Source organism: Eleginops maclovinus, chromosome 8 (assembly GCF_036324505.1).
Source record: "Eleginops maclovinus isolate JMC-PN-2008 ecotype Puerto Natales chromosome 8, JC_Emac_rtc_rv5, whole genome shotgun sequence".
NCBI lineage: Eukaryota > Metazoa > Chordata > Actinopteri > Perciformes > Eleginopidae > Eleginops > Eleginops maclovinus.
In genome coordinates this window covers 9,219,046-9,274,932 of record NC_086356.1, presented here as the reverse complement: position 1 = coordinate 9,274,932, position 55,887 = coordinate 9,219,046, and the positions used below count along the sequence as shown (strand labels likewise).

At 39.9% G+C, this 55,887-nt stretch overlaps 1 protein-coding gene across 1 annotated transcript; it reads left to right on the top strand.

Annotated features, from left to right (window-relative positions):
- The first annotated feature begins 17,509 nt into the window (after positions 1-17,509).
- nsmfa (NMDA receptor synaptonuclear signaling and neuronal migration factor a) lies at positions 17,510-54,918 on the top strand. Its single transcript, XM_063889039.1, is given in 14 exon segments — positions 17,510-17,827; positions 28,181-28,242; positions 28,440-29,351; positions 30,027-30,099; positions 37,930-37,982; positions 39,652-39,741; positions 42,889-43,019; positions 44,122-44,205; positions 44,326-44,359; positions 45,116-45,186; positions 45,365-45,444; positions 46,732-46,834; positions 50,826-50,901; positions 51,900-54,918. Coding segments are annotated over 14 exon segments (1,938 nt in total). The 5' UTR covers positions 17,510-17,756; the 3' UTR covers positions 51,998-54,918.
- The last annotated feature ends 969 nt before the right edge of the window (positions 54,919-55,887 follow it).

The following is a 55,887-nucleotide window of genomic DNA, read 5'->3' as shown; positions in this document are numbered from 1 at the left end:
AACGGTCCATAACCACATACTGTATACCTCTCTCTTCCCTCCCTCCTTCTTTTCTCATCGCTTTTCATTCTTCTTCACCTGCCTACAGGCCTTTGGGAAAATGGGGACAAAAAGGACTTAAACAGGTAAGTGGGTCACACCTTTGTTGCCTCTGGGATGAGATACTCAAAAAATGTGTGTCAACAAACCAAAAGGTCCTCGTGGAAAATGTATTTTAGCACCGTTTACAGAATCAACATTTCGTTACATGATGGTGATGATATAATATATAACAATTTATGAACTAAACAGTTAGTTCCAAAAATCAATAGATTAATCAGAAATAAAAACAATAATGACTTAAAGCCATCTCTAGCATACACCATACGGTCATCAGCGATCTCCATGAACTCTTTTCAATACATGTGATTTTCTGCCAGATCTCACGTGCAGAGACAGATGCACCATCAGGAGGAACACACACACACACACACACACACACAGGTCACAATTACATGCACACATAAGACATGAAAAAATGATCAAGAAGAATACAGCAGTGTGTGTGTGTGTGTGTGTGTGTGTGTGTGTGTGTGTGTGTGTGTGTGTGTGTGTGTGTGTGTGTGTGTGTGTGTGTGTGTGTGTGTGTGTGTGTGTGTGTGTGTGTGTGTGTGTGTGTGTGTTTTTGTTGTTTTTTCTTTCAACTTCTTGACCAACATTGGAATTGACCTAAAAAAACAAGTGCTCAGGTAGAAACATTACTGGAATTAAGGGATGGAAATTAGAGTATTATTTTGAGATGCAGTCCTCACACAATCTCACTTGGACTGGAGTTCACTGTTCCCCACTACCCTCGAGTTCAGAGCCTGGTTGCCCTGCAGCTAAGACCTGTGTTAACCTTTCACTCTCAGTATGTCCCTGCCATTCATAATGAATAATGTGCTGCTGCTGCTACTGCTGATTCTGCTCCAGAGGAGAATCAGCAGTAGCCTATTCCAACATGCCTGCTTTCAAATGAAAAAAAAAAACTGTATAAATGTGATTTTCCAAACTGCTGCACCATGTGTCATAATAGGTTAAACAGTGGTATAGAATACGCAGCAGCACTTATGTGGATGTTAAAAACTATTTTGGAAATAATACCTGCTGGGGTTCAAAAGCTGCAGAAATGATTTTCCATTGGATTCTGTTATGGCTTTCATTTACCTTACTGTTCTTAATGTCTGGCTGTCAAAAGGATTCGAGTTAAATGGGGCCAAGAGAATACGCCACTGGAGACAGATTCAGATTCATGAAATGGCAAATGTAAAACCCGAAAAGGTCTACAGACATTCATACAAAAAGTATCAGGGTAATGAGCAACTACGATTGAAATGTGTACTAAAAATGATCAATGTATTTCTCAATGACAGCAGGTGGAAATGAGCTGTTAGCTCAATCTGGCATAAATCATATCTTCTCTTATCGGAGATGATTGTTTTTGTATGCATGCTCCTTGTTCAAAGAAGGACCTAAATAAAATAATACAACCAACAGAGAATTCATTTATAAGTTTGAGATTCATTACTCAGCTAAACCATTTAACATTTAGAAATCTCAACCACATTTTCACCATTTGGAAATGTGAAAATGTGCATGTTTTTCTATCATTTATATCATCATAAATGTAATGTCTTTACCTTTAATCTTTTATAAATATTGGTAGGACAACATTTCATTTAAAGAAATCAGACAACTTGGAATCTGGGAACTAGTGATGTGTATTTTTACAATTTGTTGTTAAATGTATATAGCAATTGTATCAATAATGATAAAGCAAATAATACTGATAACAATCAGCTGCAGACCTCGCTCCATTAAACATTCAAGCAAAAATCAAACTACATTTTCGACTTTATGCCAAAGCTGGTCCGAAAATAACTAAAGTGTGCAAAATAGGATTAAAGCTTGAGTGTTCATGTTTTGTTTTGCCATGCACTCAACACCAACTAGACGTGATTTCTCTGAAAGATGCAAGCTCCATAGAGGACAAAGTCATTTTTCACAGAAACCTATCCAACAGCTTGCTCCATCAGCTCCAGTAAATGAAGATTTTCCCTTTTTTTTTTTTTGTCTCGGCTTCAATCTGTCTCAGCATGAGTCAGTTGATCACTGCCTCGGGCCTGTACAGGATGGAGAGATAAGGACAAAATGAGATTGTGTGTTTTTCCAGTAGAGACACTATCAACATGTATCAGTTGCCTCCTGTTTTTATTTGACAGTGTGTGAGGACACAGAGGTGATGATTCATACGTTACTTAACATAAAACAGATTTTACCTCTCAGTGACATTCACCGTATATGCTCCCTGCTGTGTACAGTATGCGAAGCACTCTGAAATGCACATGAGAGAATTGTGCGCTTATAAAAGTATACCATCCAAACACCTTACAAACTACAACACTAAGTCAACTAGCACAGCTAACCTGGTTTCTAACAATAACATATTGAAATATGTGCAAATATGTGTGAGTGTGATTGTCTAAAAGAAAATGAGTTAACATGCAACCAGTGTAACGGGACACACGGGTGTCCGTTGTATTGTCTCTTTCTGTTGACGATTTTTATTGAGATGTTTTATTGGTTCAGACACCTTTCTGGTTCAACTATTCCCTTAAATACAAAAGCATTTTTTATACAAGTATTGTATCTAATTCTTTTAATGTAAAGGAAACGTATACTCTCTTTTTCCTCCCCTTTAGAAATGAATTGAATAGCAGTAGTGTTGTTAAGCCAAATGAATCACTATGACTGCCATGTTTGGGCAAAAAGTAAGTGATAAACAAAATGAGGCCCACATTTTAATAACAAACATTTAGCTATAATGTCTTTAATGTAAGAAATCTTAGTCTTTTGTCTTAAATGTCCTGTACCAACAGTATTTAAGAATAATAATGGCCTAAAAGAAAGGCCAAATATTGGATTGGATACAGCAAGACCAGAATACTGGGTGCGCTACAATTAAAACAAGGGAGTAAACCATTATTATTCATTTATATAATATAATAAGACTGATAATACACTTTTCAAAAATCCAATTTAATCCAAATTTCTTAGAATTTTATGTTTATTTGTAGATCAAACTTCATGTTAATTCCGGGATTAAAAGTCTCTCAGAGAGGAATTTGAGGACAATAATCGACTTTCCTGGGAGATGTACAACAGAGAGAAAAAGTTGCCCACTGAAAATAAAACCATGTCCTCCAGTGGCAGCTTGTGTGGGTCTGGATATGAGTCTGCAGAATCCCTGTAAGAGTATTTGTGTGGGAGTGCGGCTCCAGCGCTGTATTCTGTGTAATACGCTCACAGACACCGAACTGGAGGTCAGGAGGAAAACAAAGATGTAGTCACAGCTGCTGGTTGATCCATCATGAGGTCTGGGCAGAGCTGCTGCCTTTTTCAGCTCTCTGCCAGGCTAATAATATCCCGCTAACACTGAAGATTAGGAACACGAGGTGAGAGCACCTCGCTGTCCAAGTACGTCACAGGGTTTGCAGCTGCTATAAAAGGAGAATAACAGTTCTCTAGATAGAAACAGGGTCATGGGTTTTCAAATATTCACCACAAAAATACTTCCACTCCATGACAGAGCCTAAATAAAGACTGCACTGACGCAAATAATACATTTTTTGTTCTAGGTGTATTTTAGAGTTGGTTAGATAAATGAAAAACTTTAAAATAGGGTCGGTTACTTTAGTTTATTTCACTTCATTGACATTTAGTGACGTAGCTACAGGTTTTTTTTCACTCATGAAAAGTATAACATTGAAAGGGAGGAAAAAGTTCCTAAGGATATGAAAATAGAACTAGGTACTTTTAATGAAAATATGTCTTGAGATTAACTAGCAGGAATTCCGGTTGAATATTTCATGATTCTGGTTCTTATTATGTGCATTGTTTTTCTACAGACAATTTGAATTATGTTTCAGGGTCCAACTGTTTACACGTGTCCCGATCACGAAGACAGAGCAATACGCTCTTTTCGATTTTATATACCTTCCCCTTGAAACTAGCATTTGTGTTAGGTTAGAGAGTGGGAAGTATATCAGCACCAAGGTCTCCCATGGCTCTCCATCCAGCTTTCCCATCGCCTGCTCATTTATCACTTTCCCCTCTCACCCTTCACTTGCCCCCTCTGTTTGATTCTGTTCTGGATGGGCTGTCTGACGCAGGCATCTTTCCTATTTATGTATTCAATCTCCTCCCCTAGACTGGTGGGGAAAAAATGGTAGGACTTTCTAGCACAACAATAAGCTGGTTTGAACCCTACTCTAAGGAGAGCAAATACTTCATGTCTTTAGGTCATTGCAAAATATGAAATGCGGAGTTAACCAAGGCTTCATTCTGGGGCTGCTTCTGTTTGACATCTTGATGCCTGTATGTCAAAGAGTTGCCTTTAAAATAAAACTAAAAATACTTTGGGTTATAAAGCACTGAATGGTGTGTCAAAATTAATTCCTGATCTTCTGCTATATTCTGAAATATCAACACCTCTCAGGCCGTCTGGGAATGTTTTCCGTCAGATAGGTCGGAACTACACATAGAGAAGCAGTGTTTTTATGCTCCATATCTGGACCGCCCAGAAAATTGCAGGTCCGTGCAACTCATACTTCTTTTGAATCAAAGCTGTTTGATACAAGCTGCATGGGTCTAAGGACAAGCTGTACACATTGTAAAGCCACCTGAGGAAAAGGTGTTATTTGTGATATTGGGCTATATAAATTCAACTGGATTGGAGTTTGAATTCCTTTCGCTGCAATTTAACTTTTCATTTTCTACTTTTGCCTATTTGTTTTAATCTCTTATTCTCTTGGCTCTTTAATGAACTTGGTGTTGTATAATATAATTCTTCAGAATCAAAATCAGAATCAGAATCCAGCAGTGGCTCAGTCAGTAGGGGCTTGGATTCGTAGGGTCGCCGGTTCAAGTCCCCAAACAGACTTGAAATATGGAAGGTGGACTGCTACTTGGAGAGGTCCCAGTTCACCTCCTAGGCCCTGCTGTGGTGCCCTTGAGCAAGGCACCGGACACTTCCAATCCCCCCTCCCCATTGCTCCCCGGGCGCTGCACAATAGCTGCCCACTGTTCCTAGTACTATGATGGGTTAAATGCAGAGAACCAATTTCACTGTGTGTGCTCTGCTGTGTGCATGTACTGTATGTGACTAATAAAGAGGGTTTCATCTTCCGATTCTAATTTAATCCCTTTACTTGTCCCACAGATGTCATATTTTAAAAGGTGTAAAGTGTTAGTGTTGAAATGTGCAAAATAAACTAACTGGCCTTGCCTTTTCCTACAGCCAAAATAGTCTCTCTCATTTTTTACTAACCCACAGAGATCTGAATGATTTGGCTGGGCTGCAAGCAGAGGCATTAGTCCACAGTGAGTGAGAAAGTCAGAAAGAAATGACCTTTTCCCAGCAGCAAGACGGAACTGGGAAGCAAAGCGGTTTAAATCAGATCAATGTGCCCTTTGTCATCTCGCCGTCTGCCCTGTCAGTTTGTGTATCTATATGACCATTTGTTGTCTCTTTACTCCTGAGTATCTGCTTTCAATTTGTTAATCTGTTTAACCTGTGAAACAAAAGGTGTCTGAGCAATTCAACAAAATACTTGCAGATATTACACCAGGTGAACATAAGAAATTACGCCAGGTATCATAGTTGGACAAATTGTTTGTGCTTTGTCCAAAACAAGGACTTTAAGCAAGCCACACTTACCCACTAATAAGCTCTGTGAGGCAGGTCACAGGTGCAATGTTGCTTTGAGCTGAATGCTTACATCAGAATGCTAAAACACTGAACATGTTTATGCTAGCTAACATGAGGACGTGGAGCAGGTTTAATGTTCCCCATGTTTTTTTAGGCATTCAAATATTTGCTATATAGCACCAAACAAAAGAAAAACATATATATTTATATATATAATTTGCCCTGATGACCTGTCAGTCTAAGCAAAAAATAAATCTGCTAGCAGTTTTTGAGGAAAATTCAGTCGTTCACTAACTTCAGCTTAATCCTCTGAGGACTGTGAATGCCTAAAATCTATTTATGTTTCCTAAGTGTTTGTGTTGTGAGACCTTCTTCAAGCATTTAGCAGGTCTTTATTGAATAAATCCAAATATATGTACATTATTCTTTGTTTATTGAAAAATGTTTTCTTACAAAAGCTACCTTTGTATTGTGTAAACCAGAAAATGTATCCAGTTATGTAAGTCGTGAACCTATAACTAAAGCTTGGCTGCATTCAGTGATGCGTCACACATGTATGTTGCATGCCTTTGTTGCGTGTTGTATCTGATTTTCCAGCCATATGTCACTTCATATGTACATCACTGTCTGTTTCTGTTTGTCTGTCAGCTGTTATGAGTCAATACTCACTCCTGTTTATTGGCCTGTATCTCCAGCTGTCTCACCCTCTGTCTGTGCAGGGAGGAGAGCAGCAGCTCAGGACAGACAGACACTTTCTGCCTCTTTGGCTTCACATTCAGCTTCATCATAATGTCCCTGGAGCTACAGTAAATCACTCGACTCCCTGCAAAGGACACATTGTTCCTTCATGGTTTTTGTTATGTGCATAGTACTCAGAATAAATGAGAATTGCAAGAAAAAGAATGCAATCTATGTCAGCTGGTGACATCATTCAGCTTCATTTTTACACACTTAGCATTTCTTCTCCTTTTCTCTTCCACACTGAAGTGACTCTTTCACTTGAAGTGAATGAAGCAAGGTAACATTTCTCTTGGTAAACAGGCCTCCATAATTCAACATTTAGCTTCTGGGAGGACAGCCAGCCCTGGCCTCAGCCTCTCATTCATCTGCACTGTAACACTGCTGCAGTTGAGCTCCATTCACTTTGAGCAAAGCTTAAATACACCCAGTGGACACTTCCCAAAGAACCACTCTAATGTGTTTACATTTTTATACCTGCTAACGCTGCAGGAGCTACAGTAGATAGAGTCCCACTGGATATGCAGATAAGACATTCATGCTGATGTTGTCATAAATATAAACCAAGTAATAACACACTTTGTCTCTGATTGTTTTTGCAGTTTCCTTTAAGACAAACACACACACCTGGAACATTACATTGAAAGCTTTGCAGAGGTATAAGCTGTTGTGCGCTGTTATTTTCTTGCGGTTATGCAATTGAGCAAGGCATTTTTCTTTTCAAATGTTCCCTTTCCCAACACATCAAACATCTTAAATTTGGCTGCCAAGCAGTAACCTTTTCACTGAGAGAAAACAGCAAGAATGTTCTTCCTTGTTTTTACAGCCTGCTTATTTTCTCATACTGTTCTTGTAGTTTGACATCCAAAAAGTAATTAGCTCATTAAGGCAGTGCTTTTCAAATGTCACATATCACAGGGTCATTAAATATCTACAAAAATGTGACTCTGGGCCTAAAATATGCTAGGTGATATTGCTTGAGCAAATTTCAAGCCTTTTTTAAGCAAATATTATACCATACAGACATGTACTGAGACCTGTAGCTGCTTGGAAGGTGGGAAACTAAAGCTGGAATTATTATTTTTAATTTTTCTATAGACAGAAATGTAAAGCCAACAAATGTCTGCATTTGTCTGCGTCCGTTGATGCATCACTTTTGTAGAGACTGAAATATCTCCACAACTATAGCATGGATTGGCATGACATTCATGGTCCCTAGATGATGAATCCTAATAAATCTGATGATCCCCACACATTTCATAGGCCAATCATCACATCAAAATTGACCTCAAATAAGAAACAGTTATCTTGTGTGTGTGTGTGTGAAGGCAATTTGCATCCATCCCCAGAATGGCCTACTACACCTTGACCATGACTCTAATTATCTGCTCGTGCAGATACCGCATCAACCTGTGCCCTTTTCCTCCATTCCACATAGGGTATTTCTGTTTCTCCTTTTCCTCTTTCTTCCAACTTTCCCCCCTCTTCATCTCACCTTATATTACACCTACAGACTCTTCCATCAGCTTTCTAACCAGCCTCTCCTCTCCTTTACCTTCAACAGAATCAAACCACTGCTGCTCAGGCGACCAGAGAGCGCAGGAATCTATTACCCACCATAGTGGAAATATGTCACCTGGGAGCCGATGTTAGGAGCAATTTAGTATTGAGGGAAGGGTGAAGAAGAGGAGCAGTGAGGGGGGAGGTGTGCTGCAGTACCAAGGTGAGACAAGGTGGGGATAGACATTGGTGTCACGTACCGGAAGGCCTTCCCTCTTCTCTCTCTCCTACCCACACACACACACACACACACACACACACACACACACACACACACACACACACACACACACACACACACACACACACACACACACACACACACACACACACACACACACACACACACACACACATTACTCAGAGGTGATTCTGGCCCCGTAATGAGATTGGAGGACTGCCCTGTTAGAGTTATATCACCCTTAACAACACCATAAATTCCCCTGATCACACTGCAGTAGACATATATACATGACATGTCAATTTCTTTGATTTCTTTGATTTCTTTATCATGAACAGTCAGTGAATCAAAGCATCTGAATCCATCATTTGGTGCACACAAGAACAACAACATCAAATGTTTGAAAAGAGATAATAAAATAACCTTTTCATTGAAATACTTGTAATATAATTGAGAGTTTCTCTATATTACTGTAATGCATTATAGACAGGGGAACTGGGAGTCTTGGAGCATTAGTACAGCTATAGATATGATTCCCATGCTTCCTTTTTCATTCCAACATACATTTGAAGAAGAAATTGTGACATGATTGAATTAGAAATCTAATGGGTTGGAATGTGTTAGTTTTAATTTAAATGATGATAACGTTTCCAAAAGAGCAGTAGGCCTTTTAGGAATCAGAGCTTTGTTTCTCAAGATAACCTGACAGTAATGTAATGTAACACTATGTAAGATGCCATTTGCAGCAAATATTATAATAAATATTCAATTGTATATTGTTAATATACTGCATGTGTTTATCTTACTTGCATTTCTTTCATTTTATTTTCATCAGCTTCGTACTTTGAGCTTTTAAGTCCTACACTTACACAATATTTTCTGCCACAGTGTATGCATTTCGTTTTGGTTTTAAACGCGACAGATTTCAGTTTGCCACTATGTTATGTATAGCTAGATGTCGTACTGTGGTGCATTTTTCAGCTTTCATCCTCATTCCACGGCATCAGCTCCTCATGTTTTAATTAAGTACAGTACTGGGTTATGGCATCACATACCTTTTACGTTTTGTGCATCCCACATCTCAGCGATGCTGAATGTGTCAGCTTGAATCTCGTCTATAGAAGGCTTTAGGGACCCGCAGCGCTGCTACTAAACCCAGCAGGGAGCACCAATACGAGCAGAGATTATCCAGTCAAATTACATTTCTTATCCATTTATGGAATCAATTGTGTTTTATATCCTGTGATGAAAGCATCTCGTTCTGAAATGCGTAAAAAATTCTGATTCCAGAGCTGCACAGGAAATGTGAAGCAGACACAAAATAAGTTCATATTATAATGTTGGTAATTATATGATGTATATGAGCATATTACACATGTATTTTCAATAATTGTACTTCTATGATGTGCCTACTTAGTTCTACCATTTAGAAAGAAATACAGTATATTTTATACAAGCCATGCATAAGTGCTTTTATCTTCACAACAAACCACTCTTCTGCAGGTACTTCGTGTGAATCAACACCTCTTATGTCATGGAGCCCTGCAGATGAAGATGTGAATGTTTGACCTTATAGCTGAAGGAGCTTCACTGTGAGGGGGAGAGCCTGCTTTTGTCCAGGAGCGTACAGATGACAGCAATGAAAGTGATAGCTCTCTTTGTACAGCAAAGGGCCACCTCATCACTGTCAGCACCAGGCCCTGTATGAAGTATATCCCCGTACACACTAGGGGGGAAATCTCTTTGTGTGTAACTGTGTTGAGTCATTGACATGTTGAACCTCCTTAAAAGGCTAATGAAAAGGTATAAATATAAGTTCTTTATTGGTGAGGTAATAAGTGCAAATTCATTAATTATACTGTTCTTAAAACCCCTTTCACGCATGCTCTGCAACCCTGATACTATCTAGATATTGTAGAGAGGTAATGTTTGAATCATTGGATGGGACATAGAATGGACCCTACTAGTGCCATGGTACAGTCTATGTAGTGTCGGACTAAGCCCATGCGTGAATAGTTCCCTTGGACAAATTGATAATGTTTCTACCATGTCTGGTCTGAAACCAGCATATATTAAACATGTCAGGTTTGAGAAGAAGGTTGATTTCCATGAAAAACAACAATGAAAAATGTCTATCAGGAACTTCTGTTTGCAAGGGCTGACCCCCAAATCTTTAAGTTCAAGAAACGGCAAGGTAATCTGTTCAAGAAAAAAAAAGATGATCCATGAACGGACCACGTTTCACAAAAGATCTTTATTTTTTCCAACAAATTCAGTTAAAACATGTATGTGTTCGATGAGGAAGCCAGAGGAGTACAAGATGAGGACTAAACAAACGAGAGAAGAACACAATGATAGATGAGGGCGAGTGCGGGGTGATATTTAAGCGTTGGCATTTCCTGTGTAGTGGCATCCCCCCATCATTGTATCATTCTCTCATGATAAGACCTTTAAACCTCCGCATCATCTACGGGATTCCACGGCTCATTTATATCACTGCTGCCTGAATGTCACAGGGGAGTGGGTGGACAACGTGACTGTGGGGATTCCCGCTAACCATGGAGAATGACAATTACCATCAAGCCACCTCTGCCTGGCAGAGAACGGACATGGAGCGATGGCCGATGACTCACCAGGAGAGGAACCACGGTTTATCCTTCTAATGACGCTCACGTCCATTGGTGATAAATAATGAGGGCAGGAAGTAGAGGTAGGCACGCTGAGTGACGTAGGTTCACTTCTTAGACACAATGTATGTATCGGGGATAGTTATACTCTCTATGTCTTTTTGTCCAACATCTTATTACATTAGTAATGTTTTACTGTTTTGTTTCCCCCCGGCCCTCTCTACCCCTCTCTATTAAGTTCTTGTTCCCAATCTGCCCACTTACTGTCCTCTATTCTAAAGTGTCGGTGTCACCTTTATGTTAGTTCTCATTTGGCTCATTTGGGGGAAGCCATCTCTTTCCAAGACTCTGCCAAATGTTCTGTCTAGGTCATTTTCCACATTGTTATTCACAGCAGTCATTTGTGTCAGTGGTTATACTTTCAGTTCTGGAGAGTGTCTGGTTTCAGCACCATGGAGAGCTCTACAGACTACCCGGCTACATTGCTGAAATGAGGATACCAGCACCAAACTTGCACTCAATTTGACGATTCAGTATAATCTTTAAGCAGTCATTTTAACTGCAATTTACTTTTCTTCTTCTGACTTAATTCAGCTTTGTGTGGCATAGGGGTAAACAATAAATAAATAGAAAGAAAAATATAACTGCATATTTTGTTTGCTATAAGAAAGGACGGGCAATCACCAAAGTCATACATACTAATATCAGCCACCTTTGTACCAGTGTGTGCAATGATTACTTTTTGCTTTTTGTATTTATATTATTTGTCCTTCCCCGGCAGGCAGAAGTAAGTAACCGAACACAAAATCAAACAATTCCAATCCAAATGAACAGCACACCTCCTCTGCCTGATGGTGAATATAAAATAGTATTAAAATGACAATGTCATTTTAAATTGCACAATTTGTCAAAACCCACATTAACATAATTCCCAATTACGTATTAAGACAGACCAAACAACTCGTTTAGGCGGCTGCTGGCAGTTTGTCTGCTCTGTTTAGCGGCTGAGTACAAGGCACTGACATCAAGTACAAACTGGTGTGCATGCTACAGTCACAGCCCTCGATAGAGATCTGCTTGTATGGCAACTTATTCCATGCACAGCCGGCCTGCCTGTGGAAGTACTCATGGTTCGTTTATCAGCTACAGTGAGAGTGTGTGCCACAGTAATTGTATTCACACAGGCTGCTTAGGGCGAGATTGATGTGGCGGCTACACCATGTATGCAAAGGGAATGAATGTCTCTTGGCCGACCTTGTTTCTTAGTTTATTTGCCACTAGCTCTCTTAGCTAAAGTGAGGGAGGAGCAGCAGTGAATACAGAATTACTGCACCTGAAAAAGCGTTTGCCTTGTTTTTTTTCTTTCTACGCTTGTTGTGTGGAGCAGCAATATATCAGAGTTAGGTCAGGAGCAGCCATCAATGCTATTTAGTATTCTAGGTCTTAACAAGGACAAGTACTGAGAAAAACACAGTTTGGCTTTGGCAGGCTGCAGGGCGTAAAAACAACCACTGCAACAGATTTAGAGTAATTCTCTTACTTTGCAGGGAAAATCTGCATGTTTTTTGAAGCTGCGACAATGTGATATAGTAATATAGTTTGGGACATTTTCTAGTGGTAAATCTAAACAGAACTTGCCCTGGTTACCCACAGTTGAACACAGTTGAACACACACATACAGTCTTCTGGTCCACGGATTGCTCGATCCATCATCTGCCCATGAAATTCTCTTCTCCTCCTCCAGCACACTTTTGGACACCTCGCTTTATGTCACTTTACTGCTGCCATCCATCTCCCGTCACCCCTCCCTGCTCTGTCAAGTGAGCTGGGTCTTCACTTACACACAGATTTGAGGAACATTTTGATGCCTCCTCTTCAAACAGAGAGACTGATTCTTGTCAAAATAACCAAATACAGCAATACTGACCTTTTCTTCCGTCCCTTTTAATATTCCGTGTCACAAAGTAATGCTAGCAGTAACACATTGTTTCTATCTTCTCGACACATTTTTAACCCTCATTTGCCCTCCAAGCTGCCTTCCTTTTCTCTTTCTTTTCATCAGTGTCTTTCTTCTCCCTTATCTCCCGACAGCCTGCCTGCCTCAAGAGAATATGGTTTACTGCAAGAGTTCTTGATGTTATTATAGAGAAAGATCTTAAGTTTGAGTAATAAAAGTGCCGCACAGCACCGCCGGATAGATTGATGCAGAAATCAGTAGCCTATTTGCTTAAAGGGTTAGAAAAGCTTTTGGGTTTCCCCTTGATATATGAAAGCAGTGGCAGTGGTAATGGAGTTACGAGCAGTGTCATCATTTACATGCCTGTCCATTTACTCACTTCTAAAGCTGACGTGTTATTCTTTAAGCAGGGCCAAGAGTCTGCAGAGTCTGGAAACTATGTGAGGCTGTACTATGAGCTAATCGCTAACGCACCAGCATGCTAAAACAGGACTCTGTAATGTTCATCATGTTTACATTAGCATGATCCATTGAGAATGTCATTAGTTTTAAATGGTAAATGGACTGTACTTATAAAGTCTTTTTGACCCCTCAAAGCGCTTTACATACTATGAGTCATTCATCCTTTCCCACCTCATTCATGCAGAGCAGTGCAACTTGCTCTAGGGAAGCTGACACACACACACACACACACACACACACACACACACACACACACACACACACACACACACACACACACACACACACACACACACACACACACACACACACACACACACACACACACACACACACACACACACACACACACACACACACACACACACACACACCATTGGCCATGCCATCAGGAGAAACTCAGGGTAAAGTATCTTGCCCAAGGATACATCGACATGTTGACTGCTCAGGCTGGGATCGAACCCACAATTTTCTGGTTGAAAGACAACCGCACTCCCTCGCAGCCACAAGCACTCCTCTAGGTATTAGTACAAAGCAAATGATTGGACAAATCCAAATCTTGGATAGGTCATGAATCATTAGGATAAATGATAAGGGAATCAGTAAGTTTTTTGCAATCCATTTAGTAAATGTTGATCTATTGATTAGATGATTACTAATGTTAGCAGGAATAGGTCCCACATCTAAGGCATTTATAACAGTCGGTAGATCTTAAAAATTAAACACAGAAAGCTTAACAATCCTACCAGTGAAATAACTTTTTGTGAAAATGGACACCTACTGAAATAATATCTTAAGTGAAAAATAAAAGTTGTAGACTCCATATTCTGTCTTAACAGACACTGTTAATTGGAAAAGGTTATGAACTATTTGTCGATGAAGCTTTGTGTAATAGTCCTCTCTAATGGTCTTAATTAGGCCGGTCAAATGTAGTAAATGAGATTATAATGCCCTGTCAAAGTTCATTACCAATGAGAAGCATTATTCTTTAATGCAAGTTCCGTATATTTAAAGAAACAAGGACTTTAAAAGAGTTCAGCAATATTAAAATCCCATTGGGACAGTATCAAAGTTTAATATCATCTCACTTAACCTCTTGCACACTTTTAGAGTCTTAATCCTCTTTTAAGCTTTACTACACTCAATATCCATTTACACACACATTTATCAGCCCCCATTCCCCAACTTTATCCTAAAATTCCCTCAAAGTCTCCAAAAATAGGGCAAACTGCGCGCTGCATGGTTTTCTTACAAGTTTGCCTTTACATGTCCTGAATAAATATCTGGACTGCCTGAGAGGAACATTTCACAGTTCATTTTCACAGTTTCTCTCTTCTCTTCAGCCCTGTCACCAAAGTGCTGATGGTATTTTTATCAGCTGGTTTGCACAGATTTTCTCACTGTCAGATGGAGTGATTAAGTTTCAGATAAAAGGGGCTGATAGCATGTGGCCGCAAAATGTGTTGAGACTGCACAAGCTAGATAATGCCGAAATAAAATAGGGATAAATTGTATCACTTGGGAAAGTAATAAGAGGACTAAGAGTCTACAGCGATGCCCCAAAACCTGTAATCGGGAGCGACCCAAGGTTATTAGCTGTTGCCAATACAGTTTCGGAGGTGTTAAGGGACATATATTCTCTACAAATATTTAAGGGTATTTGAAGCTTTGACGCCCTCATGAAACAAAGCTCACGTAAGAAGCAACTATTTTGTCTTTTACAATAGAAAGTTTATGCTAAAAATAACCCATTGGGAATGTGAACTTGCATTTATGTGATTGACCAATTAGTGCCTTTCCCAAAATTGATTTACTGGTATATTTTTATTTAAAGAAAAGTTTGGAATTCCATCAGTGGGTGAATTGCACATTAAACAGGTTACATTTTACTTGACATATAAAATGAAATTTGGTTTGTGGAAATGGGTTTGATGTTCATTAATACTGAATTTTCATTGGGAAACTAAATCAGTATTTGAGGAGAATCTGATTGAGCATGTAAAGTCAGTCCCCTCAGTGCGAGTGACTCTCGGCCACTTGGCTAGCTGCTGTTGTAGCTGCTGCAACTCAAATATTGATCTGTTTTGCAATCAATCATCTGTTGAGTGCTTGTCAGGGTCAGAGGAGACAGTAATATGTTAGGCAGATGTGGATTTATGGCTGCATATGTCTTCCTTGTCCTCCCATTTTCATTGCCTTTCATCTACTTTGTTGCACCCTCAACCCTTTAAAGCACATTGTAGCACAGCTGCATTGTTTGTTGCTGTGAGAATGCTGCACTCCTTTTTTAGAATGAAAAACCTGAATCGCCTCTTTCATTCATCCCGCTGTCTCTCTACCTCGCTGTAAGTCCCCTGCATGCTGTCCCTACTCTACTCTCTTTTCTGTTTCGGATCCCTGCTGTCCATTCATCCCTCCTCTTTCCATCATCTTACTCCTTTTATTTTTGTTGTCTCTTTAAATGTGCTCCACCATCCTTTCCTCCCTCAATTCATTCATCCCTCCTTCTCCCCTGCTCATCTACAGTCCATCCACACACCCTCACCTCAGTCTCGTCAGAGCTGCCTGGAATTATTTACTGCTTAATGGCCTACAGCAGCTCACAAAAGCCCATTGGTGCTTTGCTTTATTTATTGATTCCGATTCCTTTTGTCTTAGTATGTGTGTGAGTGTTTTTGTCTGTGCACGAGTGACTGTGTGCATGTGTAGGACAAGCACATTTTAAACGATATAAAGCTCAAGGACATCCTGCACACTGGAGCTGCTGATGAAATGACCTGTGTATTGAAAGACTGACTGGTTTGATGTTTGAAGGCTAATCGTGCGTTACTGGGTGATCTGTCTTGTGCCTGTGCTTCTGTATGTTGATGTGCGCATGTGCCAATATATATGTGTGTGTGTGTGTGTGTGTGTGTGTGTGTGTGTGTGTGTGTGTGTGTGTGTGTGTGTGTGTGTGTGTGTGTGTGTGTGTGTGTGTGTGTGTGTGTGTGTCTGTGTGTGTGAACCACTAATTATCTTCAATCATTGACACGTGATTAATTATCTCTGAGCAGTGCGAGCTAACACATTTTCTATACCGCTGGAAATCATGCCAACATTGATTTCTTTAAGTAAAAGGAAGAAAATCAAGTTGTATCGCACAGTTTGACAGCGAAAATGTCTGCATATAGTGTTGGTTTTTGTAAATCCTATATATTTTTTTTATATAAGCTTGTTTGTCGTTCATATTTTGTTCTTCATGCACACAAAAGGAGAAATGAAAGCATCTGCAGCAACAGATACAATAATACTCTCTATGACCTCCTACATTTTTCGCAAAAAATCGTGCAATCTAAAAAAGTCCCAACCATACCCAACTCTCTGCTTGGAATTGAACTTTAAAAAAAACCTTCATTTTTTAGACCTCACAATGAGGAAACATTTGTACGTTAAATTAAGACTTTCAGCCTGCTATTTCAGTTTCATTTATGTCATTTTAAGTGTTTAATGGAGAGTTTTGTACCCTCATGTGAGATCTAAAGGCCTAAGGACATCCTGCAAGTGTTTATACAGTGTGCATCAATTGATTTGATTGAGCATAATGATGACAGGGTTTTCAATGATACAGTTTTTCTAAACCTAAACCTTAAGGTGTTTGCAACTGCCTTTAGTAAAAGATAGAAGTCATTGCAACTTTTGCAATCACAATTGCATAATTAAATGCAACATTGGAGCATTGTGGATCCCTGACTAGAAGGAAACCTCTCATAGGAGTGCTTCTGCACAGCTGCGGGGTAATTCTGCTCTACAGAGGAGCTGCCCTTTATGATCTGTCAGTCTCCTGCGCTCTTTTGAATACTGATAACAATGGCTTGGCAAAAAAATATTCTAAAGCAGAAAAAAAATCTCAGTCTAAAGCTATTGTTCTGATGCCATATGATGTGAGGCTCACCGAGCACTGCAGCACCTTAACTTCGTGCTCCCTCTGTCCTTGGCTGGAGATGAGAACAAGTGTGTGTGTGAGAGGCTTTTACCAAAATGACCGTTTACATAACACTAGGCAATAACCAAATAGATACGTAATGGTCCAAAAAAGGATGAGATGAAAGGCAGAGGTTCCTATATGTGGATGGCACCAGTGTCCCTCCCCTATGTGATGATGATGATGATGATGATGATGGTGATATCACCACCACCCCCATCCTACCATTGGCTTTTCAGATCAATGAGGGAGAGAAAGAGAGAGGTCTCTGTGTATTTTCAGCCACACGCTGACAGCTGTGCAGCTACCCCACGTACGTGCTCATATCCTGAGAAACACCGAGAGAGCAAGTCTGGCAGTCCTCCTTTTTCTGCATCATTTCCTCTGCAGACGCGTGCGAGACATATCTGCTCCCGGATTTCCCATTTTCAACTTTTTTTCATTATTTTTGTTGTTGCGGTTTTTATATTGTTTTCGTTGTCGCATTCCCTCCTTGTCTTTGGAATGAACTGTTTTCCTGCCTGCGTCGTTTCCATGCCAGCATGGGAACTGCCGTGTCCAAAAGGAAGAATTTAAGAAACGATGCGATTTCTTCTGTGGCAGCAAAAGTTAGGTGAGTGACACCCGGAGTTCTCTGCATTTGAAAACGTTTAATGGAAGCTTCAGTGAGACTTCGCATGTATTTAAGCTTTCAGGTGCAACCCAACCGAAGTTACCCATGTGTGACATTTCAATTTCCACTGCGCTTTCCCGGGTACAGCCAGCCCTTCTCTGTAATGCGCAGAGGTTCTTTGCGCTTTCGCACGTCCTCAGACTGTCCCGTCTAGCCCCGGGGCGTGCATCTGAGAAAACGTGAGCTTCAAAATAAAGATGCATCCCTCTAAACTGCACTTGTGATGATCAGATGAAGCCAACTACAGAGAAGGTTGCCCTATAATTTAACAGGATTGTTTTATCTGGATTAAATATAGCTGGAAGAGGATATTTGCCCCTGGCGCGTAGGAGCTATTACTGATGTTGTGAATGAAGCATCATTGTGTAATGAAAGTCATGCAGAGGCAAAGCAAGGGCTGCTGTGACTCACGGTAACCCTCATACATTTTCTCAGCTAAAATAGACTATCCTCTGCCGTGAAAAGAAATAGCCTGCCATCCTTTTGATAATGGTGTTTTAAAGACAAACGGCTTTATGTCTGGCCGCATCGACCCGAGCGCAGCGCGCAGCGAGGGGGCTGCTGCTGCCTTCACACCCCGCCGGGCAAATGATACGGCCGCCAATTAATCAATCACTGAATCGATCCGGTCGTTTTCAGTGATCACCTATCGTGGTCAGTTATTGGACCGGTCACTGAGGGCAGCTCTGGTAAGCGGCTGTTAATGAATTCAGCCTGGAAATAGCATGGGACTCAGACTGTTTGGCACGAGTCCAGCCCGTTAACAGCTGTTAACGACTCACTCGTTCAGTGTATGGGGCTGTATGTCATTTTTGTATTATTAATTGTTAGGTTTGCATCCAGCTGTTCTAGCACAATCTCCATCCTGTGCTGGCTGCATGGCTGAGGTGAGCTGAAGCTGCAGTTTGCCCAAAAAGCACGTGTGGCTGTTCATGTGTCCACACATGAAGTGCAGACAGAGAGCTGTGATCTTGAATGAGATCAGAATACAAATGTAGTTGTTCTGCGTCTCGACGGTGGCCTCGCTGCAGGCCTCGCTGTGTGACTTTAATTCAATCAATCAATGACCTTGACTTGTGCAGACTCCGATGTCCACAGATGTGGGCTGATGTGCTATTACGTCATTCTCTCAGTGTGTCTTCCCTAACATTGCACAGCCCGTATACGTGCCTTGCTTGAGTGCATTGCAGTGTGAGTGTGTGTGCCACATTGAGATGAGAATGTGATGCTCATACAGAATGGCAAGTGAATAGAGGGGGCCCTGGCCAGGTATCCTGTGTGTGTGTGTGTGTGTGTGGGGGGGGGGGGGGGGGCGTTTCATTTTAACTGGCATCACAAGGTTGATCCCTTTCACAGGCACACACACTCAAATACATACATTTGTGGGTTATACACAACCCCTCTCTTGTTCACACAAAATTCAGAGTTTAATTATTTCAGAGTTAATGGCAGACTGAACCTCGCCTCCCGTAGATGGGAAATGCAGCTGAAGCACATCCAAAATTCATCAGCCTTTCAACTGCAAGCAACCTCCTGAATGAGGAAGTAAGCATTCAAGACGGGTTTACTCTGCATCTCTCAACCTCACACACAAACATATAGCCACATGTGCACTCACAGCTCTCTCCATTTCATCAACACATGCTTACTTCTTTTCCCCATTCTATCTGAAGGGCAGGTTGAACTCCTAATACTGTCAGCAGATTTTAAGTGCTAGACCTTCATCTGCAATGCCAGATATGTGGGCTTTCTTTACCCCCAATACAGCCACTTATGTTGCTGTGTATGTTTAAATCAAAGGATTTTGCCTCTGAGACACAATCTGTTTTTCTATTCCATTTTGAAGGATGTGGTTCATTTCCACACATTCTGTACATTTTGTGCTCATTCTGTACTGTGCCAGAATAAACTTTGGACGAAGCAGCTGAGAGCACAACAGTGTGAAACATAGAGACTGCTGGAATTACTGTATCTGCTTAATAATTAGAGACATAGAGCTCATCTTAAAATCAGTAAGGCTGTGAAAGGTCTGTTTACAGCTATTTGATTGCAACTGGTGAGGGAAGTAGACATTTAGGTCTGTGAAATGACTTAGATTATAGCAGGTTGGTCAGGTTAATATGAGCCTCTGTGTACTGTCAGTCTTCCATATAGCTTTTTCTTCCTGCACACTGGGAATTGTGAGATAGGTGAGGCCAGGTGCACATGCACGCATCAATAGTGAGACGAGGTGGGAATTGACATGGGTGTCACGTACAAAAAAGGCTTTCCCTCTTGCCTCTCTCTTACTTACAAACACACCTGCACACATACGCACACTGCCAGTTTGTGCTTTAATGATTAGTCGGCTACTGGATAAGTTAATCACGCAGAATAAAGAAATGTTTCAATTAATTCCATTTCAAGTCATTTTTTATGCATATATAGAAGGAAAACAAAAGAGGTCAAGTATTGTCTGTTTTATATCATCAAAATGTATGAAATGTAATATCTTTCTGTCCTGGATTTAGAAACATAATCATTTAAGCCATCACCTTGGATTAGAAATGGGATGGACATTTTTCAATATCTTCTGACATCTAATAGACCAAATGATTAATGGATTCATTATGAAGATAATCACTTGTTACAGCTAAACTGCCTGTACAACCTCCTGAAGAGGCTGTTTGTCTTTCTTTCCTTCTCATTTTTACATACTGTACAAACAAAGATATACGCCAACATGTTTCTGTGCATCAGAATCCTTAAGGAAAATGACAGCAGGCGTATGTGTATAAAAGTCTGAGTCATCATCCTTTGCAAACACATCTCTACATAACTTCTCTAAAAAACACACATAACCACCACTCCTTTTGCTCATGGAGAACGCTCCACTGACTTTAGAAACTCAATGCTTTCCTTAAGTACAACATGCATAACTTTAACCTTTTGTGATCTATATTCAATACCTAACACTATGACCTATTTTCTTCAAACAATCCCTACTCTAACCTTAATTGTAAACCCAAGCTCTAATCTCTAAGGAAAGGCCCTCACTCTGAAGGTATAAGACTAAAACAAACACAACCACATACGGCACATTAACCTACACAGAACATAAACTCATTTATCATTCAACAGCTTTTGTAATCTGTTTCTCTTGCATAAAGCTAAGTCTGTGAGAAGCTCATGAAACATTTAATGAACGAGCTGACCTGTTTATGGACGTCATGGCATGGACTGAGTTAGCCGCACTTCAGTTGTGTGTGAACCAGTGCACTGCACATTGTGAAGAAGGTAAATGTGTTTATTTAAAATTCTGTAAATAAGTCATATTCACTGTATGTTTTTCTAAATGGCGAACTCTTGTGGCTCTGCAAATAAAGGCTGTCAAATCGTGATATACAATATTAACTCAAATATGGTATTCTTGAAAGCATGAAATTCTAGTCCCCAAAACATAACAACAATACCGTAACAACAACTCAACACTTGCTGGTTGCGCTATAGGCAATGTCAGGGAATCATGACACTCAATAGGATTTACCCTCTAAGAAGCATTGATATCTGTTCCAAATGTCATGGCAATCTGCCCCAAAGTTGTCAAGACATGGCACCAAAATTGAAAATGTCAACCTGCTGTTGGCACCAAAGGTAAATCAGGCACTCACCAAAGTCAGTAGGCTACATCCTGTGGGGACTGTTAATGGATACACCACATATCACGGTAATCCATCCAATGGCTGTTGAGATACTCAAGTCTGGACCAAAGTAGTGGACAGACCCGACATTGCAGTCCCTTGAGCTTTATTGCACATCGAGAACGTATTAGTCCTGCCAATAGGTGTGCCAGATCGTAAAAAGCTCATAAGAGGAGTCATTTAGGAGAGCACTTACAGATGAGCCATTTTGTCATTAAGGTATGAGGATTAGTTAGTGAAAATCGCACAGTAGGGAATGGCAGCATTGATAGACAGGCAATACAAACAAAGCGCTAAAGAGCCTCTAGCTTCTGGTTGTGTTCGTCTGTCATCTCCTGCATGTTTATGGATTGCTGGTTATGAAACAGGTCACACTCTCCCCTCCAGCAGCTCGTGAGAAGTGCGAGTGACTGAGAGCGAGGGGGGGAATAAGAGAGACGGTATGAGATTACCTCCAATTTGCATACCAGAATTCTGCGATATTGAGTGCAAAAGCAAATGCTTTGATCTTCCTATAAGACGGAGACGAAAGGCTGGTCTACGGTCCGGGTGTAGGGTGTCGGACAACAGCGTTCACAGGGCTGTGGGGGTGTGAAAGATGGCGCAAAAGATGAAAGGATTGTTTGTATGGAGGGATGGAAATTAAATGTTGTGTCTTATTAGTTTAATTAGTTTGTTCATGGAGGTCGACAGGTGGTATTCTTTGTTGTGTAGACCTTCAGTCCCTCTCTTCACGGGGGTCAAGGGTTGTTATGTAATAGTTTTTTGAAATAACAAGCTGAACAAAAGGCAGACCGAGTGTCTTCTTGAATTCTGAGAATATGGTCATTCTTCGCTAAATTCTTGCCCTAAGGTGCGTTTGAGTTCAGCTTTGTATTTAAAATACTGTATTTTAGATTTTCGGTTATATGGGCAGTGTTATAATTTGCAATTAATAGACTGAGGCAGATGTTATTAATGCAATTTTGAAGAATGATCGGTCTGCTATCATCTATATTGGTTTTATCTTAAATGTATTCTTCATACAAACAATTACCGCGCAAGCTGAAAGGTATGTCAAAAAATGACTCTTTACTAAGCACTTTCATATACTGTTGGTACACATCAGCACGGCTTTTTGAAATAAAGACCTAATGCTTTGGTAAAAAGGAAAGAAAAAGCTATAACGTAGTTTAAGAGTGAAGAATAATGTTTAATTTGCAGGTCGAACTGAATCAGGCCCAATTTACATTTACATTCAACTTTTAAAAAGCCCTATCTTTTTTTGTTTGTTGATAAAACGATGTCAAGCATTGATTAGATAAATATGCGCAGACTTCTGCAGGGAAACATGAAAGTGCTTTCTGTTAGTGAGTGTATAAATCAGCGCTCTACAGTACATGGTTACGTGAACCACTAGTGTACTGACATTTTAATCAGTTCCCCAAACAGGTGCTTCATTAACACATGTCCCATAATGCCCCACACTTTCAAGACTTGCAATTAACATTTCCAAGCCCCCTCGGTCCTCAGCACACGCAGCATGCCTCTCAACAGGTTCTCATCACCCGCTGTGCATTTGTGTGTGTGTGTGTGTGTGTGTGTGTGTGTGTGTGTGTGTGTGTGTGTGTGTGTGTGTGTGTGTGTGTGTGTGTGTGTGTGTGTGTGTGTGTGTGTGTGTGTGTGTGTGTGTGTGTGTGTGTCTGTTTCTTTGAAGGAAACCCAATTCAATTAAGACCATCTGAGAGGGGGATTCGATTATGGAGCATTAAGAGTGAGGAATCTCTTTGCTTGGCAGCCCATTGTTTACAGTGGAGAGATGCCTGGGGAGACAACCCCTCTGATGATATTCACACCAGTGGGAATACTACAACGGGGAGTAATAGCCTGTTTTCAGCCTCAAGCTGCATGTCCTCTAAAGATATATGGTCACAGCGTAAAACAGCATGAGAATCGACAACAACATTATAGAATGTGCCACTCTAAGCACCTGTATGTCAGTATCTTAATCTCAGACTAACTGCATCCTCAGGATCTCTTTAGCAGCCATAGAGATTATTTGTTCGTCAAATATTACAACTGAAATGTAATGATGCATAAAAGTACTGCATTCTAACCTCATAGTATAAAAAGGGTTAAGTTAGGTTCTATAATTAAATTATCTTAATCAAACTTCTTACATTTTATATTAAGTTGCATTGACTTTATATACAATTTGGACACTACGTTTATTTCAATTTGCCCCCACTTGGAAGACAAAGTCCCGTGATTTTTACTAAACAACCATTTTTCTGGCCTGGCGGATCCAAATGTGGGTGGGTAGTTTGATACCTTTAGACCTGTTGCAGCAAAGGGCATAAGGTTGAGGAGTGAGCACTTACATTGTAAAAATAAGTTTAAAAACAGGACAATTTAAGAAAGACAGCAAAGAAGAAGAGAAAAAAGTAGCACTGGATAAGTGACGAGGAGTGTTTCACCATGTGCATTTATAAGCACACACTTGGCTGAAGATAAAGTATGTTTACAGTTTTGTAATGTTCCCATCTGTCAAGTAAATTATGCATTGTTCTGTCTAGATCAATGAAATCCATCAAAAGAGATGCTGAGGTGAACCTTCTTGGATCTTTTCTATGCAACTGCGAGGTGGTTCGTGGAGTTTGTGGCAGAAAGTGTTTAAGGAGGAGTAGAGTGTGTGTAATTGTGTCTGACTCATTCAGCCCTTGAAATGCTAAGAACACTCCAGTATGTGCTGAACTGTAGACCCAGACAAGAGGAGAAATATGCTCATATTCACTCTCACTCGCTCACTTTGCAGGAGCTTCAGATTGCACCCACAACTAGTTTCTATAACAGACGTTCAGTTACATCCTTGGAGAGTTGCTCTGTCCAAGAAATTGGCATCATTAGCATCATTGTTGCTTGGCATTGTGGTTGAAGACTATCTTCCACGGAGAGATAAGAGCACTCTCTTACATATCAGCAAATGACCCAACGCCAGGGACATAGCCTTGCTTCAGGGAACATTAATGAAAGAAGGAAAGTCTTTTGAAATGATCTTGTGAGAATCAAAGCTTACATACGAAAGATATCAAGACTTGAACACACTATTCGTTTCTGTACAAAGAGACGGTCAACCACGACTGCTGACAGACCTTAACAATATAATTATTATTGCTACCATGACAACTGCCCTCTAACCTCAGCAAAATTAAAATCTGAACCCAGACCATGATGTTTTCCCACTTGGTTTAAGTCATTTCAGAGTGCAATAACACACACAAGGTATTTTGTCATTTCATTTGGGGACTTGAGAGTGGGAGAGTGGTTTCCAAAAACTCTCTGTTGTGATGGACGCTGTGACAGCCGAGTTGGCAGCTTAAAAGCATTGCAGAAAGCTTTCAGTATATATCCTGCTTTCATTCATGTGAGAAAAAAACAAAGCAACCATTGATGAAAAGAATTATATAAAATGTTGTCATCATGTGAAACACAGCACTATAACATTTTACATGAAATGCATACAGAAAACCGTGTTTAACACCCTGTTTTAAAAATAAAACTGGTACAAGGCACACACGTGTATAGGAGGTATGGGCATCTGTACAAATGTGAACAAGACATAGGTATTAATGTCTGATGGCAGAGAGACTCAGAAAAACAATCACTACACTGTTGGCAAAAAACTTACACTGTTGGTTAACAATTCCCATTTTCCAATAAGCTCATAAACATACCAACATGGAGCGGTTTTGAAAACATTACAGTTATAAGATTTCATGAAATGTCTTCAAGTTAATATTCATCATGTTTTAAAATACATGGAAACGTGATGATATGCAGGGCTGGGAAACACATCTCTATTTTACCTTTAAGGTTAACTGTCATACAACCAGTCTCCTCCATCACTGTCAGAATATCTAAACTGATCTCCATTCAGCTTCACCCACTCCTGTTTTTGACACATGTATCATGACCGCAGATGTACCAAATAGGCCCGTAGAGACCCCTTAGGAGGCCAAATGACAAAGGATTTTAGGGTTGACTTGATTTTCTGAGAGGTGTCCTGAGGAGCTTGTCTTGCTTTTCTGTTGTCCAGACTGTGCTCTCTGTCTGCCTCAGTTTTCTCTAGTTTATTCCCCCTTTAATTTTTAATATGCCCCCATTTTTCACTACACACGCCTCTTCGTCTCTGCTGTAATCCTGTCTCTACTCAGAAACTCCCCTCCCTAACTCGTGTCTCTCCCCAAACTGTCACATGTCTGAGAGCATGCGGGACGAATTTCATATCTGACTGCCAGGCTTTTTTCCTCTTCTTCTCCGTCTACAACTTCTCCTCCTTCATTTTTCACATGTGCACAGGGTATCTATCCCCTGCCGCCCACTGCACCTGTGTCCCCGATGTGATCACATGTCATTTTTGAAGTGGGTGCAAACAGTGATATAAGACAGCAGGGGGAGAGGGTTTATTTAATGGATTGATTGAGAGTCAAATATTCTATATCCGTTTCCACTCATGTATAATGGATGATACAAGTCTCTTGCACCATTGTTTTCTGATTCTGATCAGAGTGCCCAGCCTGTTGAATAATGAAACAGCGGGGCAAAATAAAAATGTCTCAGAGCTGCAGAGGAACACCTGCTGATTAGAGTGAGGAAAACATGTTTCATGACAGTCCTCAACGGGACTTGTTGCTTGCCAGATCACAAGCATACAGACAAAGACACAAATATTTTGTCTCTTTCATTTGTTTTGTTCTTTCTTCTTTTTCTGCATTTGAATAGTGAGACAGTCTCACACACACAGTAACTTTAAGATATTAGACTGTGATCTGTGGTTGTCACTGCGACATCACACATTGGTTTCAGGACTATGGATTGGAAACCTTGAGTTTGGTTTTGGTCTTCACCCTCTTGTTTTTTTGGAGCCAGAAAGTGGCCATATTTGGAAGAGAGGGTGACGCAGGAGAGGAGCAAGTGAATCATGTATCATAAGCAACTAATGCTAGCATTAGTTGGCCAGCTTTGTTAGTAAGGTGCATGCGTAAATCATTTTAACTGTGATATGATTTGGGATGCCAATTTTGCCTAGCAAAAACATGCTTATTTGTAATGTTGTTTTTATAGAGCTAATGCATACCCTGCTACTAAATATACATACTGCTGTATTAAAAAACACTTGAAACAGGCAATTGAGACCAAAAACTACTTTAACTATTCTTACTAGAATTAAACAAGTGACAAGTAAGGTAATTTCCTTATAGACTTCTATAGAATCTAATATATTTTTGCTGCAAGGTTGCAATGTAATGTGTACGAGAGAAGGAAAGATGTTGCATCATAGTGACGTTTAAAAAAATGTATGTTTTCCTTGCTCCTGCTCTTACTGTGTGTGCGCCTGCTGTGTTGGACAGGCTTTAATAATTGACAGAGCTGCCAGGAGGGAGGCATTCACCCAGTGTTTACCCTTCATTCAGGAGCCTCTCCTGCACAGTCACCTCTAACACTAGCTGAATAAGATAACAGGCTGCTCTCCTGGACGTAAAATGTTTTCCTTTGATAACTCAGCTGTATTTGTGGACACATCAGTTTATTTTTCAGGAACTGAACAAATGCGGCATTATGCTTTTCATAACCAAGTTTGCAAAAAGGAGCAAAATATGCTGACTCATTACTGATCCGTCAGTCTTCCTGAAGTAATAGATTATTAGTGTTTGAAGTCGGTTTGCATACAGCGCTATAGGAGTACCTGATATTTATAGCAGTATTAGAGTTTCTCACATTTTCTCATTTCCTTTCCTCCCTTCAATCATTCCTAATTATGGTCTTGAATCGTTATTCCTAATAGTTATTGCTGCTCTTCATATCCTCTCAGTTCCAGATTGACATTGAAAGCACATATTGGGAGTTATTCGTCTCTCTTTTGCCCCGTCTCCTTTGGCTCATTCTCCTCTCCTGTCACACAGAGGAACATTAGGAGGTCAGTGTCATTCAATTGCAAGACCCGGGGCTATTTTATTAAAAGCTGAAGTCCTCTATGATATTGGATTTTTAGCTCAATGTGGCTGAATGGGCGTCTGTAGCGTAATGTTGTCTGTCTATTTCTGTGTGCTAGTAAAAGAGACACTAAGAGAAGAAATGAGATCATTATGAGATTCAGTACTGTGGTCACAGAGCTCAAAGCATCTATTTTCATTTCGTACCCAAGCAATCTTCTTCAATTGTTGTCAAGGTTAAGCGTTTGTGTTGACATGAAAATACAGTGTTTACGGTACAAACACACGTACATTTTATGAACCTAGAAAAAACTAAACACAAATGGTCTGCCTGCTGCAATTACATCCACTGAGGTCATACTGAGAAATTAAGTTGAACAATTGTTCACTTTATCTCATCCGGCTGTCTCATACACGTTCTCTCTTTCAGTCTGAGGCTGCCTGAAGTGTGGAGATAAAACAGCTGCATCTATAATCTGTGGGTGGCAAAAGCCTACAAAGAAGGCAATTAGGTTTATAATTTACAATTCCCTTGCCCTTTTCTCCTCTCTACCCTCCCATTTCCTCTTCTTTCAACTCGTCCCTCCTTTCCACCCATGAATTAATGTCTTTATGTGTGTCATGTGTGTGTGTCCCCACAGAGCAGCCCGAGCATTTGGAGAGTACCTGTCCCACACACACCCTGAAAACCGAAACGGATCAGGTCAGCGTCTCAGCCATCCTGCCATTTGTCCATCCCTCTATGCTGCTCTGCCTATTCCTTTGTGCTCTCCTACCTCACCCTCTGCTGAAATGCCAAGCTGCAATCATCACTGCAAAAGCTGATAACCGAAGAAAGATGATATTTTGAGTATTTCTTTTTCTCTAACACTCATGTTTGTTTTTTCCTCGTCATTCTAGCTCATCTACTGTGTGAAACCTTGGTGGGTCCCGACCCGGAGTCGCCAAGTGACAAGATTGGCCCGAACAACAACAATCACCTCCATCCCTGCTCCAACACCACCAAGGGCTGTGAGGACAACCGGGAGTCCGGCCAGGTGAAACCAACGCTGGGATTACACCAGCCACCTCCACCATCCATCACCATCTCTACCAAAGCATCAAAGCTTTCCCTTGAGCGCAGCTTCTCAGCGGAGGAAGACCAGCAGAAGAGCGTTGAGTGCACCCTGCAGCCTGCCCGCGTGTACACCATCACCACTCAGCGCGGTATGCTGATGAGCAGCGGCCGGGGCAGCAAGGAAAGCCTAGAACTGGACGTCCTGAAGGAGAAGTCGGGGAGTGGCGGGGTGGCATCCAGAAGTGGCCTGATCCAGGCTTCCACTTCCCCTTCCTCCGCCACATCTTCTCCAACCCAGTACCACCATGCCAGCAGCAGCCGTGGCAACAGCCACCATCACAGAAACCATCACGACCCTCACCACGGAAACCACCACCACCACGGCCTCTCTGGAACCAATGCCACCTCCAGTAGTGGGGGAAGTAGCGGGGCGAGCGGAAGCAGCAGTAGCAACCAGCAGCAACCAGCTGTCACTGGAACCCACTCCCATCATGGATCACACCACCACGGCCACCACCATCACCTGTCTCAACCCCCGCTGCAGACCTCTGTCAGCGCTCACAACATCCGCGGATGGGGGGAGGGGGGAAAGGGGGATGGGGAGTGCAGCGGGTTGGCCTGCGAGTCGTGCAGCGGGGCCCCCTCGCGGAGCCAAGGGTCCCTGGACCTGGAGAGCACATCCCGAGAGGCAGGCAAGCAGCACCGACGCCTAGAGCGGATGTGGAGTGTGGACCGGATGACTGGGCTGGAGAGAGGTGAGAGGGCGGAGGACACAGAGGAAAGGAGAGGCGCTGAATTCCAAACGAGGGCGGGAGGGGGTAAGGGTATGTTTTTAGTCCCCATTGGTGGGATTGGCAGGGTTTGGTATTGGACCAGAGAGGAAATAGCATTTGATTAATTTTATGACTTGCCTCATTGCAAGGACCCAGTAAACTTCCTTTCCCATTAATCTAGTATTTGAAGAGTTTAACTGTATTTCTAGCCTTCTTAAAGTTTCAGGATCACTTCTGTTGAAATAAATAGAAAATCACATTCTATACTTGAGTAAGCACTTAACTAGGACACTTAGCAGTTATTTTTTATTTATTTATTACGTAATTTTACTTTGAAAAACAGTTGAAAGTAAGTTAGTATTCCATTCAAATCTATTTCTTCTCCACTCTGGGGGGGATCAAGGGTTTGTTGTTGGATGTGACGTGGTGGTCCGTTTATCTGACTCTTCGTCTCCCCGTCCCTCCCCTCTGCTGTCTCCTTCTGTGTGTCTCCCTCTCTCCATTTGTGGAGTGGTGGGCTGTGAAGTGCTGGTGCTGTCGCTGGTTTTGTGCATCCATATATCAAATATATTTATTACAACGTTAGCCAATATGGCACAAAGATTTTTCATTTTCTTTACTTAACCCTGGATTGAATATTTTTCTCTCTAATTGCAGAGGACACTAACTGGTTCCCGAAGGAAAACATGTTCAGCTTTCAAACTGCCACAACAACCATGCAGGCGTGAGTGTCCAACCTTCAAGCAAACACATAAATCTCACATGTACACAAAAAGACACACGATCACACTTATGTTGTTTGAAAGGTCGGGCTGGTGTGTTTGCATGTTTCGGACCATTAACTTCAAACTGCACATTTTACATAAAGCACACACCCTTATCCAAAGAGTGCCATAGGTTTTTAGATTGATTTCTTTCCTTCCAGGCTGCCATTGATTTTCATTTCAGTAAGCTATAAAAACAGCTTGCAGACCCTTAAAGCGTGCTCTAGGAAAACAATCCATCACAGTGACTGTTTAGTCAATTTTGGTTGAATAGTTAATGCAAGGTAAAGCAGTTGCATGCAAGGTTTGTTTTAAAGGCTCATCAAGATGTTTTGACAGCTTGGATTACACAATTCATTATCACTTCCAAACTGCTGGATCTTTCAGATTTCATATTTTGACACTTTTGTCAATAAAGAATTAAGTTAATAAGTGTATCTTGAGCATGTTAAAAGACTAAGAGTCTGCGTATGCTAACATAGCTGCTTCTTATCATGATGCTCACGGGGTTGTAATGACATTGCTCACATTTGGCTGTTTAGCGAGATTGTTTAGCATGTTCACCATCTTAGCCTCTGAGCATGCTAATATTTGCTATTAACAGTAGTTTTTCTAGGTATAGTAATAAATTAAGGTATTGGAAGCCCTAACGGTGGCACTAAATGAGAATATACAATATACAAATCACAAACATCATTATATTTTAGTCCAAAGTGATGGACCATACATCCAAGAAACACATTGACATCTAGGCATGTTGCTAGCACGGCCTCAATAAAAAAATGATATTAAAATAGTCAATTTTAAAAAAAGACGTGTGTGTGAGTGAGAATGAGTGAGTGAGTCTGTTAAAAAGAACTTGAACACAAAGGCAGAATCCGTTGACTGAAATAAGCTTAGACCAGCAGCAAGGTCAACTTTTACACACACTTACTGTCTCATTAAGCCTCACAGTTTTTGCCTTCGCTGTTTTTGGCCTCATTAATCACCGGTGCCTGAAATGTGTTGTGTTTTTTCTCCCTCTCCTCTCTCCCTGCGTGCTAATTAACAATGTGACAACCAAACAGGATATCGTGAGTATATTTCCCCACTTGCATCCTATTTTACTTACATGTAGCTTGCTTACCTTTTGTACTTAACTGCTGTTCCTTAACTTCGATGTCTACCATTTAACCTTGATCGTTGGGCTGGGTGATTGAAAACAAACTGAGCATTACAGGATAGAACCAGGGAATGGGTGGAGCTTTTTTGAGTTACTAAAAATAGTTTTTCAAGAAATATCAATCGTTTTCTGATATACAGTTATGGATTGTGAGGTAGAAGCCAAGTCAGCGAAAAATAATGTAGTCCTTTTTTTAAGAAGGGGGGAAATTGAGTCATTCAGGATAGTAGGCATAACGTCCAGTGTAGTCGGCTGAGGGTGAGTTATTCTGGCAAGCTCAAGTCAGGAAAATGTCCGTCTGTGAGTTGGCTGACCGCAACCCTCACATCTATCCAGCCGTTCTGTCAGGTCAACACACACACCCGTCCTCACTAGCACATCGATAGATAAGAGTTTGGCCATATACGACTTTGGTGGCACTCCTGTTAGTGCCGTAATCCTTCTCCACAGCCATCTCCAATTATCACAAAATTTGTGCTGGCTGACTTTAGGCGTTTTTGGAACTGACTGTGGTAATTGGCTCTGGAGAGATTTGAGATGAACAAGTATTTATAGTGCTAACATGTGATCCAAAGTGCCTTCTCGTAAAACTACTCTATAGGAGTTATGATTTGTTGCGTTTTGGTTCTGGTCTGGTTCCTGTTCACACTGATATATTGGAGGAGTAAACAAAAAGTTACAAAAACTGACAGAAAATAGCCATGATGCATTAGTTTATGCTGCACTTAAATATTGATGATGTGTATATTTATGTTCTTTGGTGTCACAGAGTGATCATGAACAAATAATAAGTATCATAAGAATTAAAATAGGAATAATGACAAAGTCAGTACTGTGCAAAAGCCCCTTTGTGTGCATTAGGTAGTTTTGAACAGTAATGGTCTTATTATTTAGATCACTGTCACACTTTTTAATGGACTAAATGAACTGACAAAGTAAAAAGAGCCAGACAGAAACATAGCATTAAACAACACTTGGACTGTTTATCAGACAAACTCTGAGTATAGTGTATAGTGTGTGTTGATGAAATCGTATATCTGCTCTAATAAAGTCTTGTTTTTTTAATTTCACCCTAAAAACAAATAGCATGAGAGTCTACTTAGAAGAACAAGTTAGGCTTGAAAGGTTTTTATTGGCGAGCACAAAAAGAAGGTTGAGCAATCTGATAAATGATAGAGGAATAGTGTAGATTGCCATGTATAAGCCAAGGCCAGTTCTTCACATTTCATAATGCACAACCCCTGCTTCAAACACATCTAACCTTACTAAACCTAACTAACCCAAGCTGCTTTCCAATGCTTTCAAGTTCTTTGTATGTGGAACAATCTAATCTCTTGTTGCTCGAACCACTGACCTCCCCTCCTGAGCTGTTTTGTTGAACATGCGTAGTGTAGCTAATTTATAGTTAGCTGTAACAAGCCATCCTGTTACCGTTTGTACCAGTATTTACTACTGTTAGAGTAACGTTTGCTTAAAACTACAAAATCCTTTATTTTATTCAAGAGGTATGCCAACTTGTACAACTTGGCTTGCGGCTGAGAGCCACAGACTGGCATGGGAGTCAGAAAGTATTGACAGGCTGACTAATGCATTGTTGGTTTTGGTCTTTATATGATTTGTTGCCTGTACTAAAAAATAAGAACAATGGCAGGCTTGACCTTTAAAAGAACATTTTGTTCTTTGGTGGATTTTACAAGCTACTTTCCACTATGTACCCAGAGTCGGTCAATTAAATGTAACATGGTTAGAGTTGCTCTATCTCTAGCTCTGGCTCTGCCATGGATAAATGTTAATCAGCTTCAGAGGATTGTTGGGCTACATCTTAAGAACGATAAGTGTGTTAAAGACATAATCACACATCAACAGTGATGAATTTCACACCATGTTTGTGCTTTGGCACATACACACTTTCTGCTAGAACTATTTGAAAAGTTTTGATTTGAAAGGACTTTCACAACAACATAACTGTCTTTGCTGTCAACCTCTTGTTTGTTGATTACAGCGTTAAGATAAACACATTTTTTTTAAAAGAGACACCTGACTGTGAATATGAAGTATTAACGACATAACAATTGAGCTGCTACTTGAGCCCAAAGGCCTCCAGTGGCAGAATTATACTCAAATCCCAAGATAATTTTAAACTGCACATAAGGATACACATCAAGTATCCGTGACTGATTCTGGCAAAATAGTAGGAATCGAAAAATTCTGAAAAAAACAAGAAAACAACTGAATCTCATAATGCACTTCTGAAAAGCCAGATGAGGTCACCAGACCAGCGTCACAGATGGATATACTACATGCAGACTGGCACATTTGTTGCAGGGGTGAATAGAAAATAAGATTTGAACAGTGATGTGATTTGACTCTCTGGTCTTTATACTCAAAGCTAGCTGCTGCCTACCAACAACAGCTTCCCGTTTGCAGCCAAATAAACCCTGCAGCTAAAAGCCCTGGCATCCGCCCCCCTGCACTGTCCTACCCCTCGCTATGCCAGCATTCTCGCTCTCTCATCCCTTTAATACTGTGCCACGTCCCGGCAGGGCTTTCCGGGGATTTGTGCAGAGAAAAAGGAGAGAGAGGGAGCAGGATTCTGCAGAAGTCATCCAGAGGTACGAAGCGGCCCCTGCCAGGGTGTGCTTTGCTGTTGGCTTGTTTCTGGCTATAGCTCCGTTGTCGCTTATTTACAGCTGCCTCTAATCTGACTAAGCCAAAGATTCACAACGTGGCATTTGAAGGTGAGGACGTCAGCTTTAAAAAGGATCCACTGAGTGCCCTGCTAGAGTGCCAACATTTCTAGGCTGGATTTTTATTCTTGGAAAAGTTGGGTACATTCTGTTTGGATGGTTTAAAAAAACCTCTGTGAAATCTTCTAATAGTGTGAATGCTACTCAGCCACACCTAGATAAATTGCATTAGTAGGCATTTTTTATGACATTAAAGTCATTCATTCAATATACTTCAGCATTCAAAACCTACAATACAAGTTTGCAGCATTCTGCAGTAAAATATATTTACCACCCTTACAAAAATGGGTGAACTTTAATCTCTCTAAGAGTATTTTTTTTTTTGTGAAGTGAGATTCTGTAACACTTGAAGGAGTAGTGTCATCAGCACCGAATTCAGAAACCGTCCCACCCAGATGCTGTCACACGGGGGCAGATGGCGCATGTGAGACCATGCCATAAATCTTAATCTCACTCAGTTTCATCCATCTGCAGTGTGAGTTCACTGACATTGGTGTCAAAATTAGTGATTTGGGGGGAAAAAGCAGAACAGAAAAGTTGCACAAAATACCAGTGGAAAAATAATACGCCATCCAACCAACAACATTACTTAAATTTATTATCCAATAATGCCATATTCAATGGCAGTGAGATTTTAAAATAGTATGTTTAATTATTTTCCTTTTTGTCTTGTATTTGACCACTCAAAGCAGATCAAACTGGATGCTTAAGCTGAATAAAAGGAAACTTATTTATGAGCTCTGACATTTCTGAGTTGTATTCCTGACTCAGTGAAGCACTTTTTTTCTTCAGCCGTATTTCCCTTTGAATAAAAACATCTCATATGGCTGAAAGCTTCTTTTCAACCATATTATATTCTTTTCATATGATACAGCCGAAGGGTCAAAATTGGAATAAATCTGTAGTTTTGATTTCCATCTGGGTGGCAAGGTTTAAGAAAAGCATTAAAAACACCAGTGTGGATAAAAAAAAAACCTTTGACATGTGAAAGCGTTTTTAAATCTTCCTGCATTAGTTTAGTAAAGATGTGCCCCAAAGCAACAAAGCAGAGCAAAAATGATTACTCGCATCCAGCAGGCAGTGACTATGTCAAGATCCTCATCCCCACATAGACGATCATTCGAACCGTAGTTATAAACAACACCAATGCACAGAGGAAAGAGCCATTTCAGTATTCCTCTAATTCAGCCCCTGTGCTCTTAGAGTGCTTTTTTTTAATAATGGGAAAGCGGATTATACCTGGTCTCTTTGATGTGAGGGGTTCACTTTCTTTTTCATCTTGCATTACCATCTTTACACAGTAAATTCAGTTCTTTTCCCAGAATTTTGCTCAGTCTGACTAAGTACACATTTGTAGGCACGTACTAGTCCTACCTTATACTTCTAATGCATTCATCATTGCAGAAGAGGTTAGGACAAATCATGATTCCCCTGATACTCTTAGGGAGTGACAGAAAAGAAAACAGGAATGGCTTGCTTTTAAGGAGGAGAAAGAAGAAAAATAGTGTGTAAAATAAGGCAGGTGTGATCATCATTCTTGTTCAGATGAAGATATAGAGAAGGTGGAACAGGAGCAGGCAGTAGAGAATGAAATTGAAGTAAGTCTGAAAATGTAGGCGGAAATATGCAACAGGATACGAAAATAGAAAAATAGATAGGAAAGGAGTCATGGAGAGTTAAAGAGTGTCACAGAAAGAGCTGAAGACGAGGGTGGCGGGACCTGTCAAATTGTCTTTGGTTGGAAATGGAGGAGGCTATGGTTTCTCTCACATTTCTTCTCTTTCTGTTTAAATCTCATTAGCCGTGTCCACACCTCTCATTGTGGGCAGCTGGGGTTTAAGCACAGGAGACTCAGGGTGACTGTGTATCAGTGTGTTAAAGATCTCAAAGTGCAAGGAACAGTGATAAAACCTGTTTTTATCCATGAGTTGATTTGTGTTTGTACATTAAGTTAGCAGGGAAATGCATCGTTTGGTGTAGCAAGTTTACTGTTGGTCTGCTGACATTTTTACGGAGGTAAACCAAGGACAAAGACTATAAAATGTATTTATTTTTTCATTTTTAAGTCGCTTCTTTTTTATGTGCTTCTCCACTATGAATAATAAACATGGAACCACTATCGCACAGACACACACATACATAAACCACATGCTGAGATCATTAATCCTGAGTGTAGACTGTTAGCTTGGTGTGCTGAAACTGTGTGTAGATGCGACATGGGAGGGAGGCAGGGAGATAAAAGGATGTTTATCTGGGACTCTTGCATAGAACATCATGTCGGTCTGAGGCAGAAAGTCATAGGGATGACTAAACAAACCATATTACTTTGCTCTTATTAAATACACAAAATGGACTTCAAGTGGAACATGGTTAATGCAAAGCTTCTGTATTTAATTACATATAGACTACAAATATACTGTATAGTGAAGTCAGAGAGTTTCATTGTTGCTAGGAGACATGGATAACATGGTTGACTTTTAGGAAGCTATAACTAAGCTTTACAAATAAAAAACAAGGGGAAATTACCTCCACATGTTTGTAGCATATAGTCTGCTACAATACACATTTATTTGACAGTTTGACATATCCTGTCATTACATTGTGTGAAGAAACAGGAATAAAGGAACCAACCAAAGATGAGGTTCAGAGTGTTAATAATATACTGTTTTGGAGAATGAACTTTATCTTGGGAGCATACAGACATCAACAATGTTACCCTCTCCAGCTGACACCACAGTTCTCAACTGAGAATTATTTTTCCATCGAAGAGCATCATTAGCCTATGATTAGCCTCAATGAGATGCAGCAGTTAATTTGTATAACTACATTTGAATAATGAGGAAAACAGGCTTTGAGTACTCAGGACCACAGACGTATATTTTTTTCCCGTTTGATCCTGTAACAAGGGTAGGACCCGAATAGACTCGCACATGTTTCACAGATATACCATTGTGGTGAGACAAAGCACCGATGTGAAAATAGTTATGACGCAGGACTTAACAGTAAAATAACAAAAGTGCTCTGCTTCTGTCTGACCTCCACACTGTGGTTATTAAAATAAATCTTATAAAACATTTTAACAAACGGTTAATTAAAGTAAGAAGAATATCGTTTACAAAGATACAGAGTATTACCAGGATGATGGATCACCATTGGCCTCTTGCAGACAGGGTTTAATGGAGCATTGTAATGCATTGTAATAAATGTGGGTTTATATTAAGGAGCAGAGGCATGTGGATTTAGCTTGATTGTTTGAAGCAGCTGATGAGAGCACAGAACATAAAAGATGTCTAAGTTTTCATCTGTTATAACAATGATTATAATTAAACTGTGTATAGGATGTTTAGGATCTTGTTATTAAATGCGCAACATCTTGCTTTATACGTAAAAGTTGCTATCCTTCATTAATTACTTTTTTATACAAATGTTAGTAATTCATTTGGAAAAAAAGACATTGCTGTCAATGTCAACAGTCAATGATTTTTCACCAAAATAATTATTGATTAAATAACCTCACTCTGACGCACTGAAACCTATAAAACACTAAAAAGTGTTTCCCTTTTGGCTGTTGCTACGTGAATGAGTGTCATTAAATCCACACTGTAAAAGGATGAAGAGCGGTACTTTGGCAGTGTGGTACATTACACCCACACTGCTCCTGTGACAAGTATTTTCTACTCACAGTGACAATAAAATGAATATATTTACCTATAATTATCTCTTTTTTAACCTAGAGACAGAAGCTTGACACTAAACTCTCCTACTTGTCTTCCCTGGCTTTGTCGTTTCCCGCCCACCCCTCCCTCTTTCCTCCTTCTCTTTTTTACGTTTTGGGTCTTCCTCGTTCCTCTGTTATCCCTCGCATGCTTTCATTTCCCTACCCACAGGAACTTCCGGAAGCATCTTCGGATGGTGGGCAGCAGGAGGATGAAAGCACAGAGTGAGTCAGAGATGTGTGTGTGTGTGTGTGTGTGTGTGTGTGTGTGTGTGTGTGTGTGTGTGTGTGTGTGTGTGTGTGTGTGTGTGTGTGTGTGTGTGTGTGTGTGTGTGTGTGTGTGTGTGGCTGATATGTTTGCTCAATCTAACTGTTGTGTTTTTCACCTCGCCATCATCTGTTTTTCTGTTTGTTTTCTGGTGTGTTTATTGCACGCGTGTGGCACCAAAGCGTGCCTGCTTTTATTGGGATTATGAACCGTAATATTGAATCACTTGAGGATTATGTGTTTATCAGTATGTGTGTGTGTGTGTACGTGATTGTGTTAATTATACAGCAATATGAGTCTTGCTATACAAGTGTGTTGGTGGTCCTTTCCTGTTGCATCGCTTTGAATGTTCCGGGTCTTTGTTGGGTTGGTTGTAAAGATTCAAGACAAAAGATGGCAAATACATATCTTCTTTTAAAAGGCAAAAATCAAAGTGATGATTTGTAACAATGGAGGAGTGTGTGTCTGTATTCAAACACAACGGGAAAAAAACTAAAATCTACAGATTAGATGTGGCTTCGAGAGCAGTTTGAGTGTAATTCTACGCCCCAGCAAATAAAAACATTGCTTACCATTTCATTTATGCCAAATTAAGATGCATCGTTAATATGACAGGTAATTTAAGAAGAGGACACGTGATAAGATTATAAAGCATGTGCTGAATGTCAAAGCACTATGAATGTTAACAAGATGTTCCTTGTTCAGCATTATAAGGTCACAATGGAAATGTGTTAGTGGCCTGTGATTATTTCAGGCGTGAAGGCCATAATTTTGTGATGCGAAAAAAACGTTTTGGCAGACAACCCTGAACCCAATTGTAACCCAAATTTGTCGCCTATTATTGTAACTCACTGAGTGTTTAATGTTGCCCTATAAAGTAGACATTTATTTAAACCCTAAATCTTATGAAGCTCCCCTGCTGTGAGGAGCAATTTTCTTATTCAACACGATTTGTTCTCGCTTCTCTGCATACCTTTGGGTTACAGACTCATGGTCAGAGAACAAGGACCCAATGCTGCAGTGTTGACTAAGTGAAGTCATCACAGAATCATCGAGTTTCAAGGGTTTTTGTGACACAAAACAGGACAAAATGTTTTCATGTCATAATCAGTTATTTTCTAAAGCCGGCCCTTGAAATATCCAAAAGGCCTTTAACGTGACCTTATGAGTGTTTCTGGCTAATGAAAATATGTTTTACTTGAAAAGAACAAGCAGCAGCAAAAAAAAAAAAGTCCGCCTTGAGGGACACTGTTGATTAACTGTGTCAAATACTTTAACGTAGTTTAAAAATATTCCATTTATTACTCTTCAAAGCAAAGCAGATTTTATCAAGGCTCAGTATATCTGTGAAACAAAGAAAGACCTTTAAGTCCATCCTTAAGATAAGAAGCAGGATCCTTTATGGAGTTCGAGATTGTCGGCATACTGTATGTGTGTGTTTCATGCAGGTGTTTGTTTGTGCCGAGATGGGGTGACATCCTATGTGCACAAAATATGTGAGCTGCATCCGTGTATTCACATATGTGTTTTAGGTGGTGAGTGTGCAGGAAAAAAAGGTGACTTTGCGGGCTGTTTAGTGCGAGTGTGGTGTGTGTTTGTGTGACAATCTCTCCCCGCCTGCACTAGCATTCGCTGAGCGTAGATCGAAGAGTTTCAGCCGCTCCTGGAGTGACCCAACCCCTGTCAAGAATGACTCTCAGCATGAACCCAGAGACAGTGAGTTAACATGTACTAACACACATCCATCTACACACAGACGCTGACACACACTCAGTGGAGCAGACAAAAATGGTGCAATTTAAATACTTGGAAGCAGGCTTTAACTCTGAAGTAACCAAATCACACGTAAAGGGTGTGAAAATGATTGTCTGTTGTGGACTCGTTGCCAGTTTGTTTTCCTAGCATGCATACTCATTCCCTAAATATTACAATAGTGCAAGGTAAAAACGTATTCTTTTACAGTATTAATAATCCACCAAAACTGCTGCAGCTGGTGCATTTAAACAATGCATAATGTACAGTTATTATAAATAATAGCCTGGCAGATTGATTACAACTTCAATTTGCTTTGTGCTTACTCAGTACTTTTGTCATTAATGTATTCCATACACAGGTGGCTCATACACGGTTGAAAGCCACTTAGCAGCATGTGTCAGCTCTGAAAATGATGTGGTAATCAGCACTTCGATACACGAGACAACCGATGGAATGAGGCCAGATCATCTCTGGGCTTAAATAATGGTCAACCGGTCAAAAATAATGCAAAGTGGAGTATGGCACTTCAGTATCAGAGTTGGGAAAAGTACTCAGATCTTGTACTTAAGTAAAGTATAAGTACCAGATTGAAGGAATACCCTCTTACAAGTAAAAGTCCTGCAATCAATAATTGAATTTACTCCAGGTGTAAGTAAAGTCTGATTTAGGTGTTAATTATATTTCACATCACTAATCCAAATCTGCAAAGTAACTATAGCTACAAAATAAATAGTAGTGGAGTAGCAGTACACGATTCATCTCTAAATTGTAGTGGAATAGAAGTACAAAGTAGCACGAAATGGAAATACTCAAGTGAAGTACAAGTATCTCAAAACTCTTAATGTATTTACGTTAATTCCCACCTCTGCATAGTAAGAACAAATGTTTTATTTAATAATTCCCAGATTGGAAAATATCCTAATTTTATATGCATCAATAGACAAAAAATGTGTACTTTTTCTCTTATGATACCACTCAAGTTATTTATTTCCTCCCTCAGCTAATTACAAAACAAAAGTCAAGAAGGTAATGTTCTTCATTTGGTTCGTTGGTTTCTTTTTCAGCAGGATCGTGGAAAAACAACAGTCCCAATTTTCGTTAAACTTAGTTCAAGGAAGTAGTACGACCTTAGAAGGAACCCAGTTATTTTCTGAAGTTCTGAATCACACGGTGGAAACATGACATTTTTCACTTAAGCCAACCTTTGAAGAGGTCTGTACTCTCCGGGTGCCATTCTGGTTGTCAGTGTTTTCAATGGTGATTTAGGTACTTGAAGGTTAAAGCCACTTAACATCAAGTGTGTACAAACAGCCACACAGGACTTGTGATTCGACAGTAAACTGTAAGGTGACATTTTGCCATCACGGTTTTATAGCTCAGCTCCATGTTTTGACAGATCAAGGACAGTTAACACACACATAACAATCCAAAGACACTTACACAGAAAACCCTCCATCACACGTACAAACTGACTGTCCCTGCTGTTGACTCTGACCCTGTCCATCTGTCTCCCTATAACCGTGGGTCTTTCTTCAACTTTGTGATGCTCTCTCTTTCTGTGAGTATGTCTTTCAAACTGGAGTGTGTGTCTCAGTCTGAGTGTGTCCGCTGGTTCAAATGTCAAGGCAAGGACCGTGTGTCTAAGTGTATCTAAAAGGCTTTTAAATGTGGGTTACAACCCACACTGATTGCATGTAATGTTTGTCTATGTTGGTGTCTGTGGTTTTATGTTTTTCTCCACCTTCATCTTCAGTGTTTCTGTGTTTCAGAGTGTGATGAAAGATAAATGAGATGTTGATGACATTCTAATGGTGTAGCTGATACCTCTTTCTTCCCTGTTTCCTGAGGGAAAGGTATTGTTCTCTGGAGGAGTGACATTAATCACCAATTTCTGTTGTTATTTTCTCTTTTTTCATTCTTCCTTCTCAAAATAATATTTCCCCCTTGGTACCTTTACAATCTTTTTATTAGCTGCTTTACAAAAGATATTGCCTAAATCTTTTTACTTCAGCTTTGCTGTTATTGATTAATATAGGGTGATACAAGCATGATTTTCATTGTTTTGTTTTTGACATATCCTCACATAACCTAAAATCCTAATAACATAATGTCCCATTTTTGTTTTCTATAACGGTAAATGCAAACAAGTGTATGTATTAATAGCACACCTGAACACTGTGCTCAGTTGAGTCAAAATCAAACAATAAGTTGTATTCTCTCCTCATGCTGAAGTAATATAATAATTGAAGGAGTTTGACACTATTAAATCTCCTTCGAGGAAATTATTCAACAGGTGTCTCACACGATTTTACAAAGTTATACAGAGGCCAAACAGAGGTTAATTGAATGACAAGCTAATATGCCACTGAGTATCTCTGCCACTTCCGCGGTCGCGTCTATAAATGATAAAACAAACAGGCGAACGGAATACTGAAATAACATTGGAGTCAAAATATTTTTCAGTCAAAGTCAAATTTGAAAAATGTTCTGCATATAGTTTTTTTTAGATTTGAAGACTTGTTGAAGGTTCAGAATGTTTTATCAATATATGTGGATTCTTTAATGCTGGATTCTTTAATAATATTATGCATTATTACAATATAAATCTAAGTCATTTCATTGATATTTCTTATTTCTGAAAGTGAAAAGATTATATTTGACCATTTTTATGGGATGTTAACTCATCAAAGTAAGATTCAGTTAATATTTTTCAACATTAAAATAAAAATGTACACGTGTGTACACGTTATGATAACATTTCAAAAAAGAACATTTTGATACAACTCCTTTCCTTCCTAATTTTCCAAGTTTTTTTTCTTAGGTGATGCAAGAAGTCCTGCTCACTCACCATCACTCCTCTTTCTCCTTCTGCCAGCTGTCTCCTCTTTCCTTCCTCAATCTGTCATTTTTTTTATGTCACCACCATTATAACCAACTCCTTCCTGTTTCGTCTCCTCCGCAATCACTCCTCTACACTTCCTGGACCTGTCCTTTCACTCCCAGATTTTCAATTTCTTTGTCACCTTTCTTGCCTCTCAAGAACACTCCTACCTAAAACCTATTATCTTCAGTGTTTTTGCTCACAGGTGTGGTATTATTCTCTTCTAGGCGGAGACCTGCAGACATCCTGTGGTACTTTAGATGAAGGAGGCCAAGATGATAATTTAGACTGGGAGGAGGAGAGAGAGATGGAGCGGCTGGCCTGTGAAGGGGACGACTTTGTACCTCCCAAAATCATGGTAAGAGATCAGTAGTTTACAAGAATTTCTAATCACACTTGAAGTTGACTGACTTACAGGGAATGGATTTCAAATATGTTCTGAATCAAAGTAAAAAGAGCAAAGAGAGTCCACATGCCAACCTCTTGCAGTATTTACAACCTTGTACCTGCCTATTTTCTGAAAGCACCAAGTTCGGATTCTCTTCAGAAATGGTGGAAGCAATTGAAGTACATTTCTTTGTGGATTTTGCGGAAAATTGTAAATATTTCTAAGTCTTCATCTTTTTTTACACAGCCATTAAGCCTTTATATTTCCTGCATTATATTACCCAATTTTTAGCTCCACTTGACTCCAACAGTAATGTTTCCAATCTCCACGATATCATTGCCTGGCAGTGCTATGCTCACAATTGAACCACTTTGAACGCCAAGCCAATCAACTTCCCGCATTGTGACCATGAGATCACAGGATCCGTTTGAAGGCCGCAATAAATCAAATCCACAAAACTCTGTTTCCGATATTCCCCACAATGCAACACACTAAGCACTTTTTGTCAGACCCTCTCTTGCTTTTAAATGCTCATGTTCATTTCAAATACAACACTCCACAATTTCGAGTAGGGAGACTTCACTAATATTAATAATGATAATACATCAGACTGATAGTGCATTTCAAAAATGAAAAATGTAATGGTGTTGACTGTGAAATAAAATCATGGGGGTTTCGATGGTTAAAGGCTCAATGCCACAGATATTATATAACTACTCCCCCTAGTGAACTGAACTAAGTTGAGTGTTTAAAAAGGCAGGCTCTGGAGTTGTTGCAGCTCAAAAGCATCCCTTGTAAACTGGGCACAATAAAAGTAATAGTTTTAGGAAATGAAATCTTAATAAAATTAGCTAAATCCCGGGGTCATACATTTATTTTGAACGCCCCTAATGTATTCTATACCATCTCACTCTGAATAATGTATGGAGCTGTACATTCCCTGCAGGCATGAGTGTGATGAGGTTTGCTCTTTTCCCCTTTCCTCTCATTTCTCTGAACCCATACTTGATTTTGTCCTTTTTTCCTTCTCTCCCACCTTACTAAATCTATCCTTGGCCTCCTTCACCTTCAGCTGATCTCTTCTAAAGTCCCAAAGGCGGAGTACGTTCCCACTATAATCCGCAGGGATGACCCTTCCATCATCCCCATCCTCTATGTGAGTCAAAAAACACTCAATCATTGGAATGTCCTTGAAAAAATATTGACATACTAAGCACAAACAACTACAGTATATACAATATAAAATGACAATGTTTTTTGATGCGTTTTTCTTTAGGACCATGAACATGCAACATTTGATGATATTTTGGGTGAGTAAACATTTTTGTTTTCTGTTAGCATCTGCCTAAAATATTCAATAAAAACGTAATCCCAACAGTAAGTAAAATGAATGAAATAATCTACTTAAATCACATAATCTCATATTAAGATGATTAAATATGAAACTCACAATCACATGATTTTGGGTAAAAATAGTCCAGATAGAATGAGTTGAAGGAGTACAAAGACACGCTGATTATAAAATATAGAGCCACGACAGATGTATAAGACCTACTGTCTGTAAAATCAATCCCCTCTAGTCTTGCCTGGACTGTGCAGCAGTTTGCCTGAGGAATGGAGTCTGAACTCCGAGTCACACAGTAGGGGTTAAAGGTAAAAAAACAAACAGTTACAGGCTGAACTTCTCCTACAGTAAATCTCTTTGATAATGTGTGGCTCAATGGCTCTGTTCATTTGGAATCAGCTTACATGCTGCAAAATTACCTAAATATGTTTGTTTTTTTTAAATCATTCAGAAAGGACCCTTTGTTGCCTTGAGGATGTCAATGAATAACTGACACGGATAGATTTCAGGTGTCCATTTTTCTGTGTTTTATTGACCTGTTTTTTGCTGTGACACTGTTGAATGATTTATTCCATTAGTGCCTCTGATGTCTCACATTACTGTCCTAGAACTCACCCTTCCAGAGGTTTCCTTTGTCTACATTGTCACTTGCCTCTTTTCATGTTCTTTATGCTATCTGTCCTTGTTGGTCACATCAATACAAACCTTTTTTCTTTCCCAGAGGAAATAGAGAAGAAGCTCACAGCTTACAGGAGAGGAAGCAAGTTCTGGAGGATGCTCATCTTTTGTCAGGTATTAAACTAATACTGCATTTAATGTAAAATTGTACATTTATTTGTGATACATGGGTTTATGTGTAAATGAATACAGTGCATATGACAAGTAACAGGTACCATCTTTATATATAATTAAAGAAAACTAGCTGCTGTGATTGTATGTAATGTGTTTCATTCCTGCGTGTGTTTGTTAGGGAGGACCTGGTCATCTGTATTTACTGAAGAATAAAGTGGCAACTTTTGCGAAGGTGGAAAAGGAAGAGGACATGAGCCAGTAAGTTATCATTGGGGTTATTTTACAAATATTATCTTATATTTTTTATGCAAGCTAAAAGCAACACTTTCTCTCCATCTCAGATACGCTTCGCATTTTAAATTTGTGCAATAAAATATTAAAGATAGAGCAAGCAAGAGGACATTTTTACCTTGTAACTTTAGCTTTTGAAGCCAGGAAAGAGCACTACATAAGCTATGATAGATTCAAGAATGTAAATCGGGAAGAGTAGTAGAACGATTTCTATGGTCTGATTGTAGACTTAGAGAGCACGATATGTGCAAAGGTAGTGCGACAAGGGTGAGCTGTGCATTATAGAAGTGACAGATGATTTTAAGGTGGAGGTGGGCCTACATCAAGTATCAACACTGAGCCCTTACTTGCTTAGAATGGTGATGGACAGGTTGACAGAGGAGATCAGGCAGCAGTCTCGTTGGACTATGTTATGTACGACATTGTGATCTTTTGTGAGAAGCAGGGTAAGGACAGCTTGAAGAGGTGGAGGTACCCCCCACCCCCAGAGAGCAGACAGCAGGCAAATCTGGAGGTGGCAGAGTTGAAAATGCTATGATTTTTGGTTTGGATTAAGATTGAGTATATTAGAGAGACGGATTAGGTTAGACGGATCGGAGACTAAAGTGAGAGGCCAGATTGAGATGGTTTGGACATTTGAGAGAGGAGAGATGCTGGGTATCTGGAGAAGTATGTTATCTGAAGGTAGAGGTGCCAGACAAGAAATAGAAAAGCCAAAAATGAGGTTCATAGATAGGGTGAAATACAAAGTAAGAACAAATAGGGATTTATTTATCATTAACAAACCTTAGCTACACTGTCATTGAGTCCTAATCCACCCAATATCACAAAAAGGGCTCCATCAAATAAAAATGTCTTTTGTGAAACGACACTGGCTCACTCCTAAATAAATCTCTTCAAAAAATTGAAGATCCTGATACAAATTAGTTATGTAAATGCTCTTTTCTCCATTTTCAGAATATAAATGATATTTCAGCTCTTCCACTTGACTTAAATGTTCCACTGGGATGATTCAACCCTCAATTGTTTGTCATTTATGAGGAATTGAGCATCTATCCTGAGGGGAATCTTTGAATAGTTGATTTTTTAGAGATATGAAACACAAGCCTCACCTTCTGTTATGTACAAGTGGTTAATCACCAAAGAAAAATGTGCTTGACGCAAGCTAATCTTTTTTTAAAGGTTACATTTTTGTCATTTCCTTTCATGGGAACTGTTGAAGAGTGATAACTGAAGTCTTGTGTTTTTGTTCAGATTCTGGAGGAGGCTTAGTCGCTTCATGAGTAAAGTCAACCCAGAACCCAACCTCATCCACATAATGGGATGCTACGTCCTTGGCAACCCAAACGGAGAGAAGGTAAACTGACGCTGACGCAAGAAGACACACAACCACACACTCTTTCACAACCTACAACACAAAAGCTCATCTTTAACCCCAAAAACATCTCAGGCCAGAGGACGTTAGTTTACAGAAAAGATGGCGGCATTTGGTGTCACCATAACAGCAATTCTACTTCACGATTTTAGTAGCCAAAACAATTCCCAAAAACAATAATAAATAATAGTTGGTAATCACAGCTGTTTGCAACCAGATTGTGAGAAACGAAGAATGAAAAAGCTATATTTATATAAGGACATTTATTTTGTCCAAATAACACTGTAATCTGACAATTCTGATACGCAAAGCAAAGAGAATTTCATAGAAGATACAAATGTAATTTAAAACTAAACACACATGTCAGCTATGGACTGGTTTTGTTCCAGTGTTTAAGTTGCAGTAGCTAGGCACGTGGCATAGGTTGCAACCTGCTGAAGCTAATGCATACCTCCATGAAACTGTAACAACATGGCAGGTCTATGTAGATATTACATAAAGATCCGAGATAGGTCAGCTAAGGCGGTCGGTGTTCTATCAGAGAAAGGCCATTTTATTTTCTCATTTCATTACTCAGTAATAAATATGCAGCAGGCCTGTTCCACTGCCAACTTATTAACTTTTATCACATTGAAGGAATATGGTAAACAAAATGACTTTGGGCAGTTACTACATATTTAATGAGACAGCTATATCCCACATTGAACGAAAGAATGTAAACACAGTTTCTCTGGAGGATACAGGCAGACAATGTACAGCAGCGGTTAAATCTGATTCCAAACAATTCATTGATTCCTCCGCTGGTGGGACCATCGCACACCATGACGCAAGTAGAGTAGATTTGCCAATTCATTCATGACAAGGTCTCTGTTGATGTACATGTTCAAAACGTCAGATTTACTCGCCACACAATCTGATTTAATTAATTAGGCTGCCCGAGGTGTATAGACGTTTTGTTCCCTGTCTCCAATTGTTAAATTGAGCGCTTCCTTGTGCTCGCTCCTGCCTCGCTTTGTTCTCCCAGCCTGCTTTCCTGTTTGCTGCCCCGTGCTTTAATATGTACTCTCATAGTGTCATGTTAGTCTAATCATCACCAAACAAACGTTCATCCTGGCTGCCTCAGTTTCTAGCTCTCTCATCCTCAACATGTGTGACTATTACCTCACTCTGTGTGATGTTACTGGATAAAGCAGAAGAGCACACAGACAGAGTAATGATGCACCTCTTTGTACCTGACAGGAACAAACAATAAGACACACAAATCAAAGCAGACAAACAAACTGGCAGACACACAGAGGAACGACATAGCCAGCGGTGTTTGTCTGACCTAACTGTCTGTTCCAGTCATGTCTGCCAAAATACTTTGTTATATAAAGTGAGTCTCTCTGGGGTTGATGGAGAGTCTGGAAGTCTGAAGTACAGTGTGCATGGTGACATCTCCAACCCTACAGACAAACACAGGCAGCCTCAACAAAGCTTAAATTCCAAAACAACAATACTGGTGTGATTCTCATCTTACTTATAGCTTGGTCCCAAGATCTCAAAGTGATATTTTCACGCTGGTAGCAAGACATTATCCAATTCAGACTAGAGTTAATGAGTATTTGTTTAGTGTATACACACACGTACAAACTCATTTTACTAGAAACCCTGTAACAAGTCAAACTTTATTCTCCATTCTACACTATATGGTCAAAAGTTTAGTCACCTGAATAGTATACACAGTTAATTGTATGTGCTAAAACAGCATGCAAACTCTAAGGAAGTCTTTAAACTTCAAGAGTTTTAGATATTTTTGGTGTTTTTCTCTTACATTTAATATTTTATTTACTTTCTTAATCATATAACCAGCCAGAGAAAGTCTATCAACAGAGACTATCGCTCCCAGCCATCTCCGTCTGCCAAAGCATAAATGGTGTCAGATTAGGTCCCTGTGGTATCAATTTTTAAACAGAAAGGTTCAATGCCAAAGGAGGCACTACAGACAGCATAAAACAATGGCTTGCAAACAGCACTAAGCTTTACCAGACATGACTTAAATAATAACAACAAGGAGGTTGTTTTAAATACACATGACATGCTCAAGCTGCTTGACAGGAGGTTGAAATGATAGCCATTAAGTGTTTCAAGTAACGTACAGCAATTTTGCCCCCACTCACTCTTGGGAGAACTTCAATCTTGATATGTTATAACAATTTACATTTAAGCTTATACTGTTAATATTGACATGCATCCTGCAGCCATAATAGTCTGGGCTGACTTTAAAAGAGACTTCAATTAAACCACCCCCTCTCTGTTTTAGCACATGCTAGTTTATTCATGATTAATAAAAATGACTCAGCAAATACCAAAGGGGTCTAGCCTGTTCATTACAGCAAGAGATGATTTTGTAATAATAATCCTCTCCAATATAATATTGTCTTGTTCTAGGGTTGTTTAATTGATATGAATATCATCTAATCTAAGAAATGAACATTTGCCGCAGTTCTGAACATTAAAGGAGCTCCAATTTGCTGATATAAGGGGAGGGAGGTGATGTGCCTCTGCTCTTTAGTAAAAGAAGAAACCCGCAGTTATAACTCTGCCATGTGAAAGTTGGAGCAGTCTGCATCGCAGTCTCTAAATCCAAAGCATTCAGGAAATGTCAGTTTTGAAACAAAGTGTTGAGGATGCAGGGAGGAACACAGAGGCTGAAGAAGCAGAGCAGCAGGGGAGCAGGTCAGGCAAGCAGTCTGACCTAGTTTTCTCACTGAGCTTTTTTTCAGCATGTTGTTTTGTCAGCACAAATTCTGCCTCAATCTTGGCGACAATAGCCTCAGAGGACAGCAAGGAAACAACCCAACATTAATAGGGTCCAAGCACAACAACATGTCTTACATAAAAAGCTAACTTCACACACCAAAATAATGCACACATATCCATTTATCAAATCGGGATCCGCAATATGTCATTTCCAGCGAATTACATTCCACGCAAGAAGTAATCCTCAATTCTCCAACGGCCAGGGCAATGCACTGCACCGTCAAACCCTCGAAGTGCATGTGCAATTTGTTATTTGCCTCCAGCTCTCTGCACTACAGAGTAGGCACACCGCCTGCGTTTCCCCAAACATTCGCTCTTCCACATCTGGCACGAAGCCATGTTCTTTTAACTTTTTCAAAGCAAACACAAGGAATAAAAGCTGCTCTTTTCATCGCCACCTCCATTTTGTCATCACGAAGTGAAACACAAAAGCGCATTTGGCCTTTCATTTCTTTGACAGGGGTATCCCGCGTGACCAAATTGGAGCAAGAAATCAGTCAGCTTACATTTTTAATGTGCACGTGTCTGTGAGACAGCAGAATACATTACTGAGAAACCCAAAATAACTGTAATGCTCCAACTAAACAATCATTATGTAATTTGGGCTGCAATTGATGATACTTTTTAGTAATTGATTTACTTGACTGATTGAATAATGAAAAAAGATTTTGGAAAATAAATGCCATTAAAGTCTTCAAATGTTTGTTCCAACAGTTCCAGAATATTTCAAAGCTGGAAGCAGTCTAAATTTCATATTGAGGTATAAAAAAAACACTTGCACTCGCTGCCAAAGACTCTTATATACAAGTTCACGGCCTTGATTTTGATATTTTTCCTTTACATGAATAAGACGGAGAAGCTTTAAGAAGTTCTGCTGTTTCATGGAAAAGCAGAATCAGAATTTTGTCCCACAGAGGGGAAATTTACAGCACAGAGGTCATACGAAGACAAACAGAAAAAAATGAATGCTTTGCAGTTTATACTTCCTTGTTACCTGCTCAAGAATGTGCACGTCTTTGGCGGTAATGCAGGAGTCATAGCCGTTCTTGAGTGTGTTGTTATGTTTGTGTCTGAGTGTGTGTTGTGTATGAAGATGCAGGCTTCCCTGCTGCGAGTGTATCCGAGTGCAGTAGGATTAATTGGTGTTTGCTTGCTTATCTCGACCCAACAGCTGTTCCAGAAACTGAAGAATCTGATGAGGCCTTATTCTGTCGAGTTCGGGTCGCCGCTGGAGCTGTCTGCACAGGGTGGGTATGAACAAAACACCCCAACACACAGATCAAACAGACCCACACTTGCATTGTGATTTCACAAGCACGTGCACACACATGATGCATACGAAAGACCAATTGCTGTCTATCATTAACATGTAGAGGAGGGATTTACTCAAACAGCTTCTCCATTGTTCAAAAACATGAACATGGTTTGATAAGACGTTTCAAAATGCAAAAGATCCAAGTCATGATCTTGAAAGTGTTGATATTCTTTGTATTGGCAAACGCTATCTTTAACAATATCCGTTTATAGCAGCTGAAGCATGATACATGTTTGGATGGTTATAGTTAGGCACGCACTGATCTTAGTTAAGATTAGGGAAAGGGTTCATTCCGGACATCTTAGTTAATGTCATGGCTTTCTAGAAGAAATTCATGGGAAAACTTATTTTTAAATTCATTGGACCTTGCAAAATCCTACAGGATAAATTCAAATATTTTCAGAAAAGTATGAATTATTGACCAATTAACATCTTTAATGTATGTCTATCCCAATCTCTTAAGGTTACAGAAAAATATCCCTCCCTTACAGTATAGTCAAAATATCAGTAAAGTTTTGGGAAGGCCTATTTTAATAATAGTCATAATTACAATGTTGTTGAGATAAAATAAAGAAATATGCAAGATATAAATTAATAATAAAAGATAGACTCTGTCTTGGTCTTTTATTTATTACTGTAAAACATTCAGCAACAACTATTTACATGAATGATTTCAGTACAAATTCTGAACCCAAACCATTAAAAAATAAGCAACTTATCAAGATTAAAATAGACCTGGAGTTGGATTTTTTTCAAGGTCCCCAGAATTAACTAGTTTCAAAATAAATCGACCTCAAGAAAATCCATGACCTCAAGAGCTTGGAAGTCTTAGTGAGCTTATATGGAAAATGGTTACATTTTATATTCTGCTATCTTTCTTAATCCTTAAATGTGTGATTAATCATTTTCCTGTCTCGTTTCCCAATCCAGGCAAAGAGATGATTGAGATGTACTTCGACTTCCGCCTCTACCGGCTTTGGAAGACCCGCCAGCACTCCAAACTCTTGGACTATGAGGAGTTTTTGTGACAAAGAAACTTGGATAATGGGCGCAGCGGAGCCCCCCCAGTGCCACGAGGAACCTGTTTAAAAGTGATCCAATGACTGAACATTTGCTCAACTATAGCGCTCGACCCGTCAACTATAAACACTCATACCTGCTTTCATCCTGGAGAGGACTGGGAGAAGAGGAGGATGGGAAGGCAGGCAGGATTGAGGAGGCTGAAGACAAGCTAAATAATGCCGTGCCTCAGCTCCTCCTCAAGACTAACAAAAAGGGCCGAAACAATACACAAAGGAAAACAATTAGGAAAGAGCGGAAACAACTGGGCTGTCCAAGTATTAGACACCACCTCACTTTGCCTCTTGAAAGCAAAGGAGAAACAAAAATTCATACGTGTAAAAAAAAAGAAAAAAAAAAAGGTCATTTCGTTCACCCCTCTATCGCAAAGACACATTTTCAGAGGCTTATGGGCTTCAGAAAAATCTCATTCTGCCATAATGTGGTTCTGTGATTAGACTGGACCTCTCAGACCCCGGAGACATACATATACATAAATAATCCATGTGTCGATGTGTGTATATATCACATGAATATATTAGCATAGCTTTAGTCATGCAAATAACACTCTATATGAGAATAATGATGCATCATTTATTTTTGATGTGCATTGTTGTGCAGTTTCATATGGAAATACTTTGGAATAACTCAGGTTTTAGCCATGAAGTACTTCATCTGTTGGTCCATTCTATCAAGATATTGTAATCTGCATCACCATTGCTTGGAATGAATGTATTACCTCTCTGGAAATGTATCTTCAGTTTGAGGAATTGAGCTTCATGTTTTGGTAAAAAACAAAAAAACAAAACAAAAAAAAAGTGCTGATTTTGAGCGAGTGTGGGTGGGAGTGTTTTCCATGTAAAAAAAACCATGATGATGTTTTGTGTGTATTTTCTCCTTCTGCTCCTCTGTTAAAGCTTAATGTTCATCACCTTCACTCGCCATTTCTTTTCCTGTCAGATACACATATACGCAAATACAGTTTAGCATGATTCATGATGTCAAGAGGGATGTAACAGCCATCCAAGAGCTCCTGCCACTGCAGTGGAGGAGCTGCCCTATTGATCCCTGCTGCTCTTTTTCAGAAGGTCCGGGCCACTTAGTCGGCCCCTGTCAACGGCGCCAGCTGCTCTCACTATCCGCCAAACACTCTTGGCATATCTTAATGGCAGGCAAACGAGTTTCCGCCACCTCGTATATCATTGGGCTGTGATCCAGTCTTAGGACCGGAGTTCTCTGAATTAAAAAGATCTGCCAGGGGTTTAAGCCGTTAACAGCCTCCTGCTGCCCCTGCCAGGTGTCGACTAGTAAAAAGGGCAGAAATATGCACCGAGTGTGTGTCTGTGTCTAAGACAGCACACCAGCTGAGTGACCTGAGCGGTCTCACATAGATGAAGGATGGGGAAATGTGGAGAGCAGCCACTAAGCCGACTGCTGGACAGCAAATCTGAAACATTTCACACAGCGCTCACTTATACACACACTGGGGCTGGGACAAAAATACATTTAAGAAATTAAATAAAATGAAAACATCTGGATGCTTATCTGTGGGGGACTCAGGCCAAAATAAACCTGTTGATGTCATCAGATTTATCTCAGTTTGAGTTTAAGACAATTACCAAGCATTCTATCAAGTTTTTTGTTTTTTCTAATGGCAAGTGTAGGACTTTCGGGTTCGACTTATACAAGGGACCTCTCATAGTCCGGAGTAGTATATAGTTAAGTAGTACTAAATCACTAGGAAAATATATCTTCAGCAAAGCAAAGACAAATGTGCTTCAACATTGAAACTGGGACAGTGACACTCCAAAAACACAGAAAATCTCAATTCTCAGTTTATTTGATTCCTCAGGTTGACATGTTTCTGTGAAGACCCTTATAATGGCAGATCTGCTTAAAAGTTAATTGAGCTTTCGTACTTATGGAGTTCTGCAATCCCAGTTTTTATGTGTCTGTAATTTTCAACGACATGCTGCCGTAACTTTACGAATGTGGCAGCGTTCCAAGGAGACATTGCTAAGTCACACGACGGGTCACCGCTCAGCCAATCACAGTCCCGCAATGACATCGGCCCCTGAATGTCAGTGAAAACATTGCTGCAGAGCAACACTTGCTAAGTATGATTTTAAACCAGTCATTGGGTCTCTGCATAATTTATTGGCGTGCAAAATGTTTACAGAGTGCATGAGGAATAATATTTTTGTTATCTAATAGATTTAAGTGACCCCAGCCCTTCATAACACACACACATATACAAACAAACACACAAACAAAGATACTCTTCATCTGTGTATGGTAAACACATTTCCATTTGTCATTATTTGTTTGGATGTGTTAATATTTGGAGCATTATGTGGGGGCTTTTTTCTGTTAAAGTCAACCAGCCTCACTGGAGTGCTCTCTTCTTGCAAAAATCTGTTTTATTAGCGTTTACCCTCTCTCTGACATTGCAGTGCTAGCCTACAGTTTGTCTGGCACAGACAAGTGCTCTCTCAGCCTGAGTCACGCAGAACATGTTTTCACTCCAGATTTAAAAGCCAAGCACCAGTCATATTTCATTGAGCCGTGTTAATTCCAGCAGAAGCATTAAGCTGCCGAATTCTCAAAGATGTTGCCCTCAACAGTTGCCGCTGAACGTTTTTCATTTTTCACAACGTTACACCATGGTATACTTCAAATGTAAAATCTAGCAGCAATTATATGGATTCAGTCAATTAAGAAAATGTCTTTCTCATGCCATAGAAACTCTCAGTCTCAAATGCAGTCTATAAAGATATTAATGGTAGTACGTTTTCTGTTGGGCTGAACTGACCGTGATGTGAAGAGCACTGACTCAGGAGTTTGAGAGAGCTTTGACATTTTCTTCTTCAGCAAAAAAACCACAACATTTCACCGGAAATCTAATTAAAGATGCAAAAGTGTCTAATTGTCTTTCTCAGTCTGCGTTGTATTATTTGCCTTTTTATTCCATTTCACAAAGTGGGGAAATCAGCGGGGAAAGGAGAAGACAAAATCTTATTTTAAGAATGTTCAATTCCCCGATTAGCCAAAAGATATTTCTCTACCATCATTAGTACTCTTTTTAAGTAAACAAGGTTCTGGCCTTTCCCCATTTCAAATAGAGCTGTGGAATCATTTTGGCTTTAACAACCTGATAAAACCTACCTACTGCCAACAAAGAGGACTCTTTCCATTGTTCTGCAATACAAATCCCATTTTAAGTTTGAAGACATCTTACAGTTAACTGCTGATTACTGCAACTGCTACCTTCCAATTAGAAAAAGACTGTGAATATGATTCATACCATGTAATAGATATCATTTACACAAAAGGGCTAAACAAGAAAAATGCTTATGCTTCTTCAAACAATGTGGTCAGTAAGTGACCAATGCCTAGTCATCAAAGGAAAGCCAAGAGAGCAACTTCAACTGTATTCCCAGTCCAACATCTACCAAGTGGATTCCTGACTGATGCAAAGATGTAGCAGAATGGAGAGAGGTAGATGGATGAGGCATAATTTCAAGAGAAGACAAACATATAATAGATTTATTTCTGTGTAGAATAAAACTCAGTTCAGCCCCAGTGCCAGAAATGAATTGGAATAACTTGGATACAGAAAGAGAGATATGTCACAAATAGACACATTTCTAATTAGTTTGTCTTAGCAGTATTAGCGTGCAACATCTCAGATAAGGCAGTCTTGATCCAGAGGAAGCACTTTTGCGGTACCTTGTCTCCCCGTCCCAGAAACCCCTCAATCCCTAATTTCCATGCACTTTCCTTTCACGCACTCTGCTTAGAGAGCACACAGCTTTTCCACCTCCATCTCTCTTTCTTTTCTCCAGTTTAATTAGAATTT